Source organism: Paramisgurnus dabryanus, chromosome 3 (genome assembly GCF_030506205.2).
Source record: "Paramisgurnus dabryanus chromosome 3, PD_genome_1.1, whole genome shotgun sequence".
NCBI classification, from domain to species: Eukaryota; Metazoa; Chordata; class Actinopteri; order Cypriniformes; family Cobitidae; genus Paramisgurnus; species Paramisgurnus dabryanus.
In genome coordinates this window covers 23639481-23700428 of record NC_133339.1, presented here as the reverse complement: position 1 = coordinate 23700428, position 60948 = coordinate 23639481, and the positions used below count along the sequence as shown (strand labels likewise).

The 60948-nt window shown below is 36.4% G+C and overlaps 3 protein-coding genes and 1 long non-coding RNA gene across 5 annotated transcripts in view; 1 reads left to right on the top strand and 3 right to left on the bottom strand.

The window, feature by feature from the left end:
- Positions 1–200: 200 nt before the first annotated feature.
- On the bottom strand, positions 201–30954 carry kcnh4a (potassium voltage-gated channel, subfamily H (eag-related), member 4a). Its single transcript, XM_065279838.2, has 16 exons — positions 30172–30954; positions 16819–17052; positions 16305–16436; positions 16084–16208; positions 14060–14321; positions 12979–13136; positions 11715–11922; positions 11240–11434; positions 10462–10661; positions 6362–6611; positions 5516–5715; positions 5353–5391; positions 4135–4484; positions 3847–3932; positions 3621–3697; positions 201–3098 (listed from the first exon to the last, which is right to left on the bottom strand). The coding sequence occupies exons 1-16, from the start codon at positions 30245–30247 to the stop codon at positions 2196–2198; spliced, it is 3495 nt and encodes a 1164-aa protein (XP_065135910.1). The 5' UTR covers positions 30248–30954; the 3' UTR covers positions 201–2195.
- Positions 30955–32095: 1141 nt separating this feature from the next.
- On the bottom strand, positions 32096–33697 carry hcrt (hypocretin (orexin) neuropeptide precursor). The gene is made up of 2 exons (XM_065281087.1): positions 33570–33697; positions 32096–32633 (listed from the first exon to the last, which is right to left on the bottom strand). The coding sequence occupies exons 1-2, from the start codon at positions 33585–33587 to the stop codon at positions 32202–32204; spliced, it is 450 nt and encodes a 149-aa protein (XP_065137159.1). The 5' UTR covers positions 33588–33697; the 3' UTR covers positions 32096–32201.
- A 5789-nt stretch (positions 33698–39486) lies between these two features.
- stat5a (signal transducer and activator of transcription 5a) overlaps positions 39487–60948 on the bottom strand; it is a 176130-nt gene continuing 154668 nt past the window's right edge. Inside the window, exons 23-26 of the mRNA XM_065273858.2 lie at positions 57621–57824; positions 56723–56798; positions 44706–44815; positions 39487–39702 (exon numbers count right to left, since the gene is read on the bottom strand). Coding sequence (XP_065129930.2) covers positions 39508–39702; positions 44706–44815; positions 56723–56798; positions 57621–57824 — 585 coding nt within the window. The 3' untranslated portion in view covers positions 39487–39507. The remainder of the gene's footprint in view (positions 39703–44705; positions 44816–56722; positions 56799–57620; positions 57825–60948) is intronic.
- LOC135771100 (uncharacterized) lies at positions 48541–52734 on the top strand. Of its 2 annotated transcripts, XR_010542852.2 has the most exons (5): positions 48541–49565; positions 50095–50190; positions 51237–51367; positions 51450–51509; positions 52034–52734. It is a non-coding gene; the product is annotated as an uncharacterized lncRNA (long non-coding RNA). The 2 variants fall into 2 exon arrangements; XR_010542835.2 differs by lacking the exons at positions 48541–49565; positions 50095–50190 and having other exon boundaries at positions 51019–51367.

Sequence of the window (60948 nt, the reverse complement as noted above, 5' to 3'; positions counted from 1 at the left end):
GCCATATCAAAGATTGAAATAAAAGTGAAAAACATATACAGTATAGTTGACATCTCATATGTGAGTATAGTACTGTAAATAGCTAGCACTATAGCTCTTTATGTGGTATTTTGTAATATGCAAATGTATCTTTTAGCCTATAGAAACAGCACACCTAAAAGAGATATTAAGGCACATGAAAGAAATGTGGAGAAAAACAAAAACCTTTTATTTAGGGCCAGACAGCCTTATTATTGTGTAATTGGCCAATCAAATCAACTCCATTAAAAAAGCAATGATTGGCAAACAACTTTATGATTTATTCTGTGAAGATTACATTTTTAACAGGCAATTTTTTTTACAGTTGCAAGGCTTTTAATTTAAGATTTATTCAACAGTATAAAAGAGGCCCATTTTGCAAGTCCTTAGAACGGACATAATAGAGAAAGATATATGAATAAATATGGTGCATAAAACAAAATTTCTTTTTCCCAAAATATCAGACAAAAATCAGATGCTCAGCAACAAAATAAATCTATATCATTGTTATTATATTGTTTTATACATGCTTTTTGTAAGTTTAGTAAAAGTAACACACTTTGAAATGTCTGAGTAATAGAATTAATAATAACAGAAGGACATTCATCAAGTATCAAGTTGTAAAAACTTAAGAGTTTTAAAATCAGGCTCTGAAGAAATGCAGCGTGAGAGCAGAGACTGAATAATCTGGCACTTTGTGATGCATGAGTCAGTCCTGAGGGACAGCGTACAAAACCTACACAATGAAATTGCCAATGTAAAACCATGCTCTGTGGAGCAACATAAAAACTAACAGTGGGAACAGATTTCACACTTAACCTAAATACAAAACAAGGCTGATGACTCATGGCGGACAATTTCCACTGTAACTGTGAAGTACTGATTTATCTTTTAACAAGGGTCGTGGGCAAAAATCAGAAGCCACAGCGGCAAACCGCTGGAACTGGCATTATCAGGGAGTGTAAAGTTTTTGTCAATACAATATACAAAGAGCTGACATGCAAAAGTGACTAAACGCCACCACCAAAAATAAGATAATGACATTGACGAATGCGCACGGCATGTATTATCAAATACTTTCACTTTAAATTCTCTTAATCCCTCAGCCTATAAAGAAATGGTAGAATCTAATAATGAGATTGTTCACCCAAAAATGAAAATTTCACACTCATGTTGTTACAAACCTGCATAATTTCTTTGTTTTGGTGAACACGAAGGAAGCCTTGCAACCCCATTCCCTTCCATAATAGGAGAAAGAATACTATGGAAGTAAATGGGGCTCATGAATGGTTTAGTTACAAAAATTCCTCAAAATATCTTCCTTTGTGGTCATCAGAACAGAAATGTATACAGGTTTGTAACAACATAAGCGTGAGTAATTTTCCTTTTTGTGTGAACTATCCCTTTAAACCCCAAATCCGATTTTCCTGCAAAGTCCTCTAAGTGCACAGAAGAAACATTAACATTATGAACGATGGCGCGCATATGTCATGGTGCAAAAGGTTCTTTTACCCGGTTTAGGAGGTTTACTGAATATAATACAGTTTAAAAAATGCGTCAAAAAGCTACGAGCCCAGCAACTGGGTTGAAATTAACCCCATTACTTTTTTCAATATTTAATCCAAAAATAGATTAAAACAACCAGCATTTTGGGTTAAATAAAAATCCAGCATGGGTTAAATAACAACCCATCATATAAAAAATACCCAGAAACACAGAAAATAGCCCAGCATTTTTAGAGTGTAGGATATTTACTGAATATATGATCATTTTACCTTAATTCAAGAAAGGACAGTGAAAATTTGTGTGTGGAGAGTTTTGCATGCACTTAGAGGGTTTTGCCGCGAAAGAAAGTCGGATTAGTTAAACACCAATGAAATAACTAAAGTGACATTTGACAACTAAAACCTCTTCATTGCCTTTAAAGTGAAATTACTGAACCTAAACATAAGAGCCTGATAAAAAATGTGCATTTACAAGAAAACATGTCAGACACACTTAGAAGTACCCAAAACACGGATCCCATGATGCACTGCATTTAACCTTAATGAAGGCAGTAACCATGCAGTAGAAGAAGACATAAACTAGCTCATACATGCATCACTCCTGTTTCCAGCACTTTTGAGCTCCTTTCCCTAATTTCTTAGCCTTACATCCTCAAGATTCCAATAGCCAAGTCACTCCTCAGCAGGTCCAGGTTTTTCCCTTTCTTCACTTGACAATAAGATGTTGTCATGTGCATGAATAGGACTTGACCCCACCAGATCATTCTGTCTGGGGCCTGTGGGACAAAGCAGCAAGTTTGTACTACAAATCCCAGCATGCGTTAGTGAACTGACAGCTGTGAGAGGCTGTGATGGGCCGATTGGTGTAACGGATGAATGTATCGGAGTGGAAGCCCTGGAATGCTGGCAAGTTATATCAGAGGTCAGCTGTATGCTCAGGGAAGGATGAGATTGACTCTGGATGCTATAGGTACAGAGAGGCAATGTGTTGCTAGGGGTGATAGTTGAACCTCCACTTCTAACCTGAGGAACCAATCCACCGTCAGGAAAAGCTGAAGCCAAGCCCAGGAGAGACTCACCAGTATGGATAGTCTGATGTCTTAGATAAGGTGAGTTGGGTGTGGTCTTAGAAGTCTGACAAGGTATCGACTGACTCTCTACACCCAAGGTAGCAACCCTTTCCTGGTCAGGGCAGCAAGAAAAATGGGAGTAGGTTGAGTGAGTGTTGGATGCTTGATGGAGGAATTCTGTATCCAATTCCTGTCCCAACACAGAGCCTCTTTCCTGGGCATGGCTTCCACCGCAAATGCACATGTGGCTGGATCCTAAAGAATCTCTTATGGAGGTCTCCGGTTGTAAACATGCACCAGCAGACGTGCTATAGCTCAGCCGAGAGGACCAATCAGCGGTGGACGACCCCACATTTGTGCAGCTGGATGACGTGTGACAGTTAAAAGAGCTGAAGGGCGTGAAAGAGGAAGTGAAGTGAGATGGAGTCACGTGGTTATGTAGGAACTGCATCATTTCATGAAGTTCCTTGGTCAGTGAAGACACCTCCTGGTTCAGGTGGTTCATCTGCAAACAGAAAATAGGATCAAATCAAATATTGTACATTTACATTTAGCAGATGCTTTAATCAAGCAACTTAAAGTGCATTCAAGCTATACATTTTGTCAGTATGGGTGCCGATCAGTATGGGGATGATTAGTAGGTCAATAGGCAAATTTGGGGGTACTTTTTCACAATGTAATAACATAAGAGTCAAGTTTTTCATAGGAAAAATATAGAAACGCTTTGGTCATTTTTAACATACTGTAATGCTAATGGTCTAATCAGATTCAATGGATTATGCTAAGCTATGCTAAAAGTGGTAGCGCCAGACCAGGAGATCAACTGTATCGATTCCAAAACTGTAAAAATCAAATGTTTCACTCTAGGGGAGCAGGAAAATGAGCATGTTTTCAAAAAAAGTGGAGTGTCCCTTTAAGTAAGCTACGGGAACATATTGTGAGTTATGTTGTATTTGAATGACGATTGAAAAGATGTTATATTTATCCTATGTGTGTTCTTTTGCTGTTATTAATCTTGTCCTGATACCTCTGCATTGAGTTGACGGAGACTCTGCCTGACTTCCTCTGTCTCAAGCAACAGGTTCGCGCCCACCTGAAATGGGTCTAAAAGGATGAAAAACATCCATAAGTTACACCCTTATGTGCATAATGTTTATACACAGTCAAAAACATAAACGTTTGAAAAAATATATATCTGCATTGCATCAAAATCATAAAGTAATTGTCTTACATATAAAAAACATCCACCTTACCTTTGACGTCTGTGTTAGGAGACAGTTCGCTATGCTCGACGTTGAAGTGAAATGCATGTTCGTTGTCTTCGATGCCGTCAACAACCCTACATAAGGGATATGAGGACAGCGGTTCTTCAATAATCAATATCTGCACTCAATACCAATGCTGGGGTTGACTGTGCATTATAAAGTACTTTCATAGCATTGTGTAAAAACAGATTTCTTAAAGAGGAAGTGTCACTGTAAATAGCAACAGCAAAGAACATACGGGTAAAAATAACCTAATGAGTTCTAGTTTCGTATTACCTGGGGCTCAGGTCCAGTGGGCTGACACAGTTCAGGGCAGGGATGAGAAGTTTGGCTGGCCTATGGCATGTGCTCTTTTCTATTCTAGGGGCAGACACAGTACCAAGAGACAGGTCCTCATTGAGTGCCATCTGTTGGGAGGGGCTTTGTACCCGGGAGCTTTGAATGGGGGATTTGCAGAGACGAAGCATGCCGAGGTGTCGAAACTCTTCGCCCAACATGGCACTCAGATTAGACTGTGATGAAGGACCACCCAACCCAGAGAGCAGAGGTTTTCTGCCCAGATCCTGTCCAGGTTCCTCTTCTTGGTCTTCAACAATGAACGGCACTTTTGAATCGTCAAAGCGTTCCTGGAGAGAGGGAGAAGAAAGGAAATTTTGTTCAGTTAAAGCCACTTTGATTTGAACGTTTGTGAATTTCCAGTCCTCTTAAATGCGTCAAACTGTGCTCAGATTTGCCAAAATACTAAAGTCTGTATTTCTCATTAATTTCGTGTAGGGGCAAATGATCTGAAGCATGCACATTATTTTTTTTCTGCAATATACTCTTACTTTACATCAACAGTTGACTCAGTTGTGTGTCTTTTGATATATACATTTCAAGAGAAACACTAAGACAACTGCATAACAAGTGATGGAAATGGCAAATTCTCGATAAAAATCCCTTAATTCTCAAAAAGGTTTTTTACACTCGCTTCAGGTGGTTTCTCAAACAACTTGATGGAAATGCACCAAATTCAAATTTCTTTGTTTTTCTTTTTTTGCGAATTTCAAAAAGATTTGCTTCACGTTTGGATGGGAACCCAGCTATTGAGACCCTTTTGCCTCATCTATCTGTTTATGCAATGTAAAAACACTTAATATCACTAATGAGTCATTGTTCTGTCTCATTATGTTCTTCAGTGATTTGGTGTTCTTATATGCATGTGTTTTTGTTCTGATCATTAGGACAGCTGGCACAGGATTCAGACATTAGGGTCAGTGCCACGAACAGATTGCTAATTCACCTGTTACAGACACATCCAGATGAGCGTCCGTCTGCCAGCTCTGATGTCTCACATACACAGTGGCGGCAGATCATTAATTGGGAGCTTATGTAATGTGGCTTTTTCATCAATATGAGTATGCTGGTGCATTTGTATGAATAAGGCAAATAGATTTTAAGAACAAAAACATCAAAATAATGAACAGGACTCTTAAAGGTGTCCTGTTGTGTTACCTGTGGGAGACGGGCTGAGCGAGTGAATCTGGCCTGGCCCTGTTGTGAGACAGCAGTCGTTTAATAATATCATTTTCTCAAATTTTCCATAGACGGCATTTAGTGGCTCTGCATCTGAGCTCCTCATACAGTATATATATACACACATGTACATGTCCTTTACCTCTCTAAGGTTGTAGGTGAGGTTGTGGTGTATATCTTCATTGAAACGGCTGCTGTATTCTGGGTAGAGTTCAAGAACCTCCTGAAGAGCTCTTACACTGATGTACTGTAGGTCACAGTAGGTCAGAGCCTTCACATCTGCATTAGCTTTGATCACCTGATCTTTCCCAGGCAGGTCTGCACCAATGAGATCTCCTTTACCTACACAGAAACCATCATACAGGTGCGTATGTCAACCTCTTGTTGGATGTCCACACAATACAGCTTACTTAAATTGTACTAAGGACAAACCACAGAAAATACAACTGAGTGCATCGCCTTAATTTAAAGGTGCAATGTGTAACTTTTACAAGGATCTTTGACAGAAATGCAATATAGTATACAGAACTATATTATCAGTGGTGTATAAATAACTTACAAAATGAACTGTACTGTTTTTATTACCTAAGAATGAGCCGTTTTATCAACATACACCGCGGGTCTCCTTACATGGAAGTCGGCGCCATGTTTCTACAGTAGCCCTAAATGGACAAACTGTTCTACAGAGCGCGTTTCATCCCTACGTTGATGACATGTTTGTCCTGTGGCAGCTACTGTAGCTTCTCATTGCATTTCGAAAATTAAGGTTGGTTGCAATTCACAATATTACTGCTAGATGCTGCTAAAAACCCATAGTACACCTTTAATCTAAACTCACACTAAACTGTTGAAAACAGTTGTGACAACCACAGCAGTTGGTACTGACTATAACACCTTTTTAAAATATTGACCAATATTGTTGGATCTACTTTGTCTTTAGGAAGTTGGTTGGAATTGGATTCTTGTCTGACAGCATTAGAAAACATACCCAGTATAGCGAGCACCATGCCGTCCTTCAGCACCTCCAGAGACCCCGAGCAGACGAAGTGTTGAGCATGCAGGGCATCTCCATGGCGAATAAGATACTCGCCGGGCGCACAGAACGAGGTCTTAATGTGCAAAGATAGGGAACGCAGACACCCCCTACTGGCTGAGGAGAAGAGTGGAAGCTGCAGAATATCTTTGTTCAGATGCATGGCGATATCTGCGCGGAGCTCGTCTGGGAAGTCATGTAAAAGCTAAAAAAAAGAGAAAACAGATGGACTACATTACCCATGGTGCCAGGAAGTAAAAGAACAAGTGACGCTGTCTGTGATAAAAGGAAAAGTCTCATAAACTAATGCTGGGTACACACCAAAAGATAATCGGGCTGATTTGGGGCCGATTTCCCCCCTTCTGACAATCCTAGCTATGTCCCGGTAATCTTGCTGGTTCTATAGATTATCTTATCAGATTTAACCTTGGTGTGAGGTGTGTTAAGAGTGTCCGAACCTGATCGAAAGAACAACGGAGCCGCCCCAATCGCAAATCGTAAATATTAAACATGATTAATATTTACGATCAGAAATTCTGATGTGTGTGGGGACTCTCTTGAGATTATCACGTGAAACGAAACAATATCCATCGGAAAGCGAGATGATGGAACACGGAAGCAGTCATGGCGCAGCACAAAGTGAAGTTGATGAAAAGTGAACTTGTACAGACTAATTTTCCGCTGTCTCAACGACAAAACACTTTTCTTTTTTTTCCCCCTTGAATTGTCTGTGAAAATCATTCCAAACACTATCATTGAAATTTCTTCCTGCATATCATCTGTCATGCATATTGTGAAGTCTCGTGAGATTTTGCATGATTTCCTGTGTTCACAGTCGAGACTCAGTTGAGAAAATCTGTTGGTGTGTGGTGTGCTGTCTTTGACACATCATAGCACACCACATACTATAGGTGCAAAACGGTTAAATCTAGGATTTTATATCCTCATGTTTGTGGTCTATTACATTTTGAAAATGTAAAATGTGATTAGGGTTGGAGCTAAACTCTGTAGTGCTCGGCCCTCCAGGGTAAGATTTGAATAGCCCTGTCCTAATAAATTATACTCAGTTCCACATTTTAGCTGCAGCCTTGACTTCCAGACTGCTGCTTTCTCAAATCCATTCCACTTGGCTCATTTGGAGTCCATATAAATTAAACTCCATTTCGTGTTTTTACTAATTTTGCCTGCTGCACGACCACAACAAGGTAAACAAAGCTTTTAGGCTATAAAAGCAATTGTTTCATTAAGGCACCAGAATACAAGAAATGGCATCTACTCCAGAAAAGTTTTGGACCCACGCAGGTGATTCTCACGAAATTAGACTTACAAGGTGTCATGAAACATTTTGATAAAAAAAGTAAATGCAAAGTAAGAGTATCAAAATAAAAAGCATACAGTTACAAACATCTCTTCATGTACTATTTTGCACATGTTTTCAAATGACATCTTACAATTTTGTTGTTTTTTCCACATTTAAGGAAAAAAAATTCATTACCGCAATGTGTCCATGGCTGGATTTGTTTTTTTTTGACATGGAAATATTTATAATTAAAAGATCTAAAAAAATAAAAAGCTTCAGTGCATGTTATACTATAAACATTTACAGTAAAGAAACATGTGGTATTTTGTGATCATTGGTAAATGTAGGGACAACAATAATGAATATAAATGTGTCCAAGACCAATTTTCTCATCCTCCGCAACAATTTTCAATCTTTGTTTAAGCCCCCAAGGAACATTTTCACTCAATATGGCCACCAGGTAAGCAGTTCTTATTTTTTCTCTCCAGATAAAAGTTGAAATTTTGTTTGTCATAGTACCTAGACAACTTTTTAGTTCTCATTACCGAAACATGAGTTTGTAAATGCATATATTTAATGTAATATCATGTTGCGGTAATGATAATTTTTTATAATGATAATCTAAAAATTTAAATAATTCTATAGGAAATATTTTTTTAATCCTTTAAAAATAATGGTTATAGTAAGTTCAGACCTTAATCTTATATGTGCAAAAAATTGCCTTCAAGGGCTTTTTGAAAAATCTGATGCTGGACACTTCTAAATCTGGATTTCGTGAGAATCACCCACCCACATTTATTTCAGACATTCATGACTTACACGATTTGTCCAACAAGTTAATGCATTTACTAGAATAAAAAACAAACAAATTTAGACTTTCATAAAAGTTGTGTTCATCTGTAAAGATTATCTTGTTGGACAAACGTTTGTTAAACACAAATATCATGGTTATATTTTCACCGAATGTTCTTTAAGTAGGATGATTTTATGCAGAAAGCAATAAATCACAAAAAATGACTTTAGGTAGGTTTTCCTAGAGTGGAACACAAATTCATTGGGTTTTTGCGCTACAGCTTTATGTCCAATCAAAAGCCCTCTGATAATCTTTCTTTGCTCCATATGCCAATACCCCAGCAATTAAAAAATCATGTTTTATTTTCCCAAAGGAAATACTGAATAAATACATAAATTAACATTAAAAAAGTGTCATGGTGTTACAGAGGTTTCCTAACCTTTAAATGTAGGAATTTGCACATTTTTGATGAGGTAATCCCTCTTTGAGATATCAGAATGATTTCTCTCAATATGATCTAAAAATGCATTACCAGCAACTGAAGGGTGTAAGAGTTCCTGTGAACTGCCTGAAGTGTTTTCAGTGTTTCTCAATCACTGAATACATTAGAAGCATGACACACTTGTCGCTTGTTTATCCCACACACCTAAGATCTTCTCTCATCTGTTATAATCAGATATGGGTCTTTTCATTGTGGGCCATTCAATTATTACTGCTGCTCTGACCTAATAATGACGGTGTTCAGTATTAGTGCAGTCGTGCAGCGCTATAATTATTCCATTGAAAGATGTGACCCAGATGTGCGTATGGATTGTCCTTCATCTGATAATAGTAGTACGTTATCCCACTGTGATTAGGGCTTTTATTACAGAAGTCTAGTACTGTCAGTACTGATTTTTTTATGTTTTGTGATAACATGCGCTTTATTCAACTAAAACATTAGCCAGAAAACAGGTTCACTGGGGGTTAAGGCACTTGTCAGCTAGTGGTGTTGAAACACCAGCAAGATCAGCAGAAACCAGGCCAGTTTGAACTGTTTTTGTGTCGACATTGTATTTACTTCACACAGATTACTACATTTTGTTACAATTCACAGATGTTTTTATCCAAAGTGACTTAAAGGGGCATTTCACAAGACTTTTTTAATATGTAAAATAAAGTGTTAGTGTCTCCAGAGTACATATGTAAAGTTATACCTCAAGATACCATATAGATAATTTATTAAAGCATGTTAAAATTGCCACTTTGTAGGCGTGAGCAAAAATGTGCTGTTTGTGGTTGTGTCCTTTTAAATGCAAATGAGCTGATCTCTGTACTAAATGGCAGTGCCGTGGTTGGATAGTGCAGATTAAGGGGCGGTTTTATCCCCTTCTGACATCACAGGAGGAGCTAAATTTCAATTACCTATTTTTCACATGCTTGCAGAGAATGGTTTACCAAAACTACGTTACTAGGTTGATCTTTTTCACATTTTCTAGGTTGATAGATGCACTGGGGACCCATTTATAGCACTTAAACATGGAAAAGTCTGGAAAATGTACATGGGCCCCATTTACATATAGTATTCTTTTTCCTACAATGGAAGTAAATGGGGCCCACGGATGGTTTGGTTACAAACATTTCTCTAAATATCTTTCTTTGTGTTCATCAGAGCAAAAAAATGTATGCGTGTTTGTAACAACACGAGAGTGAGTAAATGATGACAGAATTTTCATTTTTGGGTGAACTATCCCTTTAAAGTGCATTACAAGGTACACATTTCATCAGTGTACTATGTGGTCCCAGGGATCGAACCCATTACCTTTTGGGCTGCTAATGCCCTGCTCCAGCAAGTGAGCTACAGGGACATACGCTGAGCTACAATAAAGCAATTTAAACTACCATGCCACTGTTTAAATAATCAGTCATGTCTCAAAAGTTCAAAAGCCATCATTGCATGACATGCCATTTGAAGGGTCTCACCTCATTGGCGTTGATGCCATTGTTGACAGACCAGGTGGTCTGGAAATACTCCAGCATGCGCTGTTTCAGCTGCTGGGGCAGACGGTGCACACGGATGAAGTCTTTCAGATCCTTCATGCGCGTGTGATAGAGAGAACGGCGAGAGTACATGCGCTGGATTATGGCTGTCACATTTCCAAAAACAACCGCATGCATCAGCGCTGTGAGAGATGATAAGAGGACGTTACATACCGTGACAGAGCCAATATTTATATATAATAATGAGTACATATCCCTGTTGGCTAACGTATATGCCACTATAAACTTGAAATCTCTGTCTGATAATATAATGCTGCCTGTACATTTAGCCCTGCTCAAAAGAAATGACACTGCTTGTGAAATCCCAGCTTAAGTTTTTTTGTGATTTACGGTTTTCTACATAAAATCATCTTACATTATATGAAAATACAACCTTGATATCTTTAACACTAACTTGAGTCATGACAAAGAGTGAAATCCAACTAATTCACATCATTTCTGAGTCTGCCTTCTGCACTGAACGTTTCTCTGCGTGGGACATCAGAAACACATAGCTTAGAGGGAACAATGGTGCTAACTAATGTCACATATAATTAAACCGTCTGAATCATCTCAGTGAACAATGCGTTCTACTGTACATGTTTAAATTGAAAACCATTCTTTCCCTAAATGAGACACACAATTATGTCAAATAGGTAGCAAACTTTCCAAAAACAAGCTAATTATACATTAGGTCTGAAATATGAGCTGTTAAACACACCCCCGATAAGCATGGTGCAGATGGAGAAGATCTTCTCAGCGTCTGTGTTGGCACAGACGTTTCCGAACCCAACGCTAGTCAGACTGCTCAATGTGAAGTACAGCGAAGCGATGTAGGCGCTGCGTAACGACGGCCCACCAACTGTACCATTGGTGTAAGGAGTCTCCAGACGCTTTCCCAACTCTTGCAGCCAACCTAAAAAAACAACAGGAAAAGAAAGGAACAAATTAGGTCACCTAAGTTTCATTTTCAGATGAGAGAAGCTAACATTGGGCAGATCTTTTAAGAATGAATTGCGCAGATTCATAAATGTTTATTAAGTAAGCAGTCAATCAATACTGGCACTGTTTTAGCATCAAATTCACTGAAGGATTTAATCAAATGATGTAACAAAGGAAATATGCCTCAATGTAACTGCAATTTCCTCATTTTCATGTTGAGAGCAACGCTTTGAAGAAAGCAACAGAATACTCACCAATGTCCCAGGTTAGGGGATCATTGCTGGCAAGCTCTTGGCGCCCGATGACATACCAAACGCAGGCCAGCCAGTGTGCCAGCAGAGCAAACACAGACATAAGCAAAGTAAGAACCACAGCGCTGTACTGAGAATAACCATCCAGCTTCTGCAGCAATCGCAGGAGACGCAACAGACGCACTGTTTTCAGAAGGTGGACGAGGGAGGTCTGTAAAACACAAAAACGCTGGGTACAGAATGAAAGCTTACCAACACTTTTTTCTAAACGGCAAAAAAAAAAAATTTTCTCTGGGCAAAAAAATATTTTAAGTATGTGCTAAATACATTTTGTAGAATGTTAAGCTCAAGTGAATATTGTTTCTCCGGATCTGGCGCTACCACTTTTAGCATAGCTTAGCATAATCCATTGAATCTGATATTATGGCAGCAATGTCCTTGATTAATATGGCAGAATGAGAGTATAGTTCCTAGCCATATCTGCCTAAAAAATAGTTTTCCGTTTTAATTTTCCGTTGGTCTTAGTACACAATGTAACTACTGAAGAGTTTATTTTTTAATAGGAAAAATATCAAAACTCTTTGGTTATTTTTGAGGGCAATGCTAATGGACTAATCAGATTGAATGGATAATGCTAAGCTATGCTAAAAGTGGTACCACCAGACCCGGAGATCAGCTGAATGGATTCCAAAACTGTAAAAATCAAATGTTTAACTCTAAAAAAGTGGTGTCCCATTAAAACTAAATATATTTCCAAATTCAAAAATATATTCAATTGTTAACATCAAAATGTATTTCAAGGGCAAGCTAATACATTTCTAATTTTACATCTCGTATGGAAAAAAACTTTTTTTTTTTTGCCTAAATATATGGTAAATACAAGTGAATTTTTATAAAGTTTATTTTTGAAGTCGAACGTATATTTAATTTTAACCTTTTTAAAACTGTTGTGTTTACAGGTTCGTAACATAAACAAAGTTTTTCTGTCAATGTGACGGGAATATATTTCCTTGGAGGGCTAAATATATTTTTTAATGCTTTAAAATGTATTTACTTTTTCCCATGCCATAAAATATATTTCAAAATATACAAAAATGGCTAAAAATTATATCAGTGAAAAATATATTTCTGTAAACATATTCCAAAATATATTTCAACAAATTTATATTTTGGCCATTTTTGTATATTTTAAAATATATTTTAAAATATATATTTCTTGCCATATGGGAAAACTGAATTGTGTATTTAAAGCTTTAAAATAACTCACCACTGAGATGTTGAATAAATAGAGCAGGTCAAATGGCAATGCAGCGATGAGATCCAGGATGAACCAGGTTGTACAATAGTGCAGACAGATGGAGCGGCAATCATAAACCACCTGACCTGCGGGCCCAACGTAGGTGGTTCGAAAATTCAGGATGATGTCTATGGAAATAATCAACACTGTAAGCATTCAGCTAACACATGCAATATTCGTATATAGCCATTTTGCTGTAGAAATACGTGACCCTTCAGATGGAAACCTATCCTATCTAGTGCTTTCTACATAAAATAAATCATCTTACATAATGTATAGAATTTTCTGTGAATAACCTTGATATCTTTAATAAAGATCATGTCAAAGATTGAAATTAAAGTGAAATCTAAATTGAATGCTCCAAATCTCATAAATAAATAGCAAGATGTTAGCCTGGATTTCACAGACATGCTTACATATGTGACCCTGGACCACAAAACCAGTTATAAGGGTTATAATTTTATTGGCCAGAGTACTGTCGACTTTAAGCAGGCTGATTTGAAATCAAAGACAAATATTAACCATGCATATGAATATTGAAAACATAGTTGTAATGAAGTATACTGGACTTTCATGAATATTCATGCCTCCTGTCCCTCATAATCCTCAATAATAATTACATGGTACATTTAGTCCCATCAACCAGTTATTTAACATCTGTGTGGGGCATTGGATTTATTAAATTACTGTCACAGTGGGGCGTCTGTACCTTATTACTGAAAAGACATTTCGGCATGTACAAAATCCACATTCCACCAGGAGTGTGTGTGTGCACAAAAGCTCCTTAAAAATAGGTGGTGTGAGTAAAAGATGTGGGTGTGATTATCACCTCACTAACATATTTTGAACCCTGACAGCTGCTTAGAAGTTAACACGATTTAAAAATGGAACAGCAAATGAAGCAAAAACAGAAGAAAAGGGAAAGAAAAATGGGTGACTTGGCTAACACAATTGTAAAATGCTTGCAATTCCAAGGTCATAGGTTCAAATCCCCACGGATCAAACATATAGCTTTAGTGCACTGTCATTTGTAACAAATTGTGGCACATACCAAGGATGAAGAGCATCTCCACAGCTATGTCGCTGGCGAGGGTGGTTCTGGAGGCGGAGTTACAGTCTGGGTTGTCATGTTCACTGTTGTCAGGGCCAGAGAAGCAGACGTTGTAGGGGACAGTTACGGCAACGTAGAATGTTGCGAGTAGGATCAACCAATCCCACAATGCTTTGCACACGCTGTAATGAAGCAAGATGAAACGGGACTTCTGAACCGAAGCCACCTTGTATTCTGGTAGCGTCGGCTGTGAAAAAACATGCTGCCAAAAATAAGAAAAAAAGAGATGAGTTGTGCTTTGCAGCATTACCGCATGAACAACAAAAGAGAACAAAAGTCACTGATCTAAAACTTTTCAGCACCCATCTTCACAAAACCAGCAGATTTCTAAAGGTGAATGGAGTTTTGGAAGTGACTGCTGTGATGTCACACATCGCTTGCTTGGCATTTAAACTGGTGTATGCTTGAAGATGTGCTCCTGCTTAAATGTCTGCCTAGTTATTATCCCTAAAGACACCTGCAATAAATGAAAAGGTGTTTGATTCACGTTTACTATTGCATTTTAAGTGCTGTAGATGTGAATGCTCACTCATTCTGCACCTGTAGCATTCAGAAAAAACGTATGAAAAGGTGTGAAACATTCAGAGAACGTGCAGGAACATTTAACACTGGCTGTGAAAAGGCAGGGCTGAAATAATATTAAATTAGATGCGATTGTTGACAGGTCAGAGAACAAGCTGTTTTATGCATCACTGGAAGATCAACACAGATATTAAAAGTTATTAAAATATCCTATTAGTTTATTAAAGTCACAATAAAATTGAAATAAAAAAATAATTTACCTTCCAATCAATTCTTGATAGACGAATTTAAGTCCAGCCCTACCTTTTTCATTTCAGAAGCCGTTTTACTTTGGAAGTATGCCACGATTGGGAAAATAAGACAATTGCTACTTCCATTTTATTGCAACTTTAACTGTACATACACATGGGCGTAAGCTTTAACACTTCCCATTCACTTTTAATGGGTGACGTCATGCATTGCCAAATTGAATTGTCGATCCGTCGGTGCCGCGTCACTGTCGTTGCTCGCAGCAGACGTTGAACATTTCTTAACTTTCAAGTGGCAATGCGTGCGTCAGCCAATCAAATAACCTAGGCAAAACCAGCCAATCACATTTATGGGACACCAGAGCATGCGGCCACTGTGCTAGGCTGTTGGCCACGCTTCAGACAAGCCATTCATCAAGCGTTACTGCTACCGTCCAATGTAAATGTACCATAAGCCGTAAGGGAGTGTGCACACCAAAGCTTTTAAAAGCGTCTGAAAACGTCAGGCGAACGCCGACTGACAGCTTTTATCATCTAAGCCAGTGGTTTGCAAACTTTTTCGGCGTGCGGCCCCCCTTGTATACATTGCATCCCTTCAAGGCCACCCCAAAGAAAATTTATGATATAAAACATTCCAAAAATTTTAATTAAACAAAACATAGGAAATTATTAAATGTAGTATTGATTAGTAGCCTTATTTTTTTTTACATTTAATTACACAGAATTTATGTTCAATTAATACATTTTATAAAATGTTATTAAACCGGGGCCCACCTGGCACCATTTCAGGGCCCCCCAGGGGGCCACGGCCTCCAGTTTGAGAACCACTGATCTAAGAGCTTTGGTTGCTATGATACCTTTGCTTTGTTTATCAGTTGTTGAACGATGCGCCGGTTGGTTGTTGTGATGTTTGTCCCACCCCTCCTCCACTGTGATTGGATGGCTGTGTGAGAACTGATGTAGCTTTTCCCCTAGTGTTTAATATTTTTCAACTCTCGTCGCTCAGTTTTTCATTGGAAACAAATGAAAACATACGGCGGCATAAAAGCTTTGGTGCCTAATTTGCCTAGTCATAATATGGCCTGAGCGTATGTAATAGCATTTCGAATACTATTTATTATACTATCTGTATAATAAATACTATACTATACAATATACTATTATAATATCTGTTTCAGTTTCATATGTACTTACATTTGGTAGTTTCCTTTTACTTCTATTGGTAAACTGACAGGTTAGGTGGTACAGAACGCTACGGCCTGTTTCACGAGCTTGACTCAGATGGGTTCGATCGGACTTCCTGCTTTGAGTTCCATCGTCTGACACAATAGCACAAAATTTTGATAAAAATACATAAACTATCAAAATAACATATGTTAAATCTGCAAAAAGATCATTATAATCGGCTCACATACCTTCTGTGTTGGAGCTGGGACGCGATTTGCCATATGAGTCAGTGATATTTTTAAAGGACAAGAGAAAAAGAACCACTTCTCCTTTTTCATTTTTAATAGGCACGATATCCAGCAGACACCAGAATGGGGTTCCTGGAGCCAAAGAAGGTAAACCATGAATGCTTTTAAATGCCATCAGTCTGCTTTTTAATTAACAGGTCGCTGAGTAAGTTGAGAATGTGTCACATGAATACAAATATCTTTTTCTCATTTGAAATAAAAGCAGTTCTTTCATGCAGAACACAATGTGACCAAGCTGACACATTAAAGGACAGGTTCACCTAAAACTGAACATTTCGGAATTGTTTTTCACCCTCATGTTGTTTCATACCTGCATGATATTGGTCACCATTTACTTTCACTGTATGAAACATGAGAGTGAGTACATTACAAAATTTCGACTTCCCTCAGTTTCATTTTGTCAAACTTAATAAAGCACTGCTTTTGGTTGGCAGTTGCTCAGTGGTTAACTAACCATTCTTCCTGTAATATCGCACTTCTGTCTGGAACTCTCTCTGTCCTTCCAAAGTTTTTTCCACCTGTTGGGTCACTCTCTCACTTGTTTCCTGTCCATGCAGGAAGTGACACGTGCACGTCTTCTTCATCACCTCGGTGCGTGAAAACCCGGTAAGGTCACAGAAGCCATCTGAACAGTACACAATGGGGTAGCCTCGATTCCCCTGCGCATTGCCCAGCAGGAAGTTACTGTCTGTAAAAACCAAACATAGACACATAAAAGAAATAAAATTTAACAAGCAATATTTATTACAAGTCATTCACTTTGCTTTCAAAAATAGGAGTAGTAAATTCAGACCATTCACTTACATCATGCAGAAGGCAGATAACAACAACAATACAACCTATTCTCATGAAATGTGTATAAATAGCATGCAGTGTGAAAAGTCATGCAATACATGAGCCAAATTTTGTGTGCATATGATTCGGCAGTCCTTTCTGTTCACTTATATGGCACAGCTTTTCATGTCGTTTAATTTATTGGTTTCTCAATTTTATTCTGTTTTTAAACTATGTTGCTTAAGTTTGGGGTTAGATTTGGGATTTGCTTTAGGATGTCATTTAATATATGAAGAGTTTGGTTCCAAAACGCAATAAACGCCATTTTTGAAAAAAATTAGTTACTGCCAAAATCAGTATCATATCAGGTCAGTATTTAAAAGTAAATTCTTAATTTTATGCAAAATCCAATATCGGCTGTGTTATTCTGTCATCCTTTCTCCCTTTTTTCCCAAAACGCAATAAACGCCACTCCTCCTTTTCTACAGAATGCAATAAATCCGCTCCACAAATTACAGCACACCATTCCCCGCAATGTAAACAAACAATGGCGGCGCATTGAGTACACAGAGTCCTAGTTTTCCTTTGTACTTCGTAATCAACAAACAAACACAAACAAAATAATACTTTAATAGCATTGGTAAACCTGTGGTGGTTTTCTATGACGGGAAAGAAACGTAAGTCATCAACATCTAATAATTTACACGAGAGGCACTCGGGAGACGATCGCTTGTTCTCCCGACAGCATCTAGCTTCTCTCGTGCTAACACATTTTCTTTTGAAAAACTTTCCATAATTTTACTCAAAGTCAATGAGAATCAAAGCTGATCGCTGTGAAAAATGTTAAGCGACGACATCAAGTATAACCGCGCAGCAATGACAGTGTTCCTAATATGACAAAGTTTTGATTAATGCCATTAATGTTTATTTTTTTTAATCAGTGTGTACAACTGTTCAACTAAATGAATATAAAATGACAAAAATTAATGCACATTTATACATTGATTGAATAGATTTATAGAATTTTGAAAAAAAACCTTTATTGCATTTTTTGGAAAAAATAATTTGTTTTTATAATAAATCTTTGAAAATCAAGTTATGGATTTGAATTTTTTATGTTTTTATAACCTAAAGATGCTATATGAAATTGTGTAACAAAAAATAGTAGTTTTCATCTTGTCACTTTCTTGGTATAGAAAACACATTTTTTCCGAATTTTGTCAAAATTGATTTATTGCGTTTTGGAACCAAACTCTTCATATACACTCAGCTAAAGGATTATTAGGAACACCTGTTCAATTTCTCATTAATGCAATTATATAATCAACCAATTGCATGGCAATTTCTTCAACGCATTTAGGGGGGTGTGGTCCTGGTCAAGACAATCTCCTGAACTCCAAACTGAATGTCAGAATGGAAAGAAAGGTTATTTAAGCAATTTTGAGCGTGGCATGGTTGTTGGTACCAGACAGGCCAGTCTGAGTATTTCACAATATGCTCAGTTACTGGGATTTTCACACACAACCATTTCTAGGGTTTACAAAGAATGGTGTGAAAAGGGAAAACACATCCAGTATGCGGCAGTCCTGTGGGCGAAAATGCCTTGTTAATGCTAGAGGTCAGAGGAGAATGGGCCGACTGATTCAAGCTGATAGAAGAGCAACTTTGACTGAAATAACCACTCGTTACGACCGAGGTATGCAGCAAAGCATTTGTGAAGCCACAACACGCACAACCTTGAGGCGGATGGGCTACAACAGCAGAAGACCCCACCGGGTACCACTCATCTCCACTACAAATAGGAAAAAGAGGCTACAATTCGCACAGGCTCACCAAAATTGGACAGTTGAAGACTGGAAAAATGTTGCCTGGTCTGATGAGTCTCGATTTCTGTTGAGACATTCAGAGTCAGAATTTGGCGTAAACAGAATGAGAACATGGATCCATCATGCCTTGTTACCACTGTGCAGGCTGGTGGTGGTGGTGTAATGGTGTGAGGGATGTTTTCTTGGCACACTTTAGGTCCCTTAGTGCCAACTGGGCATCGTTTAAATAACACGGCCTAGCTGAGCATTGTTTCTGACCATGTCCATCCCTTTATGACCACCATGTACCCATCCTCTGATGGCTACTTCCAGCAGGATAATGCACCATGTCACAAAGCTCGAATCATTTCAAATTGGTTTCTTGAACATGACAATGAGTTCACTGTACTAAAATGCCCCCCACAGTCACCAGATCTCAACCCAATAGAGCATATTTGGGATGTGGTGGAACGGGAGCTTCGTGCCCTGGATGTGCATCCCACAAATCTTCATCAACTGCAAGATGCTATCATATCAATATGGGCCAACATTGCTTTCAGCACCTTGTTGAATCAATGCCACGTAGAATTAAGGCAGTTCTGAAGGCGAAAGGGGGTCAAACACAGTATTAGTATGGTGTTCCTAATAATAATTTAGGTGAGTGTATGAAACGACATGAAAAGATGTGCTGTATTAAGTGAACGGGAAGGACTTCCATGTTATATAAACGCAAAACTGGAATTTGGCGTGGTATTTATATGCAAATCATAAGAATGAACTCAACAACAACAATAGCATAAATAAAGCCAGCAAACAGTAAAAGAGCTTAAAAAAACGACCACCAAATTGCCAAAGTGCACGCTGGGAACTTTCAAACCTTTGTTTAATGTAACATTGTTAAGAAAGTGTTCAGACTAGTCCTATTCAATATACACAAAATAATAAACTGACCCCCCACGAAAATCTTTGTTCGTCTTACTTTATTGCTTTGTTCTGAGAACATTTCGGAGTTGGATTTTTTACAGTGCTCTTCCTCTCCCTCCCTCTCTCTCTCTCTCTTTTAGTAAGACTCATTAACATGCTAATTATAGGCTTCCTGTTTTATTCCTAATGCTTTGGATCACTGGTTAAAAACTAAAGGAACTGTGTACAGTTTCCATGGCAACGTGTTATTCGTTTCACCTAAGTTGTGCAGGGGGAGAGATTATATAAGATTGACTGTGGGTGTCTGTGTACTCTATATGTTATACAGTAGAGTCTTATGGTGGCCTGAGGCTCCTTCTAAATATATCAATCTTAACTAATTGGACCAGAAGCTGGCAGCCCACACTCCCATCAGTCAATTGGTCACAATTAAACAGCTCCCAACACAATAAATCACTATAAAATGACCTAATCCTCCTCTCTTTAAACACAAAATTGATATTGTTACAGTCATCCCAGACTCCGTTCGGTCAGTCATTTAATAGATTAAAGGGATAGTTCACCCAAAAATGACAATTCTGTCATCATTTACTCACCTTTGTCAGTAGAAAGAAACTTACACTGGTTTACAACAACATGAGGGTGAGTAAATGATTTTCATTTCATTTTTTTCCCTTTTGATAATTGCATCCTTATGGAAATCCATCACTAAACAAGGCAAAACATGCAAGTGACCAGTATCATATTACATATTACACATCACCCTAATTAATGTCTCCCACAATATATTTCATCCATCCATCTGTTCAATTGTTCACCCCATCTCTATTTTCTCTTTCTTTGTGGATGAATCAATAGGTTGCAGAAACTAAATGAAGTGATCCCTGATCCGCCGGTCTCAACATGAACCTCTGTACACAGCACACCCCGCAGGGAGAGCCTGTGTCTGTGCTACTCATTTAAAGAACAAACAAATAAATGACTGTAATAGAGAATGAAGCAATTTATGTTCCCAAATGAGCAAATAAAATGTTTTGGGCGGCTCGTATTTCGTACACTTAACTGACTGTGGGCGAATGCTTTTAACACAGATGCTTTGAGTTTTTTTTAGCTTTAAGTATTTCTGTGTGCATTAGGTACATTCAAGGTGCAGTTTATTAGTTTGCGATCGGTCGAACCCATGACCTTGATGTTGCTTGTGCAGGAATAAACTGATATATAAATATTCAGATCAATTTGTATGTCTGACCATGTTTAGTGTTTATCATTATCACCGGCTGAAATCTGTCTATGGTATCAGATAAGATAGTAGGAATGTTGCGTGTTACTCTAGAAATAAAAACAAAAGCATGCCTATTATCATCCCGTAGAGCCACATCAAGCCCAAAAAAGGTCAAATTCAGACATTGCAGTATAAAAAACACCTGTTTTTATTATTTTAAACAGAACCCAGTGGCGGCACAAAAACTATTCAGGCTTTAGCTCATGCATATGCATTCCATTCCCTGGACCACAAAACCAGTCATAAGGGTCAATTTTTTAAATTTAGGGTGCAATTCTGAGGGTGCAAAAAATTTATATTTAGAAAAACATCTTTAAATTCCTTAGCAATACATATTACTAATGAGAAATACATTTTTTGATATATTTTACGTAAGAAAATTTACAAAATATCTTCATGGAAAATGATCTTTACTTAATATGCCAATGGTTTTTGGCATTAAAATCGATAATTTTGACCTATACAATGTATTGTTGGCTATTGCTACAATGTGACCCCTGTACACTCTAAAAAAAAAAAAATGGTGCTATAAAAGTGGTTCTTTGCTCGTAATCATAGAAGAACCGTTTTTAGTGCCATATAGCACCAGTGAAGCACCTGTGTAGAGCCACATAGTCCCATGTAGAACCATATTTGGTGCTATAGTGGTGCTATATGGCCCCCATATGGTTCTACACAGGTGCTTCACCGGTGCTATATGGCACTAAAAACGGTTCTTCTATGATTACGAGCAAAGAACCACTTATGGTGTTTTATAGCACCATTTGTTTTTAGAGTGTATGACTAGTTTTGTGGTCCAGGGTCCATAACATTTTTCCTAATTTAAATAATTATTTGGTAGGTATGCCTACTATAATTTTGGAAAGCTGACCTGTGGTTGGATATGCTACTGTAGATCTAAAACTATTTGCATTTATGCAATTGGCAGATGCTTTTATCGAAAAAGCATTGCATTAAAAGGTATACTTTTTTATGTGAATCCTCTGGGTTCGAAACCATTACTTTTGCACTGCTAATGCAATGCTCTACCACTGAGCTACACTCTAAAAAAAAGTGCTAAATAGCACTAAAAGCTCAAAATCATAGGGAAACCATTTTTAGTCCTATATAGCACCTATAAAGAACCATCCGGGGGTGATATAGCCCCACTATGGTTCTATATAGCACAATATGGTTCTACACAGGTGCTACATAGGTGCTACAGTATAAAGCACTTAAAATGGTTTCTCTATGATTACGAGCCAGTGAACCACTTTTAGTGCTATTTAGCACTGTGCTATTTTTAGAATGTATACAGTAGCAATATATTAAAAAAAAACTATAAAAAAATAAAACTATATCAAAGCATTTGGCTTTGTATTGAAACATTTCCCTTTAAAATAATTATTTACACCAAAAGAACGTTTCAACAAATAAAAACAAAAAGGAGATTATAATAATTAAAAAATATATACTTTTTTTATAATATTTTGCTTCAGCTACCTTTTTAGTTCTTTAGCATTTCTAACTGAAATTTTGTTGACAACATTGGATATTACTGTATATATAAGATAATTCATCCTTATAAAGTGAAAAAGTAAATGATAAAGATAAACTAGTTTTACGATGTGCATGAACTGTGTGTTTAGTGGGCATATCTCTCCCAACCAGTGCATTCAAATACACACAACTGTTAATGTTGTGGGTTCCTCCAAGAACAACTGTTAATGTCACAACAGCCAATTGTTTTGACAGTATTAGCTTTCAAATATAGTGAGATGATACTGTACTGACAGACAAACACAAAGACTATTATTACATGCTGTGGTATTAAGACAAGATGTTCTTGGTATCCAGTTGCTATGGAAATATATAAAAAGGAAAAAAACATATGTCAATGTGCTTATTTCTGTGGCTGAGGTTTCCAGGAAACTGTGACTATGGTTTATTTTTAAAAGGGATCGTGAAAACAAGTTCATTTTATTGTGATCGATAGGAAAATGTAGACGAAATAGGATTGTTAAAATACTTGATCTGACATTTGCGCATTTTTCAAGTGACTAATGTACACACAGTACACCCAAACACAACAATGGAAAATACTGTACGACACTTGTTAAGCTAGACCGTAATTGCCGAAGCAAAGCTGCTAAAAATGCTAGACAATATGCGGCTCAAGAATTTCATTGCTAAGGTAACACCAACTAGGATGCTATATTGTATGGTTAACCAACTGTACATACAGTACACGAATAGACAGAGAGTCTCAAGGTTACCTGAAAATATGTGACACAAATTAACTCATCCATCCACATTATGAGTAAAATATTTTCTCTGGGTTTGAATGCAACTGAATAATCATCAAAAACCTTTAAAATGCCTCTTTTTAAAAATGTGAAATGTAGCCCTTTGGTTTTGTGCAAATTCTGCATTTAACTGAATTACTGAATCAGATTTTTTCGCAATAGACATAATATACATAATTGGTTTAATAGCGTTATAGCATACTCAAAGGATGATTAAACAAAAACGCCTATTCAGTCTAAGGTGAGTCAATGGAAAGCAAGTAAACATGAGGTCAAATTACAGCCATGCTGGAATTCAGAACATAGCACAATCTGTGATATTGCTAAATTACAGTAATAACAGTTTTAAAAAGGCACACGCTGAAAAACATCACTCTGTTAAAATCCCAATTTTTGATAAAGTACACGTTAGGCGTCATGTCTGTCACTCACACATGCACATACTGACACTTATTTTAGTGATGCTGGGGACGGTGTGACACGATATTAGGAGGTCGTTTCTAAAAGTGATAGAGCAAATGGTCAGCGTGACATTTCATGGTGTGAAAATCTGTCTCTCAGAACAGCAGGTTGAATGATTCATATGATTGGCTGTGCAAAGAGTTAAGGACATTACTTTGGTTGAAGAGCATTCACAGGGTGAGATTGAGATTTTAATTTCACGTTCCATCTCAGTGAAACGCTTTATTGCTCACAGGCTGCTCTTACTGACACAATGTCCTTAGTAAAAATAAAACATGAAACAATTTACATGCAGTACAGTAAGAGAACAGAGCTGCACAGTACTGTGTGTTGACAGTGCAGTCTAAATAACTTGGTCTTTAATGAATTTAACTGTAGATTTCTCATGTGTTTCTTGATTTGATTTGTGAAACGGGTGCCATTTCCACTTTAGAATTTTCAACATTTTCATTAAGAACACTTTTTTTTTAATAACATACAAATTGAACAATATGCTAATCCTCCAAGAAAACAGATTTTCTCACCTCAGGCACACAATCCTAATTAATATCATGTTTTTAAAACAAGGTTTTCTTGAACCACCCTGCTACAGACAATATCTGCTACCCAGTCTCAGTTTTGTGATATAGTCACATAATTTTTTGATTCTTTTTTTGTGATCGAATAACGGATTCCTGTTTTCGTGTGATTATCACGTATTGGTTACTCTGCTTTTTCCTATTTTTAAACTATTATATCTTCGGTTTAGCGTTAGATTTGGTGCTTGCATTAGAATGTCACTTATATATTGGTTTATACTATTTTTTTCTGATTTATATTTTTATATGTCGTGAGACAAGAAACAAGAAATAGATTTTTATATCTAATGTTTTCCTAACAGTAAAATGTAATTTTTTTGGAAACACTTAATAAAAAGTCTGTAATTTAATTTATTTGAATTGTTCTTATATTTTTAATAAAAAAAAACTGATTCAACTGATATGGTATTTAGTCCATACAACAAGAACCTTAATTTATATAACATTTCATATCCTTTCCATAAACTTTAAACAAAATGATCCTGTGGCAGGGTGATGTGATGGTGTCGTTTACTGTGACAGGGTGGTATGAACGCACGACATCATGGAAAGTCGTGTTATAGTCATGCAAAATTGTATTAATTTATTTGTGTGGCACGAAATTCAGCTATTGTGCCTTGAGCACAAATATCTTTTTCGAATTTTTATAAATTGTTTCTCGTGTCCGTGGCACGACTTTCTTTTTGTGTCATTTTATCTATTGTTTTTTCATTTTTTTCCTATTTTAAATCATTGTCGCTTGGGGTTGGGGTTAGATTTGGGGTTTGGGTTAGGATGTAATTTTATGTTTTGGTTTCTATATGATTTTCTTCCACTTTTAAACTATTCTCATCTGGAGTTGGGGTTAGAATTGGGGTTTGGGTTAGGATGTCTAAAAATGTAACAGAAAGTAATTGTAACCCCAACACCCAAGCGACAATGGTAAGAAAATGGGAAAAAACAACGAGAAAACAGTACATAAAATGAAACTAAAAAGAAATCTGTGCCACGGACACGAGAAACTATTTATAGAAATTTGTGCAAGTGTCACGAAAAAGACAAAAAAGTTGAATTTCATGCCATGGACACAAATAAATTAATACAATTTTGCGTGACTATAACACGAATTTCCTTGAGATCAGTCTGTATGAACAAAATATTTCTCTATATGAAATGCCGGTTTTAAACTTTACAATGGGAAACATTAAAGGGCACATATTATGTACACTGTAAAAAAATACTTTGCTGCCTTAAAATTTTTTGTTAAATCAACTCAGATTTACAAGTCATGTCAACAGAGATTTTAAGGCAGCAAAGTATTTTTACAGTGTAAATTTTTACAAGATGTAATATAAGTCTTAGGGGTGTCTAAAATGTGTCTGTAAAGTTTCAGCTTAAAATACCCCACAGATTATTTGTTATAGCATGTGACCAAAACTCCCCTATTTGGGATGAAGCAAAAACACGCTGTTTTCATGTGTGTACCTTTAAATTCAAATTAGCTACTGCTCCCAACTCCCTTAACAAAAGAGAAAGTGAGTGATTTCGGCTAAAATATATCTAGTTTCACAGAGAAGGGCTGAGAAAATGGCAAACAATTTACAACTCACTGAAGAGAGAAACTATGGCAATGCAGGAGTGTCATTCAGTGGCAATGGGCGGGGATTTATCAGTGTGACATCAAAATCAAAAAGGCATGCCTAATGAGACTTAAGGGGGTCGCACACCGGATGAGAAACGTTACGTAGCAACTCGGGGGTATCGTACACCAGACATGCACATTAAATAGTGCAAGCTTAGTCAGATAACGTCTACTTAGTCAGATAATTGCCACCATGTTACAATAATACATGTGACATGGTGGTAAATGTCATCCAAATGGCTGTAGATCTTTAATGTGGTCAAGTTCCTCAACTAGCATGCATGCATTCCATCTGAAATATAACTTTCTCTGCATTAATAATGTAAAAAAAATCATATTTTAAGATTATATCAATTTGCGTAATGGAGTGGTTGGTTTGAGTTTGATAGATCATATAAAAGCAACAAATAAACATCAGTTTATAAAATGTCAGTACTCGTCTGCTTTTGTTTTTGATGACCTCAAGGCTAAAATTATATTATTTCCAATTTGTGATGTAATTTAAAGCAGTAGTTCATTATTTATAGACAAAACAAGCTGATGTGATGGGGTGGTAAGTCAAACAAAAAATAAGGTTTATTTAAATATTTACAGAAAATATATTTTGAATACATTTATCTTATTTCCTTCTGAAAACAATAAATGTGTAAAAAACTTATTTGGTCATATTTTAGATGCAAATTTCTTGTTGGTCAAAACGGACATTTGTAAATGTGTATGTACTTATGAAAAAATTATAAAAATAGTATATTAATATTTAAGAATCGTATTTTGTCACATATCATATTAATAAGGACACTTTAATAAATAACTTTAAGCTTTAAAAACACACTTTAGGACATCCTTTGTGACTTTTGCATCTCATCAAACATTGCTGACCCAAATGGCACCCGTTTCGTAGAATGACTCTTGTTTCCAAGAAAAAAGTTTCCATTTGATCTTATGGCTGTCTAAAAGCAACAATGATTCATCAAGAACAAAAGCAAACGCAGCTACCTGTAGGGGAGATTCAAGATACGACGATTTCAGACAATGTTATTACTGCATTACCATTAGCAGTTGTTGTGTTGCCGCTGTCACTAGCATGTATTTCTTTGGTTTGTTTTAATAGGCTCATCACAGACGACTGGTGAAAAGGTGAAAAACAAACTCTCCAGAGAGCCAATTAGCAGTCTCCTTAAAGACCAATCAGGAAGCGGACTTACACCAGATGCTACATACTGTATGACATGTGATATCAGGGCTGGTTGAAAGGCAGTAAGCTCTTGTTAGAACAAAACCTGTATGGAACAGATCCATACAGGTTCCTGTAGGTCAATTGCATCTTGCTAGCATTGTCAAGAGAGATAAGATTGATTCCCACAAGCAAAACAAATATACAAGACACATTGAATTTAAGTATCCACCAAATGTAAAATAAAGATTCACGATACAGTGCTAAATAACACAATGTATCTAATGAGCAGTATTAACAGATCAGTCTTTATTTTGCTAATGACTTTCAATTTGCAACAAAATGCAGCTTGAACAAACTCATGGCTTAGTCATCACAAGCTTCAGTACTCTGAGTTCTCTAAGCAGATATCATGGCAGGTACAGGGGCAAACAATCCCTCTCAATCTTTGCCTTTTCACTGTACTTGAACCGAATTACACAGTTAAACTCCTACGCTACTGAACAGTGAGCTGTGTTCTTATAATGAATAACACTTATGGGTCTTTACAAGCAGCTTTTCTATGCACTCACACACAAACAATCAATTCAACTATGATTTAAACACACGCAGCAAGAGGTCTCCACTAGTTTCAGAACACAAGATGTTCAGATAAACATATTCTGACATAATGTATGTGATTATAAAAATTCCCATAGGAGGATACAAACAGATCACGATCACTCTTCTTAACCACAGAGTGTCAAAATTTCACTTTTTATCCAAGGCAGCATCTTTAGATACACTCTAAAAAAACAAACGGTGCTATATAGCACCAAAACAATTGCTTTGGATCGTAACGATAGAAGAACCATTTTAGTGCCATATAGCACCGGTGAAGAACCAGTGAAGCACCAGTGAAGCACCAGTGAAGCACCAGTGTAGAACCATATAGGGGCCATATAGCACCACATATGGTTCTACATAGCACTATATGGTTCTACACAGGTGCTTCACTGGTGCTTCACTGGTGCTTCACTGGTTCTTCACCGGTGCTATATGGCACTAAAAATGGTTCTTCTATCGTTACGATCCAAAGCAACTGTTTTGGTGCTATATAGCACCGTTTGTTTTTTAGAGTGTACGCATCTTTAGATACATTTCCTTGCTTTATAAACTTAGTCATGAGAATAGCTACTGTATACACGCACAATGAAATATGCTCATAAAATAACTCATTAATTCAGAATTAGGCTGTTATGTCACAAAAAATCTCAATAAATGTGACCGTGTCTGTGAAATCCAGGCTCATGTCTCAATCTAATTTTGAGATTTCACTTTGACTTACTCAGTCAATATTAAGGTTATATTTTCACAAAATGTTCTTTACATTATATAGGATGACTTTATGTAGAAAACCGTAAATCAATAGAAAAAACACTTTAGATGGGTTTTCACAGTCTGGGTCACAAATATAAACCTGAAACATTACAAACTGCTAATTTGATTTCTTTTATGCACTCTTAAAAATAAAGCAAGCAATAACCAAGGCTAACTATAGACTCAATATAGTCCGGCTATATGAGTAACCCACTTCTACCCTAAATAATCTTGAATTTGGTAACATGCAGTTTTTGCCAAAATAACTTGCGAGATGTACAATATTTCATTATGTAACAGTTCAGCAGGTGTTTCCTTTCATTTCTTTTACATGTTCTAAGCGTACACTGCAAAAAATGACTTTCTTACCTAGTATTTTTGTCTTGTTTTCAGTAGAAATATCTAAAAATTCTTAAATCAAGATGTATTTTCTTGAAGAGCAAAATGACATAAGAAAATAATACTCGTTTTTAGACAAGAAATATACAATTTAAGTGAATTTATGCTTAAAACAAGCAAAAAATATCTGCCAATGGGGTGAGAAAATTTACTTGAATTAAGTGTTTCAGAAAAAAGAAATCTTATTTAACAATTTTTTTCTCACCCCATTGGCAGATAATTTTGCTTGTTTTAAGGACAATTTCACTTAAATTGTATATTATTTGTCTTAAACTAGACTTATTTACTTAGGTCGTTTTGCTCATCAAGAAAAAACACCTTAATTTAAGAATTTTTAGATATTTCTATTGAAAACAAGACAAAAATACTAAGTAAGAAAGTCATTTTTTGCAGTGTATATGCATCATCTATTCTTGGGCTATGGTTAGACGTCTATTAGACTTTCACTGACAGCCCAGATTTTGCCTTGATTTAGCCAAAAAATGCTTGCTGGGAAGGTTCTTTGTTGGACTTTTCATAAGTGACCCTGGACCACAAAACCAGTCAATTTTTAGAAATCTGAAAGTTGAATAAGTTTTCCATAGATGTATGGTTTGTTAGGATATGACAATATTTGGTCAACTATACAACAATTTAAAAATCTGGAATCTGAGGGTGCCAAAAATTTAATTATTCAAAAACACACCTTTAAAGTTGTCCAACTGAAGTCCTTCGCAACACATATGATCAATGATAAATAAATGTTTGCTATATTTATGGTAAAAAATGTTCAATGGAACATGATCTTTACTTAATATCCTAATGTTTTTTTATCATTATTAGGTACATTTTTTTAAGTTTAATTTTGTAGTCAAGGGTCACAAAATGCTTTTATAAAGAACATTTAACACAAAGCGCTTTGTAGTGTATAAACTTTTTTAAAAAGGTTAGAAAGAGATGGATCTTTTAAGAACCTTTGACTGAACGGCTCTTTGTGAACCAAAATGGTTTTTCTATAGCATCACTGCAAGAACCCTTTTTTCCAACCCCCTTTCCCCTATTTTTTACCTTCTATGAAAAAACCTTTTACTTTGAAGAAATGTATAGTGTAAAGCAGTACAAGGTCTATTCTTTACTCCCAGACCAAATTATCTGAAATACTCACGTGTGCCATCAAAACGCTTGGCAATGGTGTCAAGAAAGGTGTTCTGAGGGGCCAGAAGCCCTTTCATCACTGGCATAGTGACTGATCCTCAAACATCCATCACATGAAGCAATAAAGGGAGCGCCTGATAGAGTGGAGATCGAGGCAATTAAGGACCCCTGGGTGAGATTTCTGTCAGTTCCAGGTTATGCTGTCCGAGGTTCAAAGTGTCCTGGCGTCTGGTTCGGATGAAATGACGACTGCTGCTTCTTAAGATCAGAACTACTATAGCAATGCCTTCTGCAGTATTCACACTATTTTCCTCCGAGTTTCAGATTTAAAGACCACTGCATGTTCAGCAGAGTTCGGATACTGTAGTTTGGAATGATGCATTCTTGTCACCCTGATGGTTAAGTTTGGCGATGCTGTGATCACGTTTCGCAGCCCATCAGTTTGGGATGTCACCCTGTCCCTCGGGCTCTTTAGCACTCTCTTCAATAAAGGGCTGGATATTTCTCAACAGCACTTCAGTATACACGTTTCATCTTTTTTCTTCATCTGGCTTAAAATTGAATTTTACCTCTCATCCAATTTGTCTTCTTTTACTTCTTGTCACTTTTTCAATTCCATTTATTTCTTTGCATCTTGGGCAGTCCTAATATGAGGTCAAAAAATGCACTGTATCCTTTTCTTGTATCCTCTCTCAGTCAGGTGCACAATCTGTACTACATCTCTCCTCTGACTGCTATCTCTCCTCTCCTCTGTCCCTCCCTCTTTCTCTCTGTTTCCTTTCCATCCTCTCTCTTTCTCTCTATGCCTCTCACCCACTCTCTCTTTCAGAACCTAGAAGCACAGCAGAACATTAAAACAACATCGACTGTTGATAGGCTACACGTGGGAGCATTGCGACACCACATGAAAATATTGTGTTTTTTTTAAGTTTAATAAAGAAGAAGCCATCATATTCCCATATTTTGTTTTTAGACTGCATTTGGTGCGCAGTGGTATTTGTTTGTGACATAATCCGTCTGTAAGCCTGCAGAAACATTTGCATTCAACTATAATAACAGCACATTCATCTCTCTAGAGACTAAGAGACAGTTATAGATACTGCAATGGGAGCAGTACTTTGTGCTAAAGCCACAAATTAAGAGATTTAAGGGCTGAAGTGGGTTTAAAGTGGCAGTGGCATTAGCAGAAACTGAATACCATTGAGAGAGAGAGAATGTGTGAAAGGAAGAGCAGACAAGCCATCTGTGCTGTGCGGATATTTACATATATTACCAGACAAAGACAACCTCTCGCTCTCACACAACACAACACAACATAACACAACACACAAAGTGGATCTCTGAGGTGAAATCTGAAAGGTTTCAGCTTAGGGTCAGCACTTCTTGGCAGGGGTGGCAGCAGCTAGCGTGGGTGGCAGCATTTAGACACGAGTATTGAAAAACACTACTTATCTACTCAAATTGTGTCACTTGGTTTTGGGGCAGGCTGTCATACGCATTTCAAATGTTGGTTAATACAATGGCCAATACAATAGCTAATACACCATTGTGTATGTGTATATATATATATGTATATATTTTTTGCATATATATTTATGCAAACTTCTTCAATACCGTTTAAAAAGCATCTCAGCATGAAACATCAAGAAGATGTTTGATAAATAAAACACATTTTACAAATCTAGGCAAAATAGGATTGCACTGAAGATATGAAATATGTAACAGTCTTATTCCCATAGTTATATTTGTGTTGTTGAATATTTTTAAGTATTAACTGTTATTATAACAAATGCATTATAATTCAGTAACAATAAAAAGCAGAAACTTTACTCTCCTGCCACCTACCGACAACATAACGCACTACAAAAACATAACCAGCTATATTTTATGAAACAGTTAACGTGTCCTCTAATAAATTGACCAACATCAACATATTCAATTTTGTTTACTTTTTGTTGTCGATTTATTAATGAGAAAGCGCATGTCAATTTTACAAAACACACTGACACAGGTCATTTTTATTTATAAACGCCACAACTGTCATCGTTTTTCATAAGCGTCCGCATAAACAGTCTCTTCTCGTACCGTGGGCATCAGATACTTCAGCGGGCGCTCGAGGCCGAGACTCATGGGAGAGCTCGTGGTCTCTCTGTGCCCGTCGTCCTCGTACCTTTTTCCCATCGTCAGGATTCCCGCCGCTTGATTTCGCGAGCCGTGCAGGAGTTGCTGCAGGCGGTCTTGAACGCGTCGCTCGCCCACCTTGCGTTTTCCAAGCGTGAGAATCCCGGCCGCGGCATCGTTATTGAAGCGTCCGATGTGACCCACCATGTACGTGTCGTTCCTGCGACCGGGGCGGCACAGCAGCTCGTACAGTTTGCACGATCTGGAACCTCGCGCGCAGCAGGTGGCCACGCCCTCGGCTTCACGCGCCACGTGCACTAGCAGCACCACGAGAAACAGCAGCTGAACTTTCTGCAGTGAAGAGTAAAATTATGAATAAACACGTTAGTAACAAAACAACAAAAATGCAGCCTATTTGTTGATTACATTTTATTAAAAAAATACAATTACATTTTTTTAACTTATGTTTTGCCCATTAGAAAAACATTAGCCTACATAAAAAATGAAATTATTAAACAAGAGTATTATGACATTTTACATTTTCCTTTTGGCGGTGGGAATAAGGAAAAAACATCATTATACATAAAAAATAATAGGCTATACAATTATTTATATATATAGATATATATAAAATTTTGGGCGGTTTCACGGACAGGGATTAGAGACTAGTCCTAGACTAAAATAAATGTAAGAGCTGTCCAAACTTAAAAAAAATTGCACTGACATATCTTAAAATACATCCGTGCCCTTTGTTTTGCTTCGAAATTTATACAAGTAATGTTTAGTAAGGCATGTTTGTTAAAACTAGTTATATTTCTTAATTAAACTAAGGTCTAATCCCTGTCCGGGAAACCACCCCTTTGAAAAATATAGCATTTTTAATCAAACTTGTTTTTCAAAAAAGATTATATTACAAGCCAATAGATAAAACCAACACTTTCAGATTTTTTAAGTTGTGAAAATAAACAGATTTTTCAAAGTTAACTTTTAATTAAGCGTTTAAAAAATAAGACTGTTTGAAATGAATTTGAGAGGTAATTTACAGAGTAAGTTAAACATCTGGATTGTACATTTTCGTGCATTAATTAATGTAATCAGCATCATTGCACATTAGATTGTATCTCCAGATGTAACCCTATATTACCCTTAAAAACCCTTCAGTAAAGCATTGAAATATTTCATTATTTTTCATTGCAGTTAAACAGAAAACAAACTAGTTTTTCTACATTTAAAATACATTCCAATAAATAAAGAAACTACCAAAGAAAACAGTCTGATAGGTCTTACCTTGGCTGTGCAGTCCATATCCCTGACACCTGATACCCTGGTCTTGTTGTAGACAAATGTTTAATGGAGTTCAAATTTAGTGGTCCCTTTCCTCCAAATGAGCTTGGACCCTTGTTTTTATACTCGGTTTCTTTTATACCCTGAGGTTAGTTGAGGTTAGGCAAAGCCAAGAATTGAATGACAAATGAGACCCACCTGACCCCCATGCTATGTTTGTCTCGTGAGGCTGGATTATGATATTATAAAGAATTGTTAAGCTTGTTAGTGTCTTTAACAGGTATCTAAGGAGTGCCAGGGTATCCAGGTATTTGAATAGAGTTCTTATAGACTATTGTGGATGGGCAGACATAGCTTTCTTAGAAAATGCCAACAGAATGATTGTATGAGAAGGCCTCGACTTCATTAGCTGCAAATGATTATAATGATGGACCGACAAAAGACTGAGTGGGACAAAAGATTTACAGCAAACAAAGCAGGGGTACATGGAAGAGAGGATGGCTTTATTTGAAGGTCATCATGCATTCAGCGTAATTATGAATGGCAACGGGGCCACATACACATATTACACCAACATTGCACCACAAGAAGATGGGCTCATTAATGCTGCTTGCATTGTGTGTTAGGATTGTGTGAATAATCAGACTGTATTTCTCATCACATTACAAAAGAATGTGTTCAGTTACAAACAGGTCAGAGGAAATGGCAGTACATATTTAAGAGACAAATAGCCTACAAGAGATGACAAACACACCCAGTGTATTCTGAAGGAATGCAGATGGCTAATAATAAAAACATGGGAGAATTAAAAACTAATCATACAAACCCATCTTAGTCAAGCTAATACTAATGTGAGTGACATCAGACACACGTATAAAACAAAAATGCTGGGTTATTTCTAACCTAGCGTTGGGTGAAAAAGGGATGAACCCCACTAGGTTAAGTTAACCCAGAAAATGTTTATATTTGACTTACCCAACAATGGGTTAAAACAACCCAGCATTTTGGGTTGAAACAAGCCTGTTACAACCAAACATAGGCTGGGTTGAAAATAACCCAACATTTCTTAGAATGTACTCTCTATTGTACTCAGGGCTGTCTCACAACCTGGTTTAAAACTATATAAAAATGTGTATTCTGGTAAGCTTGTATAATACATTATTGCTGGGGGCCCTAGCGGTCGGCTCGTATACTGTATGTCAATGGCCCTTGTTCAATTTCCTTTGGCAGACTCGGCTGTATGGCCTAAGGCTTTGGAATCAGCCCAGTCCATAATTCAGCCCTGACTGTTAAATTCTAGTTTGTAGCAATTTAATGTTATAAAAATGACCTGGAGACATCCTGGAGTGTGATGTGAGGACTGTTGGAAAATCTAAATCTAAAGTCGTTTATTATATCGAGAATGAAGACAGACTGTTGACATGCTGGAAGAAGACATTGTCTTGCTGAAGAGGCCCATTATGCATTTTTGGCAATGCCCAGAAATAGTTTCTGTGATATTATGTATGTATGGGCCATTCAACATAATTCGTCCAAACTGCTGTCCACATCCAAAAGAACACACTTAAAAAACATTTAAGTATATCAATAATGTTTTCCTAAGATCAGGCCCGGCTCACCCAATCAGAGGCTTGGCCCACCCTGGCCCCACACCACATAACAACCAATCTTTTGGCCAAAAATCTTAAATATTATATTGCCTGATCTCACAAAATATGTGAAATAGTCACGCATTATTTTGCTCCGTTTTGCGTGACATTGTCACGTATTTCCACCATTTTATGTGCCCCTCCCACGACATTGTCAGGTATTTCCACCATTTTACGTGCCCCTTCCACGCATTTCTTTTCCGTTTCAATTTCACGTACTGGTTACTCAACTGTTTTTCCTATTTTTAAACAATTGTCGCTTTGGTTTGGGGTTAGATTTGCTGTTTGCGTTAGGATGTCACTTAAAGTATTGGGCACGTAAAATGGTGACAATCTCGCAAAATTGAGCAAAATAATGCGTGACTATTTTATGGAAATTTGTGAGATCAGGTTGATATTACACTAAATTAACAGATGAGAATAATTCTTAAAGGTCACGTTCTTCCCGATACCATTTCTTAAACCCTAGCTAGTGTGTAATGTTGCTATAATAGCATAAATAATACCTGTAAAATGATAAAGCTCAAAGTTCACTGGCAGGCGATATATTTTCTTTACCAGAATTCTCCTTTCAAAGACTACAGCGAACGGCCGGTTTGGACTACAGCTCTCAACTTCCTGCTTTAATGACATCACTAGAACAGTTTTTGACTAAACTCCGCCCACAGGAATACATCAGTCACCAGCTTTGGCTCAATCCATAGGCTCAAACGGCTCTGCTAAGCTAATGCTGCGTTCCAGGCAGGTTTTTAAACCCGTGAGTTACGACTTCAAAACCACGACTCACGACCCTATGCGTTCCATGCAGCCTGTAACTCGTGTTTTTACAACCTTCTACTGTTGAAAGTGCAATGGAACAGCAGTCAAACCCATGACTTCCCACCCGTGAACTCGTACTAGATCGATGTACTCCCAGTTCAGAGTCGTGAGTCGTGGTTTTGAAGTCGTGAGTTACGGGTTACAGGTTGCCTGGAACGCAGCATAAGCTGCTATCGAATCACAACACACTAAACAAACTACACAATCAGAACTCATTACGTATTTCTGAAGGAGGGACTTCAAAGAACAAGAAAGACATCAGACCGTTTATAGGACAGTGAAAACAGCGCTATACAGATAAGTCAATTGTGTGAAAAATACAGCGTTTTTTTACATGTGAAACATAAACACATGTTATAAACACAATCAAAGCTTCACCACGTATAAAACAAAAATGCTGAAACGCAGAAAGAACAGGAGCTTTAAGAAAAAGAGCATCTCAGATTTTTGGTTTGTTACAAGTTTGTTATAGTTGATAGAAATAGCTGTTTTAAATGAACTTCTCAAATCTAAAGTTACTATCAAGATATTAACGGGTCAAAAAAAATTACAAATGCAAAAAGAGAGAATGTAAAAATAAACATGTTAATCATTTTTATAAAGTTACTAAATAGATCCAAAATATGAAAAAAAAATTCAAAATGAAACAAACACAACAATAACAAACAACCCTAACAATCCCCTTAAATATATGAAGCATTATTTAAAGCATGAAAGAACCACCCAATCCGACCGGCCCACCTGGAATATCACTTGGCCCACCTTTCATCCCATATCTGGAGCAGGGCCAGACAAAGATCCTTCTATTATCTATTTAAACTCACATAATATTCAAAATATCAGTAAGATTAATAAATATAAAATCATAATTTATTTAGTTTCATTGGGAAGTGGCTCTCCGGAACCCTAACCCCTAAATTTCAACTTGAAAATTGATTTTGAAGAAAGTGAATTTTTTTTATTTATTTATAAATAATTAAACTTTCCTGAGGTCAATTTGTTAAAAGTCTGACAATCTGAAAACTTTTAGGAACATCATAACCAGATTTTGTGCAATTAAGCACATTTTGGGGGGTTAACTCCATTAAATTTAGTTTTTATGTTTGTATAGCTGTTTAGAACTGTTTTTGCTAACCATGTGCATCTCTGAGCTAAACCCAAAACTGTCTACAATTGTCACTACCGAAACACTCACTACCAAAACAGTTGATGTAGTTTTGGTTGTGACAAAAGTGAACACTTAATCTTTTATTTGGGGTATTAAACTAAATGTTTGTAAAGTTATGAAAATAATTAGTATTGTAGTATGTTTTAATACAGGGTATGTATTAAGTTAAAATTTTGCAATGAGATGTGGTTACACTTACAGTACATAAGGGTGCAGTCCATGATACTAGTAAAGGATGTTAGGTTATTGTCATTAATGTTAATAACTATGGTTCTATGGTTAACAGAGAGAATGACAAAACACCAACATGCCTACAACAAAAAGAAAAACAACAGCAGCGAGACTGAGAGAATACAGACAAATGTTAAGGGATGAACCAGTGAAGTACCAGGAATACCAAAAGAAAATGAAAGAAAGAAGAAATAAAGGGAAGAAGGAAAGTATCAGTGAATTATCTGACAGGTTGCAAAGACAAGTCAGAGAGCATGAAGGGAAAGACAGTGAAGACACAGGAGGTTGGTGAAATGACAAAAAGAGATGGAGATATTTCGCTTCCACACCACCCACCTAGCACGTCCACTGAGGGTGATCAGACACCAGGGCACGTACACACTGTACAGAACAGCTTAAGGTGTTTTTATCATATATTTACTGGTAGTTGTGTTTATAATATGTGCAACATATTACGTATTTGTAATAACATAATTTGTTGACAGTTTAATTCAGCAGTGGTAAACTAAATATTGTGATCAATGTGCGATCACGACCGAAACATGGGATGTTTTGTCATAAATAAAGTATAATGAATTATCATCAAGATGTGTTAATAGTGTTTAATGTAGTGTATATTCAAGCTAATGAATCCTTAAGTTTAAAATCAGTATGAACAACTTTATGACTTTTACAAAGAAAGATTGGATTTAAAATACAACAAATCTTATAAATTATACTTCAAATATTGTTTCAATACAAATTGTAATTGTTATTGATTGACCTGTGAAAACTTTTAATAGTTACAAGGTAGATGTAAACAAAATCATAATAGATCAACTTAATCCTTCTTAATAAATGACATAATATTGTGTTTCGATGGTGAATTTGGGAAGAGGAAAAATATTCCAAAACTTTCTGAAAAGACAATATGAGAATTAGCTCCACAGTTACTAGAAATGTGTACCTCAGATATTATACATTTTGAATGCATGTGGCAAAAAAATACACTGATTTTGGACCAATTCTGCGAAATGGCCCGTGTGTGTGTGTGTATAGTATACAAAATAATTTGGAGACATTTCTGATGTCATTCAGCTTTTATGTAACATCAAAACATTATTTGACATTAATTTGACAGTAATATACCACCCTCCTTTATTTCCCACCACTCACATTTCCTCTTCCAGTGAACAACTGGTACAGAATGAGACCTGTCGATGGATTCTGCAAATATAAAATAACCTCCACTTTAATTAACACCTACCCACAATATTAACAGCAGTAATAACAATATTCAGAATATTCATAAACAGCATGTATTATTAGGAGTGAAGTGTTCATAATGAAATGGTAAAGTGTCCTCTACTTTGTCTTTAAATGATTAATTCTTCATTTATTGAAATATTTATTTGCTTGTCAGATCAGCTGAGATCCGTGTTTTCCCAGAGGTTCTTCCCAGTTGAGTCTTTCTCAAAGGGACATATTCCAGTTTAGAAACATAATTCACATTTCCTTATTCCAAATACATCATAAACGCATCACACATACATATATATACATATACACTCACGTACATGACCCCTAGTGAAAGCTGATGGGTTTTATATTTGTCAGAAACTTGTGGAAAGGCCAGCAGGGGGAGTGAGAGAGCAGTCAGTTTATCTTTTGTTATTAGTTTTCAGTATTGTACTTTGCATACGGCCTTAGTTGTTGAATACGACTAGTTTTGGGATAGTACTTCATTGGATTCTTGACTAACAGACATCTGATAGCCTGATGTGATCACAGTTATTACTCAAGGGCAGCCCTGCCACAGGAGAGCGGACCATTTCAATCCATTCAAACAGTACTCCATGGTGGGGAAGCCAATTTAAGACCTGAGCCCAGCAGGCATCGGAGAGCCAGGAAGAGAGAAATGCAAGCAGATCAAAGTCAACCTATCTCCCGTGTGTCCTTGACGGACCTGACTCGGTTTGCTGCCCTATTCCCTTATCCTGGTCTATAGAGACCACCTGCTTTCAAACATAGGTAAACAGAAAAAACTACACTTTCTCGTTTTCTCGCTTTCATTTTCTCTCTCTCTCTCAGTGTCTCAGTGCAAGGTGCTGTTGTTGGTCTCATTCTCATGGATGGTGTGAAGGGGGCGAGCGTGGGGCGGCAGCAGGGGTGAGGCTGGGGACGTTGAGGCTCCGTTCTTGGCTAGGCCACATGAGTGAGCAGCACAGTTGATCTGTCGCAAAGTGTCCATTGCTTCCCCTTTTGCATGCTTTAACAGGTCCGCCTGGCCCTGAGAGACAGAGAAACAGAGAAGTTTACCCAATGTCAGTGATTCCAGAGACACACCGACAAAAACATCTTTAGAACGTAATGAGAGAAACCAAATGTGGACAATCCTAGTACTTTCAATTGTTTTTGCAATTTGAAAAATGGTGGCAAAAATAATGACTTAATAATTGTTGTTTTCAAAATGAGCATGAAGACCAAATTATAAACCAAACTAAAAACTTTCTTCCAGATCTAGAAAAGTACACATGTAGCTTAGAGGAAAATATTTTACTATGTTCTTACCTCAACTTAGATGAATTAATACATCCCTATCTTTATTCAATGTGTGCACTTAATCTTTGTACAGCACGTCGTGAATGTGTTTTTAGCCTAACCCCATTCATTTCTTAGGAACCAAACAGGGATGAATTTAGAAGCTCCCAAACACTTTCATGTTTTCCCTATTTAAAGACTGTTACATGAGTAGTTACACACGTAAGCATGATGGTCCAAAATTTAAACGTGGCGATTTTTAAAGCGGAAAAAAATGAGAACTATATTGTATGGCAGAAGAGCACTTAGTTTGCAGCACTTCTCAGGCGCAGTAATATTGATGGAAGTTTGAGCGAGAGGGGGAGCAGTCAGGAGTGATGATGTTACTGCGTGCCGAGGTTGAAGTGCTCTTCCACCATAAAATATAGTTCTCATTTTTTATCCGCTTAAAAAAATCACCACATTTTATTTTGTGCCACCATACTTACTCATGTAACCACTCATGTAACAGTCTTTAAATAGGGAAAACATGGAAGTGTTTGGTGACTTCTAAAGTCATTCCTGTTTGGATCCTAAGGAATGAATGGGGCTAGGCTAAATGCTAACACATTCATGACGCGCTGTACAAAGATTAAGTGCACGCATTGGAAAAAGACAGGGATGTATTAATTAGTCTAAGTTGAGGTAAGAACAAAGTAAAATATTGAAAAACAGTGGTGTTTTCCTTTAATAGAGATACCACTGCTCAGATCGATTTGATGTTATTTCAATAAGGCGTTTTTTGTAAAGAATCGAACAGTTAACATTACATGGTATATATTAAGTGTTTCTGCTTAGGTAGCCTTAAATAATGCCCAAAAGAAGCAGATTTTCCTCAGAAAGGTAAAAAAATGTGATAGTTTGAAACTGGTTGTAATGGCAGGAACATATGCTGATTAATTTCAAAATTAATATTTTATAACCCCCCCCCCCCAAAAAAAAATCACACTGTGGGGTGGCTTCCTGGACAGGGCTTATTCTGACTAAAATGTATATTTGAGCTGCCTTAATTAAAAAAACATAAAAAATATAAAATATATCAGTGAAAAATATATCAGTGAAAATGTTTTGTCAGAAGATGCACACCTATATCGTTTATTTTTATAAGTTATGTTTGTAAAAACGACTTAAATGTCCTAATATAACTGAGTTAGTTCTAAGTCTAGTTCTGGCTAAATCTAAACCCTGTCCGGGAAAGTGCCCCTTAAAGTGCAAGATATATGATTATGACGAGATTACAAGCAAAAAGACTAAAATAAATTGGCTTTATGCCCAGCTGCACCACTTCCTGAACTTCAGCCAGCCCCTTGATTCCTGTCTGCCATTATTGGACAAAGTGATTAATCCAGGTGTGCCTGATTATTGTTGTTGTGACTACTGAGGTCAGGCACACCTGGATTAATCAGTTTGTCCAATAATGGCAGACAGGAAACAAGGAGCTGGCTGAAGTTCAGGAAGTAGTGCAGCTGGGCATAAAGCCTATTGGTCTAGAGTTTGAAACATCACTACTTGCAGTGCAAGGGTCCAGCCTGCAGGGTTCAGTCTAACACAAGATAAACCAAAATTGGCAGGGCTGCATGTACAACAACCCCAGCGAGCAATAGCCAACTAAATAAACTTGAATTAGGTTACATTTCATTTTTGCCAAAATAACTTGCGAGATATATGATATTCCATCATGTAAGCAAAGTCGACAGTGATAAGACGTTTAGTTTCATTTGTTTATTTCAATTACTTATGGCCTACGATTAAATGTCTTTGCCTTGTTTTACCCCAGACCTCTGGCCTGTCTGGACGGCTATTAGGCGTCTTTAAACTCAAAGCTGCATGTTGGGACAGCTTCAGTAGATAACACAGCAAGGATGCACTTAATAAATCAAAACAGTCTACTTTATCTCTCTCTCCCTCTCTCTCTGGAATCATTCCAGAAAAGATGAAAGGGACATTTAGAGGAAGAAGACGTATCGGTCAGTTTGTCTCCTTGTGAGTGTCACCTCATTGACCATGAATTTCTCATCTTTTTATGTATGTATGCACAGTACGCATGTGTGTGTGTGTGCATACAGTACAATAGACATCTGGTAACTTATAAGCACTAATACAAAACATACATATTTTCCGAATCATACACGGACACATTTTAACATTGTGGGAAATTTCCATTTACTTTCTATACTGAGCTACAGATACTTTTTTACAGCTTTCATTGTTATAAATCTGAGCCTAGCAAGACTTTCCTGCTTTCTTTCGTCCATTTACCAGAACGTAAACCTTTAAAAAAATAAATGTTATTTAGATTGTATTTTCTTTTATTTTTTACAAACTTTATCCACACAAGTCTTCTTCTTGATACTATCATTTATGATTAATACATGAACCAGCCAATGAAATCCTGCACGTAGACGGCGCAGACATGCATGGTGGAGATCTGCGTCATGTGGCCACAGAGCGTTTCTAATGGAAGATGAGAATGAAACAGAACTAATTTAACTCGACATGGCGACAACTCCCTCAGTGTGAGGCCTACAACGTCAGCTGCACTGCGTTATTCTTGTTCAGACTGCAGTGCCGCTTTTCAAGTGGCCTGATCTGAAATAGACAGATGTGACTGGAGAAATTTTGGCAGCTGGATGCTACTCCAAAACACCTGCATAGCAAGATAAGCTCTTTGACCTGGATTGAAGAGTCTTTTGCCATTAATAAATGATATATTTTAAAACAGATGAATTATGCATATGGGCATGACGCATATAGACTTAAGGGATGAGGGTAGCTAAGAGGCCTGGAGTGTTGCAGAGACACGCTGGTACATACTTTATACAAGTTTATGTATCGGCTGACAGTTTGATGTCACTTCCTGGATTAAGTAAGGATTCGGTAACTCAACTTTTACTTTGCGTTGGAAGGTAAAACTGTGGATGGGCCGATCTGCTCCACCAGCACAATGAAAGTAATATATTGTGAGTATGAGAAAATTTTAAGCAAAAATTTACTACAGTGTTTGGAAAACACTTGCACACTAGGACACAAACAGGAAGATCTGTGAAAGATTATGGGATGGTTTCCCAGACAGGGCTTATCCTAATCCCAGACTAAAATGCATGTTGGTATCATGTCTGAACATATATCAGTGCCATTGCTTTGTCTCACACCAGTATTGTTTTTTTAAAAGCAATGTTTGTAAAAACTGGTTAAATGTCCTAATATAGCTAAGGCCTAGTCCTAGTCCCCAACCTCGGGCTTGATGAAAGGAAAGATCTACCTCTCAAAGGGCCCAGACTAAACTTCCAACTTGAGGCATTTAATTTAGGCTATATATAGTTGAATTACATAAAATGCATGGATCCCATTTTCAAATGCCAAGAAAACTCATTATATTTAAAGTTTTCACTTTGCGTGTGGCAAAATGAGGGGATTGCCAAAGTTCTTAACCTTCTTAACAAACATTCAATGTCATTGCAATGTGAAACTTTATCATAATAATGATTCGGTATTTCATATTTATAAAATACTTTCTCATAAAAATGAGAAAATACATCAAAATTTCTACTTAGTAATCTAATAATAATGAAAAGCGTTCTCAAAATTAAAACTTAACTTTGGTCTGCACACGCGTGCAGTGAAGTAAAACTGATTCATGATTTTTCTATTGAATGCCGAATTCGGAAAATTTGACTTTGGTTTATATAAGTAATAAAGCGGCCGACTGACAAAAAGGCCAATTAGTCAGCAGGGAATTGTCGCGGTGATCCCGATGATCTGGGCCTGGACCATCTTATTTTATCCTTACTTGAGGGATCTACAGTCAAGGATCAAACGGTCAGTCGTGATGGCGAGGTGATGGCGACCACTGATCTAAACCCTGTCTGGGAAACCACCCCAAAAAGTTAAATTTTTAAGTCATCTGATCACATAATATAAACTAAATGGTTAATAATATTTTTAGAGGTCAAACGAAATCACCATCGACACCAAATCCATGTCTAGACCAGAAACCAATCTATAATGCTGTTCAGTAATATGACACTTTAACACTATGACTAAGCTAAAGGTGACAAACTCCTAATCTTTATTTGCTAGACTTCCCTTCCCTAGACTTGCGCGTGATTTATCTGTTTACATTAGTACGGGAACAAATGAATGTGTTACACAACATAGCACTTTAGTGAAGCTTATCTGACCATAAATACATAAACATGTCTCCAGATAGTGATACAGTGAGTGATTAAATGTAGAGATTAAAGATAGAAATTTCAGGAAGAGGGAGAAGATTAAAAGAAGTTTTTAATAAGTAAAGATTGAAGTTGCCAGGACTAGAAATAAAAAAACACCAAATTACTGAAAAATAGGTAAGGATGGGAAGACCCTTAGGCGTCACTGCTAATTTATTATCTCCTTCACATGCTATACGCTAGCTGACAGCTGTTACTAAGAAGCTACCAGATGTTGCATACTAAACTACTCTAGTGCTAATCTGTGAGATAACAGAACACAGGCAGTAAAGACCCAGCACTCAGGGCTATACCATATTTGGCAACACATTTGTATGCATTTATTCAACATCTTTGAATTCCTAAACAATGATTCTTACGTGAATGCACTGGTAAAAAAGGCTGGCATTTCAGTTTCACCCTCATGATTCATGGTTAGCATGAAGACATGTCACGTTGTTAGAAGCCTATCTATTTTTGGACAGATGGTTGACACACAAACCTTCAGCACTGTGATGTTCCAAGCGTAACTCTCCATGGCTTTCTGCAACTTTCTTCCTTTCAGGCCTTCTCTTGCCCCGATCCGATGCAGGTCCTCGTGAAAGTCCAACCCTGTGAAAACAGCCATATTTTAGTCAGGAATTCTTAACCAGCTTGATGTAAACCTGAAGATATTGGTAAACATGAAAGACTGAGGAAATTAGGAGTATTTTAAGGTAAAACGTGTTTTTTTCTGACAAGCTGTCACAGGGCATCCAAATCACAGCAGTGACTCATTCCAAAACAGAGATAAAAAATATAAACAGATCACATACTGTAGATGGATGAGTGAATACAACAGATGTGTGGGGGGATGGATGCAAGTTTACACGTAGTCATAATTTGTACTTGATGTGGAGTCCTTGAGAAACGATGAAAGGCAAACTGTATAATTCAGGGATTAGTAATGTTTGTCTGTAAGGCTTAACAGTACATAGGAAATGTTGTTAATGTTGTTGTCAAACACAAGTATTTAAATGTGCAACAAATGTTCAGCTCTCTAAAGTGTTTATCACACTGTGATCCATCAAATAGATGTTTTCTACAGAGCAAAAAATAAATACTTTGGACAGTCTTTACAAAAAATAGTACTGTGGCAATAAAATGACGAATTCACCGTTATTACCGAATTGACGTACCACATGTTATGTAAAGAAACTACACTTTAAATCAGGGGTGTCCAATACATCGATCGCGATCGACCAGTCGATCGCAAGGGCAATGACGGTAGATCGCACATAAGTTAACTGCTGCTCCACGCGCAAAATTGGCATTATGGTCTTAAAATACTTTATTGCGTGTTTCACAATTACTCTGAGTTGCTGCGCCTTTTTTCTTAAATGTGTTTATATAAATCTTATGCCAGGCCGCTGCAGCTCAGTTGTATAACTTCCGAAATTCACCAGGATGTGCATTCTTGTCTTCACCCAGAGATGAGAGAGAGAGGGCGAGGCAGCGTAGCGCTAATTTATATGCTTCTAATACTGTTGTATTTTCTAGTTTGTTTCACTATCTCCGCTATTTTAAGGAATACTCGAGTCAATTATTTTTTTTAACTCCTCAAAAAGAATAGAGTACGGTAACAGCCCTAAATTCAATGTAGATGTATAGTCCTAACAAGCATTTAAAGTGTTATAAAAATAATTAACTGTGTTTTTTAGCAGGTAGATCTTGCCGGCTCTATCATTTTAAAAGTAGATCGCCACACAAAAAAGTCTGGACACCCCTGCTTTAAATAATACTGTAGTGTACTACCACACTATAATGTCCAAATATGTATTTATAATAGCACCCTTAAAAAGGTCCTAGTATGTATCATTACGGTTCAGATATGTATATGTTTAGTACCAATAGGTACCTTTAAAATACTAATAAGCTCACTTTGGTGTCAATATGTAAATCCGAGGTACTAATATAAACTAGGTATGCTCTGAAATTATTTTATTTTTGGTGGGGAGCCATAACAATACCAATTTAAACAGACAACTATTGGCCGATACCGATATTAAACACTTGTATATAATACTACAAGTTGGCCTATTAGCTAGTTTATTTCTGCATCAAATTATTCTTACAAAAACATGGTTGGATCTATTTAAAAATTAACTGACCAACATAACCTAAGAGAGTCACAAAGTGAGACAAAATTTTGGCGTTTTTTTGTCTTTTTCCAAATTTTGCTATGGCAATGGAAATATATGGGTCTTTCAGAATAAATGGCCTCCTAATTCAAAGTGACATGATGCCAAGTGGCTGGAAATGGAAGTGACTTCGGTTTCATGATGAAGGCAAAGAAAGATAGGAATGAATAAAATGGGATTGGGGAAATGGATAAAAGAAAAAGGACTGAATGATTATGATGAATAGAATTAAGACTGTGTTTCTATTTTACTATTCAATCTATATCTGAAACGATTCGTGACCAGTACCAGGACCACAAAACCTTAAAAAAAAATCATATGAATAAGTAAGCCTGCCATTGATGTTTGTAAAGACAATATTTGGCAACTAATTGAAAATCTGGATGCAAATCTGGTTGGATCTATAAATTAACTGACCAACATAACTTATAAGAGAGGCACAAAGTGAGACAAAATTCATTTTTCGAAATACTCTTACTCTGACCACATGGCTCACGTGAATGAGTAATCTCTGGTGATTAACTATGTGATTTACTTTTTAACCCCCAATGCACATCTGACAATTTTTACAGATTTATTTTGTTTTGGTAATTATTTAATTATTTTGATAATATTTTTTTTAATGCAGGATTATGACATGCAACTTACTGCCTTCATGCAGTTTATTAATAAAAAAACGGTATCGGCCTTTTTCCATGCTATTGCCGATATGTCAATGCCTATTTTTTATTGAAATACTGACTCTTTAATCTAACTTGCTATGTACACATGCAACCAAATAATCAGTTTGTAATCGTATCGATGAATGGAGGATGAACAGATACAAATTTTGATCATATTGATCATATTTAAAGGGGTGGTGTAGTCTGATCTGTGATCCGATCATCAGGAGAAATGTATGCATGGAAAAGCATGAATTGTAGGATTTTTTTTAATTGGATGCAAAAATACATTGTGCACATGTGCAGAAGAATTGTGCTCAAGTTCACGTCTTATATTTACCTCAATATTTATCACATGATTGTTGTCACAAAAACATCCCTGCTAAAAAAACAATAGACACCATCACAGAAATATTATTAGTTTTATTGGGAGTTTTATTGGTTCTAATGGCATATGGCCCAAAAAACACTACAGTGTATTGGTTTTTGTTGGTCTCTAATGGTATCTATTGGTTCTATGTATTGGTTCTAATGGAATATAGCCCAAAACACACTACAGTGTAGTGGTTTTAATGGTAAAAGCGAATGGTTCCTATTGGTATTTTAATGGAAACCATTAGAATTTTCTGTAATGGTTTTATTTATTTTTTTCAGCAGGGATGCCCCCATGCAAGGCGATGGCAACATGAATTATTAAGGTAATGGGGTCACGCACTGAATATTTTGCAGCGTTCAGGTACTTTCATTACATTAAGCAATAAAATAGCATTGTGCCTTTCAAAAATTGTGTTTTCACTGCCTATAACTAAACACTTCCTAAGAACAACTTTCTCCAACTTAAACTAAGACTTTGTACATTTATACAGAGATAAAGCATGAACTCGACAATAGATGCTGTGCCCAGCATGGCATTGCCAAGTCCTCTGCTTTTTGGCGGAGTTCAGATTTGGGCAACTTTTAAACAGTTTCTGCGAGTTGATTTTTTTCTGCGGGTTAAAGATGAAAGGATTTTGTTCGTTAGTTACTGATATGGGCTGTGAATAGTCATTGAATGCTTTTGGGCTAGTTTTGAATATCCATTGGAATGGTTTAAATTCATAAATCTGGCAACCCTGGCTGTGTGCTTGTGCAGACATTTTGTTCGGATTATATAGACATGTAAACGAACATTTTAATCTGATTGCAATATTTAGGATGCATGTAAACTGAACTGTCATAACATTCAATTGAATTAAATTCAGTCGGATTGACAAACTTTGTGCATGTAAAGAAAGCCACAGTGACGTGTAGTTAAAAAGTGGTCCCTGAAACGCACAAATGTGTGTCCATTGGGCTCTGTATACCATCTAACCTGCTTTTCCACTTCATGTTTCTTTTGACCTTAACCTCCCTCTCAAGGAAAAGCACCCAGATGCACGAACATGTAGGCACCTGCACTCTAAAAAAAAAAGGTTCCTTGAGGTTCTATATAGAAGCATGGGGTTCTTTACTTGCCCAATAGAACCTTTTACAAAAAAAAGAGTTCCATATAGAGCCCTTGGAGGGCAAAGAATCCATTTTATTAAAATGGTTCTATAATTCACGTTTGTGACTGAAGTGTAAACTAAAGATTACACAATAATTACAGACCTACACAACTCATTTACAAACCTACACAACTCATTCACAAACCTTTTTGTGTCAATAGGCTGTGGTCAAATAAAGAGAGAGTCAACAAATAGGCTATTCATATTTATTGTATGATTTATTTCCTGTGAGCTTTTTTATGCAAGTTTGTACATTAGCATGAAACTTACAGTGCAGTTTGCGTTTTTGGTGAATAACCAGGTGTTTTCTTTATTTTGTACATTCTATATTGTCAATGTTTAATTTAACCTGAAGGGGCATTAAATACAAATAATCGCAAAAGTGCCCTCTGGTGGCGTATATATGCGTTGCACCATAAGCGAAGATGAGCCTCCAGACCTGACAGGTTTTTTTTCAAACTGAGGAGTTCGGACTCCGGACCGGCATTTCTGCTTGTTGGTACCCTGAGGTAAGTAAACTTTCTACATTTTTGAAACGATATTACACTCTAAAAGTTGGGTTATTTTGTTTGGTTGTTTTATCAGTGTTGGGTAGTTTTTGTGTAACCCAACTTGTTGGGTTATATGTTGGGTAATTTTGAAGCAGAGCCAGCTTAATAGATACATAGCTGTTTCTCAATATTACTTTCTCTAGTCCACAAAATGTATTTTAAACATAAGTTCAGGCGAGAATATATATGTATAATGTTCAAATTTGCAGTCGGTTTGTAAAGTGAATGCCAATTTTAAAGTTTAATTACACAAAGTCGGAATGTTACCGGCGTGACCACCGGGTGTCAGTGTTGTTCTTCCCCAGAGAGAACTCGTCCCTTCCCCCACACAGACGCGTCAGTGCCTCTCACTGCAACGATACCTGAAGCGGGAGTTTACTATTCACCTGAGGATTCATGAACGGTTTTTCATCGACTTATCTTTGATTTATTTGAAGGAAAAGGTTTGTATCACTGTTTTTAATCATTTAAACTATTTCTGAATGCAAAAGTATGCAAAATTATGGTTCACATGACATAACTGTTATTAAACTAGTTTTATTAGCTTCCGTTGGCTAGTCTGTAATGCCCAGTAAATCTAAACGATGTTTATGCTTGCTTTTAAATGATTTAAATATTTCGTTTGATCAAACGTTTTATGAAATATGTCTAAAACATGGCTTGTTTTAATAATTTTAGAAACGTTACAATGTAACGTATTCTAATGGTTTAGAAATTCAGTTTAAAACAGATAACGTTAATATGAGGAAGAAACGTGTACGTTTTAAATAAATAATCGTTTGTTGTAAAAGTTGAAATCAAACTGATGCTTTTAATATCATGTTTAGATCATGAAACTTTAGCCTTGAGTTCACAGACAGGGTCACATATTGTGAACTCTCATTTGGTCTGTTTAAGTTACAGACATTTTTATCTTTTTCAAATGTTTTTGATGATGCCCACTTAAATCACAGTTTTGGCTCTTTTCCACAGACCCTGATGGATAAAAGATGGATATTTTTTTCCTGGAGAAGCTAAAACAATGTAACTTTCAGGTTCTGATACCAGCTTTTACAAAGTTATTTACAGGTAACATGAAAATGCACTTGTTTTTTATTATTTAAAGTGATATGTTGATATTACAATGAGGCATATCAAAGCATTTCTTTATTAAGAATCCCTGCTTATTTTGCTGTGAGTATGTCATTTTCAAAAGTGGTATGTAAGGTTGCACGATTAAAGGAATAGTTCACCCAAAAAGTATATTAAACTCATGATTTACTCACCCCCAAGCCATTCGAGATGCATATGTCCATCATTTTTTTGACAAACACATTTTGAGTTATTTTAGAAAATGTCTTAGATATTTCAGTTGATTAAATGTAATGTTACGGGGTCCACTCCTTCAAATCCAAAAAATGTGCATCCATCCTTCACAAAAGAAATCCAAACGGCTCCATGATGATAAACAAAAGTCTTCTGAGGGTAATCCGCGCCGTTTTGTTGTAGAAATATCTATATTTAAACTTTATAAACAAAAATAACTAGCTTCGGGTAATACTGCCATCCAAGACTCCTCTGTATTCAGGACAGCTCTCATCTTAAATGCGGACGCGACCAAGATGGCGCCATTAGCAGAAGCTAGTTATTTTTGTTATATTTCTACAACAACACTGCACGGATTACCCTCAGAAGGCCTTTGTTTATTATCGTGGAGCCATATGGATTTATTTTGTGAAGGATGGATGCAAATATTTTTGGACTTGAAAGAGTGGACCCCATAACTTTACATTTGATTAACTGAAAGATCTAAAACATTTTCTAAAATAACTGAAAATGTGTTAGTCTGAAAAATGATGGACATATGCATCTTGGACGGCTTAGAGGTGAGTAATTCATGGCTTTAATATCATTTTTGGCCCAACTATCTCTTTAATTGTATAAAATTGTCAAGCGCATCTCATCGGTAAAGCCGGTTCTGTGATTAGTAGTGAATTGCCATCATCTGAAAACAGGTGAAGCACCGTTAACTACATGCCGTAGTTCACTGACAAGCTAGCCCATATAGCATTCATTATCGCATAAATTTACATTAAAGTTTTATTGAAAATGAATGCATGATTTGTCATTTTCAGAGTTCACCAGACTTCTCTGTGTTATTTCCTGACCATGCCGAAAAGCTATTTGAAACTTGGGCATTGCATTTTCCAGACAGAATCCTGCACTTCCCAGCCAAGAACCAGGAGCATCAACAAATCACCTCCAGGTACACTTGGGAATACAATAGTTGTTTGCTGTGTATTATGACAATAAAGTTACTAATTTAACCTAAACATTTATCTCTACAGAACCCCATGATGATATTCCAACTCCTGTCTACAAAAGTGGGAAGAAAATCTTAAGTCTATGTAAGTAATGGAAGTATTGCACACTTTGCTTTGCAAGCAACCTAAAACATTTAATATTTTGTTTGTGAACTAGCAAGAAGACATGTTTACAATTAGGAATAGAAAAAAATGCGGACAAGAAAAATTGTCTTTCACTCGCAATTCTAAAACATTAACTTAAGGGACAAACGTTAATGTCCAGCCCTGTATTCATTACATAATATAAGCTAATAAAGTGTTGGCTATATTAAGTAATAAGGGCAAGTATGCAGGTTGTTGCAAAATCTAAAAAATTGGGCTTACTGCCAGGTAAAGTGACGTGGCAGAATCTGAAATTACTGTGAATCTGAGTTATTGGCATGAACAAAGAGTATATTGTAAGGTTATTGAAATAAAACAGAAATTTATAAATTTCATTACAATTAAACTACATACTACATTTGTGTGTATGAAATATGAATTGTTTGGTTTTGTATAATAATGCTGCATCATGCATTTACAGTCTTTGCCTGCATTCTAACAAGTGTTTTGTCTGTTTTCAACAGGTTGGGACCAACATGGTTGCATTCTTCTGAGAGGCTGATGTGACAAAACCATTACCATTTGTCCTTGGATTGGAAGATGGCGATCTCTGCCATCAAGCCTTCTTTGTTTTTGACAGACAGTCACTCCAGCAATACACCCTCCTTGGTGATGTTGACATGTTTTAAACTTTTTTTTATGTTTTGGACATTAATTTTACTAAGCAGTGCACATCAGTGTGGGTGTTTTTGAAGACTGTTGTTTACAAACTCCCAAGAACGGAATCCCTTTTTATAAGAAGTCTGTGTAGTTATTTGTCATGCTAAGGTGATAACTCATGTTGATCATATATTGACTGTTTGTGCAACTTTGTGTTGATCTTATGTGTTACATTAACCATTTCTTATTACACGGTTCTCTAAAATGCTAGATTCTGATTGGCCAGTCGTGACATTCTACTACTGCTCAAAACTAAAAACTCCAATGCTGCAAATCATTTTGACAGGTACAGTTTTATATTACACAAAAATTAAATATCAATGTCTATTAATTACACATCCGACATTAAATTTACAAATGATTAAATGTGTTCGTGACATTTGTCCTGAAGAAACTGTTGGGGCTTTTTTCTTTGATGACATGCTGCCAATACATTATCCCTTACTTGTACAACTTTTTACTTGATCTAATTGTAATGTTAACTGGGTATCTGTCATTTTAGATTGTGAGATATAATACTAATATATTTTATATATATATATATTTATTTATTTATTTATTTATTTAAACGTATGTATGTTTATTAAAAAGTGAAAATGCTTAATGGAAATAATTAAATAACTAAATGGTTGAATGAAATGAGACATTTTAAATGTAAACTAAAGTTTTGCTGTCTAATACAGAATAAAGAGATGTGATTTTAAGTAATTTTTATAGATTTATATTTCTGTATAATACAATTAATAAATAGTAAACTTTTATAATTTTCTGGTTTGGTTATAATTTCTTATCAATAATAAATTACTCATAATAATAAAGAACCTTTAATGGTTCTAAATAGAACCATCTAACTTTGATTCAAAGAACCATTTGGGGTTCGTTTTAATGAACCCATTAAAGTGGTTCTAAATTGAACCATTTGGGGGTTCCATATATGAAGCGAGTGATAGAACCATTTCTGGTCCGATATAGAACCATTTTTTTTAAGAGTGTGTGACACAGAAGTGCTAAATGCAATACATCCTTCATTGGGACAGACCAATGATGGTGTTCTCAACACTCCAGACATACGATCTCTGGATGATAAAGCCTGGAGGTGTCAGAATGTACCAAAACCACTGCCCACCAGAACAGGTCTTCTGACAGCAAAAGACAATATATGCCACAGAAACTGCTCCTGCAAATCTTGCTGGTCTCACATTGTCCTTAAACCAAAATCAGCATTGTATACTTTTTTCAGGCACTGAGGCTACAAGTGCACGACTGCGAACAAGGACAGCAGGGCTTACTCTAAGTTTATTTGCTTACAGTGTCACTTATTTGACATCACGGTTATCTAAATTAGTTTATAGAAAGCTGAGTGTTTTCAAGGGCATGCAGCAGAGAAGTGCTCGCAAAATTAAGGGTCCGAAGTTGAGGACAGAATAGAAAACAAGGTAGAAACGAAAAGAGTATTAGGGTTGCGAATGACAACAGATTTGCATTTATCTTTACCACAGTATCTGTCACAGAATAGAAAGACAGGTGCAAGTATTTGTGTCTTCATGCCTTTTAAGTCTGATCCAGATGAGTGTTTAATGACAGATAAAGTTGCTCTGTTACACTTAATGTAGTTGCTATGGCAATGGAAATATATGGGTCTTTTCGGAATAAATGGCCTTCTAATTCAAAGTGACATGATGCCATGTGGCTGGAAATCTAAGTGACTGAGGTTTCATGATGAAGGCAAAGAAAAACAGGAATGAATAATGGGATTGGGGGAAATGGATAAAAGTAAAAGGACTGAATGATTATGATGCATAGAAGAATAAAGTCAGTGTTTCTATTTTACTACTAAATATATATCCGATACTATTCATGAACCAGAACCACAAGACCTTAAAAAAACATAAGGGACTTTTTTTAAATACGTTTATACATAAATTATACATTAATCCACATATGTATGTATATTGATGTTTGCCATTGATGTTTGTTGTAACCATTTGAAAAAAATAAAAAATATTGAGACAGTTGCCTTTAAAGTTTAAGTCCTTAGCAACACCTATTACTAATGATACATTGATATATTTACAGTAGGAAATGTACAAAATATGAAACATGATCTTTACTTAACATCCCAATTATTTATGGCATAAGAATAATGCTAAAAATGAAGAGTTTGGTTCCATAATGCGAAAAACACCATAAAAAAAAGTTAGTATCAAAATCAGGTCAGTATTAAAGATGCAGTGTGTGACATTTATAAGGATCTCTTGACAGAAATGCAATATAATCTACATAACTATATTATCAGCGATGTATAACGAACTTACATAATGAACTGTTATGTGTTTATTACCTAAGAATGAGACGTTTTTATCTACATACACCGCGCGTCCCCTTACATGGACGTCGCCATTTTGTGCCACCATGTTTTAATGGTAGCCCTAAATGGACAAACTGCATTTTGGCACTACTGTAATTTGTCTTAAACAACAACATGTTTGTCCTGTGGCGAGTACTGTAGCTTCTGAATGCTTTTCGGTGAACAGTGGACTGTTGGTTGCAATTCACAATTTTACTGCTAGATGCCGCTAAAATCTACTTGCTGCACCTTTAAAAAGTAAATTCTTCATTTTATGCAAAATCAGATATCTGCCGTGTTATTCTGTCATCTTTTCTCCCTTTCTTCAAAATGCGTTAAACGCCAGTCCTCCTTCTCTGCAGAATGCAATAATCTGCTCAACAAATCACAGCGCACCATTCCACGCATTGTAATCAATAGGGCGGCGCTTCGAATACACACAGAATCCTAGTTTTCCTCATCTACTTCGTGATCAACTAACAAACATTAACGAAATAATAATTTGACGGCATTGATAAAGCTATGGTGGTTTTCTGTGGCGGGGAAGAAACGTAAGCCATCAAAATCAAATAATTTATGTCAGAGGTACTTGGGCGAAGGAAAAATGCCGGCTGTTGCTTGTTCTCACACGACAGCATCAAGCTTCTGTCATGCTAACACATTGACCCCAGAGGAACTTATGAAAAACTTTCCATTAATTTACTCGAACTCAACGAAAATCGAGTAGGACAAAAACATTTTACAGCTGTTCGCTGTCAAAAAAGTTCAGCGATGACGTCCCAAGGATGACTGCAGCAATGACAGTGTTCTTAATATGACAAAGTAAGTGTTTTAAATAATGCCATTAATGTTAATTTTTAATCAATGTATACCACTAGTCAATAGATTTATAGCAAAATCAGTTTTTTTAATAAATCTTTGAAAATAAAATTATGGATTTGAATTGTTAATGTTGTTATAACCTATAGATGCTCTGTTAAAGTTTGTAAAAGAAAATAGCAGTGGTGGCTCGTGACTGCTCATCTGAGGGGCGCTAATTCAAAATAAGTGTTCGGAGTGTCGTGTGTGTGGTTCTTTTTTCAAAATATGTGTTCTGCGTGTCAAGAGATCCTGTGTGCATCACGTGTTTTGTGAAAATAGGTGCCTGCTGCACTGGAAAATAGTGGTTTTCATCTTGTCACTTTCTTGGTATAGAAAACACATTTTTACCCAAATTAGTCAAAATGGATTTGGCAGTGTTCAAATCCGTGATATGTCGCACGAGCGTTTTCTGTCTGGGTCATTCCCTTGCGTATGAATGGAAGTCAATGGAACATAAGTCTAATGTGACCGGCTCTCAATCTATCATTTTTAAGAGTGTAGCTGAAAATTACAACAACAAAATATGCTTGAAGCCTTACAAAAACATGGAATGAGAATCATTTCCATGTAAACAAAAATGTCTTTCTGTCCTCCATCATAATTTCTCAATTTATGTCTAATTAGCAGAATCTGACCGAAGTGTTTATTAGAATTGAGAGGTGCTGGACAAGCCTATCGGCACTTTTACAACTCTCTCTCTCTCTCAAACAACCGCCTCTTCCCCTCACACTGTTAATTAAGGTTCAGATCAGCAGCTGTGACACTCAGCTGGACAAGACCAGATCTGCATGAGTGAGAGGAGAAGAAAATGTGAGAGGCTGTGAGTAAAACCTGTTTATTTTCGAGTGAAAACCAGTAAGAGCAGAGAAGGTTATTAAGAGAGGCATGATTCAACCTCTCCATCAGTGCCAAATAGATTGAGGGTGGTAAAGGAACAGAAGATGAGAAAGAGGAGTGGGCGAGGAGACGGCACAACAGCATGCCAACCTTGTTTACCGTCATTACTGATGTATCCAGATTTCTCCATTAAAATGACAACTCATCTAAAATGCCCAGCGGTGGTTCTTAAAAGGTCAAGGGAAGGCTAGTTAATAAATTAATTCACAATTTTGAATATTTTCCATTCATCCTTTCCCAAAACAGCACAAGCACATGGTACAATATTACTCTTCGCAATGTAAATGTAAAGTGGAAGATATTTACCTTCGGCTACCAGATGTGGTTAGATTTTTAAGTGATATACTGAAAAAGTTTATTTTATTTTTATAACACTAATGTGTGTTACCTGCTCGCTGTGCTTGTGTGAGTTTGGAGTACACGCCGTCGGCTGATTCGATCAGCGTGCGACTTGTCTGGATCATCTGTAGGAGACCGAAAACAGGAAAAAGGAAGTCAGGTCTCAGCAGGAAGTGAGCTTCCAGATCAGGCATGCCATAAACTCACAAACATATACACACATTAAGTAATAAACCGTATCGACTGAAAAGAGATTGAGTTGCATTATATAGGTCAGACAAGAATACTGTAAATGTACTTCCTGCAATAAAGCCAAGAACATGAAAGCCATTTTATTGCTTTGCTAATAGGACAAACACAATATATAAAGTAATATAATACATATTCATGTTAAAATAATAGATCATTTAAACATGAAAATTCTGTCGGCATTTCTGAAATTCCCATGCTCATTTTAAACCTCAAGAAACACGGACATGGTTTTCATTTCGCACAGATTTTACATTAGTGGGTGAACTATTTATTAAATCTGTTTAAGCATTGAGTGTTTATTCAACTTTCCTTTCTATTAAATAATATGACATCCCGGTATATGATTAATAAATTATAAGGATGTCTACTCATATCTAAATGAATTTGAGCAATGAAGAGCAAAGACTATGGCAGACAAAGTCGATTTTGAGTAAATAAAGTATGTGTGTAACAAAATTACACAATCATATGTAATGCAAAATATAATTTATAGTCAAAACAAGCATGTTGCTGTGATTCATACAGCTATATAATAATACTTGCTTACAGTTACAGTAAAAAGTATACTTTTATCTCAAAGAGGTGATAGTGTCTATTAAAAACCTTTACTTTCCTAATAAGGAATGACACGGTTGAACCGAATTATAGTGTTTCATAATGTACCAACAGTGGCACGCGACAGAGGGGTAATGTACCGTGTCGTAAGCGGTGAGCACTTTGCGCAGCAGCTCTGGAACGGGACCCTGAGCTTCCATGATGGGATAGGTCTCGCTCAGATCCACTGTCACACGTAGCATCCGCTCGCTATTCATTAGCCAGGACGACACAGTCAAGATACACTGTTTCATGTTAGCTGCCGGAGTGAGGCCACAGAGCTCCTTGAATGACACCATTGCATTCTGTGAAAAGAAAACGGAGAGGAAATTAGCTTCAGTGATGTGACCTTTGGGAATATTGCAGGTCAGTTTTAATTAGCTAGACCAAACTTTTTCAGCGTGTGGCCCCCCTTGTATACGGTGCATGCTTTCGTGGCCCCCCCCAAAGAAAATTTATGACATAAAACATTGTAAAACTTAAAATTTGATTTAAACAAAATTTTTTAAATTATTCAATGTAGTGCTGTTGGTTAGTAGCCTTATTTTTCTGAAATTTAATTATACATAATTTATGCTAATTTTTTTTTTTTAAACCTGCACCATCTCAGGGCCCCCAGTTTGAGAACCACTGAGTTAGACATATACAGAAGATTAATTTGAGTCACTTACTGAACAGACTGCATACCAGAAACCAGTAACATTAGTACAGGAATTGCACCATGAATGTCAATATACTGAAATCCTAAGCCTAATTTACATAAATTACAATCACTTAAAGGGATAGTTTACCCAAAAAAGAAAATTTTGTCATCATTTACTCACCCACATGTTGGTCTTAAACCTTTATGAGTTTTTTTAATTTGATAAACACAAAAGAAAATATTTTGATAAATGATGGTAAGCACACAGCTGTGACTTTCATAGTAGAAAAAAAAAGAAGATGGAATTCAATGGGTGCTATCAACTTACCATCATTTATCAAAATATCATCCTTTGTGTTCATCAGAAAAAAGAAATTCATACAAATTTATAACAACATAAGGAAGAGAAAAATGTCATTTTTTGGGTGAATTGTCCTTTTAAATTAATATCCATGATGTAGCAATAAATTGATGATGAAATACTACATGCAAAAATGACACACAAAAATCTGGCTTCAATTCCCATGACCTAAGATAATATGATTTTGGGATGTCTGATGTGTTTGTGTGCTAGCATCACAAGAGAGTAAACACTTCAAGTGATATGATTCATGAGAAATACCGCTTCCGAGCCTTTGTCACAGATCATAACAACACAATTTCCCAGCCACATCACTCACACACAGCTGAGCACAATTCCTGTACAGAGAATAAACTTCACCCCCAAACCTAAGCTCCTAAACAAGCTTATCAGGGTCTTATTACTTAAAAATCAGTTGGCTTGGTCAAACCCCCATTTCTAGAGACACGCAGACAGTCACAGTTTCTTTAACATACGTGCATGTGAATTTACATACAGTGTCTTTATGAACCTTCCTTCCTTTTGGGGATGTCCCCACAAAGGTGCTTTCAACAAAACTTGTTATTCTTTCGGGACACGTGAACATTTGGTAGCAAACCATGCATACGCACACATGCAGGCATGCATGCACACATGCACCTTACACTAATCAGCATTTTTTACAATAAAAAAATCCCTTTATTTACTATATACAGTACTGTGAAAAAGTGTTAGGCCACCTCCACCAAAAGATACAAACAGAAAATACAGGAAATATGTACAAAAAATAAAATGTTTAGGACTAAATGTCTTTTTAGGCATCAACAGTGTTTAGTGTCATCTTTCTTGGCACTTAACACATCTTTAGCGTTTTTGAGCAGAATGAAGTAAAAAGACAAATTTCTTTAAAATTAGAAATTAGGATTTAATTTCATTTAGGTTAAAGAGATCCTGCAGTTTCCTGCAACTGCTTAAGTGAAAGGAAAGTTTACCCTAAAAAATTGACACATCAGGTTATATTTTTATACATTTTAATATTAAATACACATTTCTTGTATTTTCTGGATGTATTTTATTAAAGAGAAATAATTATATATGATCACTATAACATTGCAAAAAAAAAAAATCTAATTCTGGCATGGAGGCCTATGACTTTAGCTATATGTGTGTGTGTGTGTGTGTGTGTGTGTGTGTGTGTGTGTGTGTGTGTGTGTGTGTTTTGCTCACTTTTGTTTTAAATTTCCCCCCAAAATATAGTTAAAGGTATAGTTCACCCAAATCCTCTCAAGATTTACTCCCTCTCATGTGGTTACAAACCAGTATTCTAGGGCTGGGTTAAACGACTATTTATTAAACGATTAATCGGGCGACTATTTTTCAGATTAGTCGACTAATCTAACGAATAATTGGACGATTAATCTAACGATTAGTTTCTGTTTTTTGATTAATAAAAACCATAATGTATCTCAAATAAATGCCAAAACATACTTTATGGGGTGGTTTCCAGGATGGGGCAGTTTCCAGGACAGGGATTAGACTAGTCCTAGACTAAAATAAATGTTTTGCCTCAAAATGCACACTAGTAATTTTTTAGTAAGGCATGTTTGTTAAAACTAGTTATATTTCCTAATTAAACAAAGGCCTAGTCTTGGCTTAAGCTAATCTTTGTCCGGGAAAGCACCCATATACGTTGTATCAGCAATTTCAGGCCAGGGGGTGGCCAAAGCTACTTTAGGGGGTCAATAGTCCATGAAAAAAAAAACGATGTGTAACCATGTATCAAGAAAGCATGAACGAATGCATTATTAGATGTAAACATAATTTTAAACATTTCTGCTGTATTTCTGTTTCCCCCAAAAAAATGAAAATTCTGTCATCATTTACCCAACCTTTATGTTTAAACCTGTATAAGTTTATTTTATTTTGATAAACACAAAATAAGATATTTTGATAAATGATGGTAAGCACACAATTAATGGTATATCCATTAAATTCCATCATGTTGTTTTTATTCCTACTATGGAAGTCAATGGTTACAATCAGCTGTGTGTGCTTACCATCATTTATCAAAATATCTTCTTTTGTGTTCATCAGAAAAAAGAAATTTGTACAGGTTTAAAAACAACATTTTTCAGAATTTTCATTTTGTGTGAACTATCCCTTTAATGAAGAAAAAGATGAGGAAATCTAAACTCTATGATAAACCTTAAACTTATTTCAAATAGCAGAGCTCAACACAAAGGATGTGTTTAATGTAAATATGGATTAATAGTTTCTTTATTCTTGCTGAACACAAAGATATTTCGAGCAATGTTTGTAAACAAACCGTTTTTGAGCACCATTGACTTCAATAGTGGTATTTTTTCCTACTATAGAAGTCAATGGTGCTTCTGTTTCCTGCTTGGTTACAGATATCTTTCTTTGTGTTCAGCAGAATAAAAAAATG

Coding starts and splice junctions, on each gene's coding strand:
- kcnh4a (XM_065279838.2), bottom strand. CDS start 30,247: ATGCCAGTGATGAAAGGGCTTCTGGCCCCTCAGAACACCTTTCTTGAC. Junction 14,322..16,083: donor GTAAAAGGAAACTACCAAAT/GTAAGTACATAT, acceptor TATTTTTGGCAG/CATGTTTTTTCACAGCCGAC. Junction 3,099..3,620: donor TCCGTCAACTCAATGCAGAG/GTATCAGGACAA, acceptor TTCTGTTTGCAG/ATGAACCACCTGAACCAGGA.